The following is a 72089-nucleotide window of genomic DNA, read 5'->3' as shown; positions in this document are numbered from 1 at the left end:
AGGTCTCGTTTGCTGGCCGGTCTGCCACGGGCAGTGCTTTCGTGGATTCTGGCTCATCTGCTAATATCATGTCTGTGGAATTTGCTATGTCTCTAAAGATGCCTTTTATTGATTTACCTTATCCTATCCCTGTAGTAGGTATCGACTCAACTCCCCTTGCTAATGGTTATTTTACTCAGCATACTCCTGTTTTTGAACTCCTTGTTGGCTCCATGCATTTGGAGCAGTGCTCTGTACTGGTGATGCAGGGATTATCGTCTGATCTGGTATTAGGTCTTCCCTGGTTGCAGTTGCATAATCCCACGTTTGATTGGAATACTGGGGATCTCACCAAATGGGGTAGTGAATGTCTTATGTCATGTCTTTCTGTTAACTCTATTTCTCCCTGGGAGGAGGTAAACACGCTTCCTGAGTTTGTTCAGGACTTCGCCGATGTGTTTTCTAAGGAGGCCTCCGAGGTGTTGCCCCCCCATAGAGATTACGATTGTGCCATCGATTTGGTGCCTGGTGCCAAGCTTCCTAAGGGTAGGATATTTAATCTTTCATGTCCTGAATGTGAAGCTATGAGGGTGTATATCCAAGAATGCCTGGCAAAGGGTTTCATTCGCCCCTCGACTTCTCCTGTAGGTGCTGGCTTCTTCTTCGTGGGGAAGAAGGATGGTGGTCTTAGGCCGTGCATTGATTATCGTAACCTGAATAAGGTCACCGTAAGGAACCAGTACCCACTTCCTTTGATTCCGGATCTTTTCAATCAGGTTCAGGGAGCCCAATGGTTTTCTAAGTTCGATCTACGGGGGGCATATAACCTTATCCGCATCAAAGAGGGGGATGAGTGGAAAACTGCGTTCAACACACCCGAGGGTCATTTCGAATACCTGGTCATGCCCTTTGGGTTGTGTAATGCCCCTGCTGTCTTCCAGAATTTTATTAATGAAATCCTGAGAGATTACCTGGGTAATTTTCTTGTTGTGTACCTTGATGACATACTGGTGTTTTCCAAGGACTGGTCCTCCCACGTGGAGCATGTCAGGAAGGTGCTCCAGGTCCTTCGGGAGAATAATCTGTTTGCTAAGACTGAAAAATGTGTCTTTGGGGTACAGGAGATACCATTTTTAGGGCAAATCCTCACTCCTCATGAATTCCGCATGGACCCTGCCAAGGTCCAGGCTGTGGCGGAATGGGTCCAACCTGCCTCCCTTAAGGCGTTACAGTGTTTTTTAGGGTTCGCCAACTATTACAGGAGATTTATTGCCAACTTCTCGGTCGTCGCTAAGCCTCTTACGGACCTTACTCGCAAGGGTGCTGATGTCCTCCATTGGCCCCCTGAGGCCGTCCAGGCCTTTGAGACCCTCAAGAAGTGCTTTATCTCGGCCCCCGTGCTGATTCAGCCCAACCAAGAGGAGCCATTTATTGTGGAGGTTGACGCATCCGAGGTGGGAGTGGGGGCCGTCTTGTCCCAGGGTACCAGCTCCCTCACCCATCTCCGCCCCTGTGCTTACTTCTCTAGGAAGTTTTCGCCCACGGAGAGTAACTATGATATTGGCAACCGCGAACTTCTAGCCATTAAATGGGCTTTTGAAGAGTGGCGGCACTTCCTGGAGGGGGCCAGACACCAGGTAACGGTCCTTACGGATCACAAGAATCTGGTTTTCCTAGAATCGGCCCGGAGGCTTAATCCTAGACAAGCTCGGTGGGCACTATTCTTTACCAGATTTAATTTCTTGGTTACCTATAGGGCTGGGTCCAAGAATATTAAGGCTGATGCTCTGTCACGTAGTTTCATGGCCAATCCTCCTTCCGAGAAGGATCCTGTTTGTATTTTACCCCCTGGTATAATCGTTTCTGCCACGGATTCTGATTTAGCTTCTGATATCGCGGCTGATCAGGGTTCAGCTCCCGGGAACGTCCCTGGGGACAAACTGTTTGTTCCCCTGCAATACCGGCTAAGGGTACTCAGGGAAAACCATGACTCCGCTCTATCTGGTCATCCTGGCATCTTGGGCACCAAACACCTCATTACCAGAAACTATTGGTGGCCTGGGTTGCCTAAAGACGTTAGGGCTTACGTCGCCGCTTGTGAGGTTTGCGCTAGGTCCAAAACCCCTAGGTCCCGACCTGCGGGCCTACTACGTTCCTTGCCCATTCCCCAGAGACCTTGGACCCATATCTCCATGGATTTTATCACCGATTTGCCTCCATCTCAGGGCAAGTCGGTGGTGTGGGTGGTAGTAGACCGCTTCAGCAAGATGTGCGACTTTGTGCCCCTTAAGAAGCTACCTAACGCCAAGACGTTAGCTTCTTTGTTTGTGAAACACATCCTGCGTCTCCATGGGGCCCCAGTCAATATCGTTTCTGACAGAGGGGTACAATTTGTTTCCTTATTTTGGAGAGCTTTTTGTAAAAAGTTGGAGATTGATCTGTCCTTCTCCTCCGCCTTCCATCCCGAAACTAATGGCCAAACGGAAAGGACTAACCAATCCCTGGAACAATATTTAAGGTGTTTCATCTCTGACTGTCAATTCGATTGGGTCTCATTCCTTCCCCTTGCTGAATTTTCCCTGAATAACCGGGTCAGTAACTCGTCCGTCAGGGGTCTCCCCGTTTTTCTGTAATTTCGGGTTTAACCCAAGGTTCTCCTCCGTTTCCCCTGGTTGTTCCAATAATCCTGAGGTAGAGGATGTTCATCGGGAACTGTGCACTGTCTGGGCCCAGGTTCAGAAGAACCTAGAGGCGTCCCAGAGCGCACAAAAGATTCAGGCGGATAGTAGACGTTCTGCTAACCCGCGGTTTGTCGTCGGGGATTTGGTCTGGTTGTCGTCCAGGAACTTGCGCCTTAAGGTCCCGTCCAGGAAGTTTGCTCCCCGATTTATTGGACCTTATAAGATCATTGAAGTCCTCAACCCTGTATCCTTCCCTCTGGAGCTGCCCCCATCCTTTCGCATACATGACGTCTTCCATGCCTCCCTCCTTAAACGCTGCTCCCCGTCCTGGTCCCCCTCGAGGAAACCTCCTGTTCCCGTTCTCACCCCTGAGGGGGTGGAATTCGAGGTGGCCAAGATTATGGACAGTAGGATGGTCCAGGGCTCCCTCCAGTACCTGGTCCATTGGAGAGGATACGAGCCGGAGGAGAGGACTTGGGTACCTGCCCGTGATGTTCACGCTGGGGTATTGATCAGGAGGTTCCACCTTCTCTTCCCTACTAAACCGGGTCCTCTTAGTAAGGGTCCGGTGGCCCCTCATAAAAGGGGGAGTACTGTTAGGGATCTGCCAGGTACTACGTCTAGGTATACTCCATGGATTAATCAATCCACACCTGAGGCCAGACCTGTTCGACTGACACCATCTCCCACCAACCAGGGTGGCAGGCTCAGGAGTGGGAGAGCCTATCGCGGCCTGGTCAGTCGGAGTTAGCTCCGCCCCCTGTCCTTTATTACCTGCCGTGTTCTCTTCCTCAGTGCTTGTAATTCTTCTGTATTTCTGGCCTCACTGCTGCTTGCTCCAGCCTGCTCCTGCCGTGCTTCTGCCTTGCTGCAGTTCCGCTTAACTTGCTTTGCTTTGCCCCTGGCTTGCTTCCTTCTCCGTGCTCACTTGGGTATACTCCACTTCATCCTGGTCCTGACTACTCATTCACCGCTCCGTTTCCTCGCGGCGTTCCGTGGCTACTGCCCCTTCACTTGCGTGTTCCCTGTTTGTTCTCCCGTGCACTTAGACAGCGTAGGGACCGCCGCCCGGTTGTACCCCGTCGCCTAGGGCGGGTCATTGCAAGTAGGCAGGGACAGGGCGATGGGTAGATTAGGGCTCACTTTCCCTTCACCTCCTTCCTGCCATTACACAAGCCATATTATTGTCCCCACCATGCTTTATAATTGGTATCCGGTTTTTCTGGTAAAATGCTGTCTTGGGTTTTTGCCCAATCATGTGTTGTGGTACCAAATAACCATAAGCCTCATCTCTCCAGAACCTATTGCTCCAGAATTCCTGGTGTTTGCCTAGTTGCTCATGGGCAAACTTTAGTCTAGCCTTGATTTTCTTTCTTGACAGCAAAGGTTTCCTCCCGTCACACCTTCCATGAAGATCTAATTTGTGCACCCTATTTCTAATGGCAGACTTTATTGGACGGCCTGGGCAAGTTGGCAGTTGCTTGGAAAGTTCTCTACTTGTACATGATCTTCTGGACAGTAGAATGATTGATGCTCAAATGTTTTGTATCACTTTCCATAAGTATCTATACCCTTTTTTCTGAGCGTTGAGCACTCATGCACACGGTAGAGCCCTGTGCACGGAGGATGAACTGTAGTGCACAGAGGCTGAACAGCTCCTTAGTACGAAGATGTAGAGCCTCCATGTGCTGTCGTACAGGCTCCATCAAACTCCATATGTAATGCTTCTAGGAGAGAATACCTCCCTACATATGAAGCCCAACAGAATAATGTGTGCCACTATTTTTTCCTTTTGGATTAGTAGTGAATCCAACCGATGAACCTTTGTGGGGTCTTCATAGGCCTCTATGCCAGCCCTATAACGGCTTTGTTATATACAGCTGTGTGGATGAGCCCTAACATAGATCTTTGGATCTACGCATGCTGATACAACTCATTTTAACAACAAATAGCAAACCACAATCCATGTCTGAGGTATAAATTAGACAGGTTCCTCCAAGATCCTCCCTACTGGTGGTCTATTTGCACTGCATCTGGTGTACGCAATTCTAATTTTGGATATTAATGGTAGTAATAAATGTGTACTTACTCTTTCCACACTTTTTCATTTTTGTTTTGAGAGATGATTGCTTGAAGTTTCATGCCAAGGAGAGAATCTGATGATGACATTTCCTGTTCTGATATCTGTCAGGTGCAGTGTTGTCATCGGGACCTTGTCTGAATCCAAATCACCAAATACAATAATATCAGAATATGTTGACATCAGAATCTCCCCGTAGTTCCTCAAATTCAGAATTTCATACTACATAAAAAGAGGTTTGAAAAAGGTTTAGCCATAACATACCGACAACTTAATTCTGCTCCGTCCACAGACAAACTAGCTTATATGCATAGATGGGAATAGGGACTTAAATAAGAAGTTCTCTGTTGATCAATGGCATAAGGAGTCGACATGGTCAACTGGTACCTCCCGTTGTGTCAACCATTCAGAACAAATTTAAAAATGCACATGAGATGGTATCTTACCCCGAATAGATTATCTCATATATATTCTGATTATTCCCCTATGTGCTGGAGGGGTTGCGGTAAAAGGGCTACACTATCACATGTATGGTGATTTTGCCCGCAAATACAAGTTTGCTGGATTTCGGTTTTTCAGTTATTGTCAATAATTACCCCTGTTCTATTACTTCCTTCCCCAGAATTAGCCTTGCTCCACATTGATCTTGTAAAGATTCCCCTATACTATAGATGGATAACATCTCATGTCCTCACGGCAACTAGACAACCTATAGACCAGAATTTAAAAAATCTACACACATTCCCTCCATGACAGAAGTGTGTGTTAGGGTATGTTCACACGATGTGTTTTCAGACGTAATTCGGGCCGTTTACACCTCCAAACATCTGCCCATTGCTTGCAATGGTATTTATGGTGTTCTGTTCCCACGAGGCGTAATTTTACGTGTAGTTTTCAAAATACGGCACGTAAAAAGACGCCGTGTCAAAAGAAGTGCAGGTCATTTCTTGGTACGTTTTTGGAGCAGTTTTTCATTGTCTTCATTGAAAAATAGCTCCAAAAACGGCCGTAAAATACGCAGCGAAAAACGCGAGTTGCTACAAAAACGTCTGAAAGTCAGGAGCTGTTTTCGCTTGAAAACAGCTCCGTATTTTCAGCCGTTTTTGAGTTTGCGTGTGAACATACCATTAAAGTTAACAAGCATATGCAATTTGAATTACTTCTTTCTTCTAGTTGCAAACACAAATGTTACCTTGAAAAATATTGGGAGCCTTGGTCTTCTACTTCCTTAGCCAAAATAATATAATTCGTTACTTACTTACTGTTTCTCTTTAGTTATTATATGTGATCCTATGTATATCTCTATGGTGTAGTGTTAAATATATTTAGGTAGATACGGTGTGAATTTTCTTTCCCCTTATCTTTGTCTATTGTTATGTGTTATGTGGACTTATGTGTATAATCACTAATGTTTGTATTGAATTTTTGATATAATAATAAAAATGTAATGGTTAAAAAAAAATAAAAAAATGAATCCCCCCATAGTTCAGATTTAGGCTTTGGGCCTGTAACTTTAACCCAAGTTGATATACATTCTTGAAATAGACCCCTGTGTGGGTCTAAACATTGCATGTGTAAAGGATCTGCCAGGCACAACTTCTGTGTATACGCCCATAGTTAATCAGTCTGCACCTGAGTCTATGTCTCTGAGACTGACTCCATCTTCCACCACTCAGGATGGCAGGCTTAGGAGTGGGAGAGCCTATCGCAGCCTGGCCAGAAGGAGCTAGGTCTCGCCTTCTGTCTATTTATACCTGCCTTTCCTGTTACTCCTTTGCTTGTGATTCTTCTCGTGTGGTTTCCTGGCCCAGCTACAGCTACAAACTATTTGATCCTGTTCCATACTGACCCTGGCTTACTGACTACTCTCCTGCTCTGCGTTTGGTACCTCGTGCACTCCTGGTTTGACTCGGCTCGTTCACCACTCTTGTTGCTCACGGTTGCCGTGGGCAACTGCCCCATTCCCCTTGCTTTTGTACCCTTGTCTGTTTGTCTCGTGCACTTACTGAGTGTAGGGACCGCCGCCCAGTTGTACCCCATCACCTAGGGCGTGTCGTTGCAAGTAGGCAGGGACAGAGTGGCGGGTAGATTAGGACTCACTTGTCCGTTTCCCTACCCCCGTCATTACATAATCACAAGCCCATATACCTAGTCTACCCTGGTCCCTAACACTACTATGGACCCCTTGAGACCCTGGCCCAGCAAATGCAGGCTCTCTCCCTACAGGTCCAGGCCCTGGCTCAGAGGGTCAACCAGCCTGACGCTACCATGGTAGTGCCCCTCACCTCACCGCTTGAACCCCACCTCAAGCTGCTTGACCGGTTCTCAGGGGACCGGAGGACTTTTCTCTCCTTTCGGGAGAGTTGTAGGCTCTACTTTCGCTTAAAGCCTCACTCCTCAGGTTCTGAGAGCCAGCGGGTGGGTATAATTATGTCCTGGCTCCAGGAAGGGCCCCAAGAGTGGGCCTTCTCCTTGGCTCCTGACGCCCCTGAACTTTCCTCCGTTGATCGTTTCTTTTCTGCTCTCGGACTCATTTATGACGAGACTGACAGGACTGCCTTTGCCGAGAGTCAACTGGTGACCTTACGTCAGGGTAAGAGACCTGTTGAGTATTGTTCTGACTTTAGGAAGTGGTGCGTAGCTTCTCGGTGGAATGACCATGCCTTAAGGTGCCAGTTTAGGTTGGGTCTGTCGAACGCCCTGAAAGACCTGCTAGTTAGCTATCCCTCTTCTGACTCCCTAGACCAGGTTATTGCTTTAGCGGTATGACTTGACCGACGTCTCAGGGAACGACAACTTGAACGTTTTTGTGTTTTCCCCTCTGACTCCCCCATGATGCCTCCCGAGGTCCCGTTGCTTCGCTCTTCCACGGAAAACTCGGGGGTACCTATGCAACTCGGGGCCTCCGTGTCCCCCCGACAACGCAGAGAGTTCCGCAGGAAGAATGGTCTCTGCTTCTATTGTGGGGATGACAATCATCAAGTGAACACCTGTCCTAGATGTAAGAATAAGCAGCCGGAAAACTTCCGCGCCTAAGTGATCATCGGGGAGGTCAATTGGGCGCACAGGTATTTCCCGTAAATATGAAACGTAATAAAATCTTGCTTCCCTTTCAGGTCTCTTTTGGTCGTAGGTCTGCTACCGGCAGTGCCTTCGTGGATTCAGGGTCTTCTGCTAATATCATGTCTGTGGAATTTGCTATGTCTCTAGCTATGCCTTTGATTGATTTGCCTAAACCTTTCCCGGTAGTGGGTATCGACTCCACTCCTCTTGCTAATGGTTATTTTACACAGCATACCCCTGTTTTTGAACTCCTTGTTGGCTCCATGCATTTGGAGCAGTGCTCTGTACTGTTGATGCAGGGATTATCGTCCGATTTGGTTTTAGGCCTTCCCTGGTTGCAGTTGCGTAATCCCACGTTTGACTGGAATACTGGGGAGCTTACTAAATGGGGTAATGAATGCTTGACGTCATGTTTTTTTGTTAATTCTATTTCTCCCCCTGAGGAGGTGAACACGTTACCTGAGTTTGTTCAGGACTTCGCTGATGTTTTCTCTAAGGAGGCCTCCGAAGTGTTACCTCCTCATAGAGAATATGATTGCGCTATCGAATTGGTACCAGGAGCTAAGCTCCCTAAGGGTAGGATATAAAATCTTTCTTGTCCCGAACGTGAAGCCATGAGAGAGTATATCCAGGAATGCCTGGCCAAGGGTTACATTCGTCCCTCTACTTCTCCGGTAGGTGCTGGCTTCTTCTTCGTAGGGAAGAAGGATGGTGGTCTTAGGCAATGCATTGATTACCGGAACCTGAATAAGGTCACTGTAAGGAACCAGTATCCCCTTCCTTTGATTCCTGATCTCTTTAATCAGGTTCAGGGGGCCCAATGGTTCTCTAAGTTTGATCTACGGGGGGCGTATAACCTTATCCGCATCAAAGAAGGGGATGAGTGGAAGACTGCGTTTAACACGCCCGAAGTTCATTTCGAATACCTCGTCATGCCCTTTGGGTTGTGTAATGCTCCCGTGGTCTTCCAGAATTTCATAAATGAGATTTTAAGAGACTACCTAGGGGTATTTCTTGTAGTGTACCTTGATGACATACTGGTATTTTCCAAGGACTTGCCCTCCCACATTGAGCATGTCAGGAAGGTGCTCCAGGTGCTTCGGGAAAACAAATTGTTTGCGAAAACCGAAAAATGTGTGTTTGGGGTACAGGAGATACCATTTTTGGGTCAAATCCTCACTCCTCATGAATTCCACATGGACCCCGCCAAGGTCCAGGCTGTGGCGGAATGGGTCCAACCTGCCTCCCTGAAGGCGTTACAGTGTTTCTTGGGGTTCGCTAATTATTACAGGAGATTTATTGATAACTTCTCGGTCATCGCTAAGCCTCTTACGGACCTCACTCGCAAAGGTGCTGATCTCCTCCACTGGCCTCCTGAGGCTGTCCAGGCTTTTGAGGTCCTTAAGAAGTGCTTTATCTCAGCCCCGGTGCAGGTTCAGCCCAACCAAATGGAGCCATTTATCGTGGAAGTTGACGCATCCGAGGTGGGAGTGGGGGCTGTCTTGTCCCAGGGTACCAGGTCCCTCACCCGTCTCCGTCCCTGTGCCTACTTCTCCAGGAAGTTTTCGCCCACTGAGAGTAACTATGATATTGGCAACCGCGAACTCTTAGCCATTAAATGGGCATTTGAAGAGTGGCGCCACTTCCTGGAGGGGGCTAGGCACCAGGTAACGGTCCTTACCGACCACAAAAATCTGGTTTTCCTAGAATCTGCCCGGAGGCTAAACCCGAGACAAGCTCGATGGGCGCTATTTTTTACCAGATTCAACTTTTTGGTTACCTATAGGGCTGGGTCTAAAAATATTAAGGCCGATGCACTGTCGCGTAGCTTGATGGTCAGCCCTCCGTCGGAGGAAGATCCTGCTTGTATTTTGCCTCCTGGTATAATCATTTCTTCTATTGATTCTGATTTAGTCAATGAAATTGCGGCTGATCAAGGTTCAGCTCCCGGGAACCTTCCTGAGGACAAGCTGTTTGTTCCCCTGCAATTCCGGCTAAGGGTACTTAGGGAAAATCATGATATCTGGTCATCCAGGCGTCCTGGGTACCAAACACCTCATTGCCAGAAACTATTGGTGGCCTGGGTTGCCTAAAGACGTTAAGGCCTACGTCGCCGCTTGTGAGGTTTATGCTAGGTCCAAGACTCCCAGGTCCCGACCAGCGGGCTTACTACGTTCGTTGCCCATTCCCCAGAGACCTTGGACCCATATCTCCATGGATTTTATCACCGATTTGCCTCCATCTCAAGGCAAGTCGGTGGTGTGGGTTGTAGTAGACCGCTTCAGTAAGAAGTGCCACTTTGTACCCCTCAAGAAACTACCCAATGCTAAGACGTTAGCTACCTTGTTTGTCAAGCACATCCTGCGGCTCCATGGGGTCCCTGTCAATATTGTTTCGGACAGAGGGGTACAATTTGTTTCATTGTTTTTGAGAGCCTTCTGTAAAAAGTTGGAGATTGATCTGTCCTTCTCCTCTGCCTTCCATCCTGAAACTAATGGCCAAACTGAGAGGACTAATCAATCTCTAGAACAATATTTAAGGTGTTTTATCTCTGACTGTCAATATGATTGGGTCTCATTCATTCCCCTCGCCGAATTTTCCCTTAATAACCAGGTCAGTAACTCGTCAGGGGTCTCCCCCGTTTTCTGTAATTTTGGGTTTAATCCACGGTTCTCCTCCGTTTCACCTGGTAGTTCCAACAATCCCGGCGTAGAGGTCGTTCATCGGGAACTGTGCACAGTCTGGGCCCAGGTTCAGAAGAACCTAGAGGTGTCCCAGAGCGTACAAAACACTCAGGCTGATAGAAGATGTTCTGCTAACCCCTTGTTTATGGTCGGGGATCTGGTGTGGTTATCGTCTAGGAACTTGCGCCTTAAGGTCCCGTCCAAGAAGTTTGCTCCCCGGTTTATTGGGCCGTATAAGGTAATTGAAGTCCTCAATCCTGTCTCCTTCCGACTGGAGTTGCCCCCATCTTTTCGAATACACAACGTGTTTCATGCCTCCCTCCTTAAACGCTGCTCCCCGTCCTTGGCTCCCTCGAGGAAACATCCTGTTCCCGTTCTCACCCCTGAGGGGGTGGAATTCGAGGTGGCCAAGATTGTGGACAGCAAGATGGTCCAAGGCTCCCTCCAGTACCTGGTCCATTGGAGAGGATACGGGCCTGAGGAGAGGACGTGGGTACCCGCCCGGGATGTTCACGCTGGGGTACTGGTCAGGAAGTTCCACCTTCGTTTCCCCAATAAAGCAGGTCCACTTAGAAAGGGTCCGGTGGCCCCTCATAAAAGGGGGGGTACTGTAAAGGATCTGCCAGGCACAACTTCTGTGTATACGCCCATAGGTAATCAGTCTGCACCTGAGTCTATGTCTCTGAGACTGACTCCATCTTCCACCACTCAGGATGGCAGGCTTAGGAGTGGGAGAGCCTATCGCAGCCTGGCCAGACGGAGCTAGCTCCCGCCCTCTGTCTATTTATACCTGCCTTTCCTGTTCCTCCTTTGCTTGTGATTCTTCTCGTGTGGTTTCCTGGCCCAGCTACAGCTACTAACTATTTGATCCTGCTCCATACTGACCCTGGCTTACTGACTACTCTCCTGCTCTGCGTTTGGTACCTCGTGCACTCCTGGTTTGACTCGGCTCGTTCACCACTTTTGTTGCTCACGGTTGCCGTGGGCAACTGCCCCATTCCCCTTGCTTGTGTACCCTTGTCTGTTTGTCTCGTGCACTTACTGAGTGTAGGGACCGCCGCCCAGTTGTACCCCGTCGCCTAGGGCGGGTCGTTGCAAGTAGGCAGGGACAGAGTGGCGGGTAGATTAGGGCTCACTTGTCCGTTTCCCTACCCCCGTCATTACAGCATGTCTGTTATGCTGGTCAATAGAAGTCACGTAATCAATTTTACACCTTCTCTTTGATTGCTTTTACTTACATACTGATCACACGAGCAAAGAAGCTGTGCCCATGTAATCGCTGTGGGATTCTGGTGGTGATTGACAGCTCGGCTCCCACTCTAACGGCCAGGATCGGAGATAACTACCAACCTGACCATTTAACCCTTTAGATGCTGTAGTTAACAGTGACTGCGTCATCTAAGGTGTTTGACAGGGTGAAAAGCATGGGCTAACAGATTGTCTATCAGTTTATCACTGACAGAAAATAATGCTTTAATGCACTGAGTATTCCAAAGCATTATATTAGTGATCAAATTATCACATTTTATAGTCCTCCAGTGGGACAAAATAATCAATAAATGAAACTACAAGTGAAGTTTATAAAAAACGTGTTCAGAAAAATATTTAAAACCATAAAAAACTTTATACATAAAAATCACCACCAGTAACACCCCAATCGTATAATAAATCTGCAACCATATAATAAAGGTAACACGTTATTAAAAAGCAACACTATGAACAATGAAAAAATAAATAAATGTAAAAACAATGGTAAAATTGTTCTTCCCCCAAATAAGTTAATCAATAATTTACCACATAGTGACTGAATAATACCCCCATACTGTTACTGAATAATACCTCCACACCATAACCACATAGTAACTGAATAATACCTCCATACTGTTAAAGAATAATATCACCACACCATAACCACATAGTGACTGAATAATACACCCATACTGTTACTGAATAATACCGCCACACCATAACCACATAGGGACTGAATAATACCCCCAAACTGATACTGAATAAAAACCACTATACAAAGACCAATATTACCACCATAGACTGTAGTGGTAGATGTCAGTTATACACAGGAGCTCTGCAGACGATATAAGTGATTACAGCACATTTATATTCAGTGACTCACAGGTAATGTTTTCTCTGATTAGAATCGTTCGCTTTCCCTTTTTTTCTCCATCCGGCCCAGACCACTGTGACGACTTATTCCAGCCATGACTCATCTCTGCAGAATTTGACACACAGACATGTTAGTTTCTCGCTTTTCCAGCAACCAACATGGTAATAATGATCCCTTACTGCTCGACACAATAAAAGGGCCCCATCAGTAACCGTACCCCCACAGTAATAATGCCTTCTTTGTGCCCCCTTTATATAGTGCCACAGCATCCCCTGTTGATAGTGCCACACACAGCCCTCCCCCTTGTATATATTGCCATACAGCCCCCCCAGTAGCTAGTGCCACACATCCCCCCTTTTATATGGTGCTACACAGCCCCCTTGTATATAGTGCTACACAGCCCCCCTTGTATATAGTTCCACACAGCCCCCACTGGTATATAGTGGCACACAGCCCCACTTGTATATAGTGCCACACAGCCCCCGTCCCTTGTATATATTGCTAGACAGTCCCCCTTCTTTGTATATAGTGCCACACAGCCCTGCTCCCTTGTATATAGTTCCACACAGTCAACCCCCTTGTATATAGTATTTACCTTACACCGTTCCCGCAACAGATCGATAGCTTCACAGCCTCCGGGCGCAACCCTTGTGCAGGCCAGAGTAATACAGTGACTTCATCACACCGGCCAGCAGGGATTCTTCCCAGCTTCTTATAGGCTGCAGCCTATAGTATTCAATTCTATCTGCGTACTGAGGATGAATGTAGATGTCGCTCGCACCGGGGCGACCTCATGCTCCGTGGTGCCGCCTGGCTCATACATGTTATGTGCCCTAAGTTGATATGAAAAAGGCTCACTTAGAGCTGAAATGTATCTGGTGTCTGTACTGTGGGACAATAAAAAGATTTGCTTTTTTGGTCATAGCTTCTTCTTCCTGTAGGTTGTCATCTAATGTATAGATGGGTTATTGCTATAAGATGACCGAGGAAAATTCCAGCTGATATCTTATTATGCAAAAAGCCAGACATCACGATTCCAGGTAACAATTCACATGTGAAATACTGGTTTTAGCCAAAGTTTCCTTTTATGAATAATATGTCACAGTCAGGGCCGGCCTTAGATGGTGTCCCGTGCAAAGTTATCTTTCGGCGCCCCCCACTGTATAATGCCCTGTATAGTGCCCCCACACAGTATGATGCCCCTTTAGTGTCCCCCATACAGTATAATAATAATATAATATATTATAACCCCTTCAAGGACACAGTATTTTTTTCCTCTAATTGTGCCCAAACAGTATTATGCCCCCTAAGTAAGTGCCACACACAGTATATTGCCCACTTTGTAGTGTCCCTACACAGTATAATGTCCACTTAGTGGCCGCCACACAGTATAATCCCCTGCTCCCCTGGCTGCCACACACAGCTCCCCTTGTAGATAGCGCCCCCCTGTAGATTGTGCCATACAGCCTCCTTGTAGACATTGCCATAATCCCCCACCTCCTCCTTGTAGACAGTGCTATAATCCCCCATCTTCCCCCTTGTAGACAGTGCCATGCAGTCCCCCACCTCCCCGTTGTAGACAGTGCCCCCACTTCCACCTTGTAGACTTTGCCATACAGCCCCCACCTCCCCCTTGTAGACAGTGCCATACAGCCCCCACCTCCCCCTTGTAGACAGTGCCCCACCTCCCCCTTTTACACAGTGCCCTACAGCCCCCACCTCCCCCTTGTAGACAGTGCCATCAAGCCCCCGCCTCCCCATTGTAGACAGGGCCATACAGCCCTCCATCCTCCCCATTGTAGACAGTACCATACAGCCCCCACCTTCCTCTTGTACATAGCGCCCCCACCTCCCCCTTGTGGACAGTGTCATACAGCCCCCACCTCCCCTTTGTAGACAGTACCATATAGCCCCCCACCTCCCCGTGTAGACAGTTCCATACAGCCCCCCACCTCCCCTTGTAGACCGTGCCATAAAGCCCCCACCTTCCCCCCATAGACAGTGCCATTCAGCCCCCACCTCCTTGTAGACAGTGTCATACAGCCCCCACCTCCCCCTTGTAGACAGCATCACATGTATTTTCTGACTCCTATTAATTTCAATTGGAGATCAGAGGTAAATAACCATCAGCCCACCACTCACAGTGAAATGACCATCAGCCCCCCACTCACAGTAAAATGACCATCAGCCCGCCACTGTCATTAAAATGACCATCAGCCCGCCACTCACATATGCCCCCTGTAGATATTGCCACACAGCCCCCTGTACACAGTGCCACTCAGCCCCTTATAGGTAGTGCCACAACACCCGCTACACAACTCCTGACGCTGTGACCGGGGATTCCACCCCCCGAAAAAGCCCCTGACTTTCCCTGACTTTACCATTTATGGACAGTGACATCAGGGGCTTCTCCTGGAGCCAAATCCCCGGCTACCGCGCTGGCAACGATGTGGACAGGGATTCCGTTTCAGGAGTTGCCCCTTATGTCATTGTCCATATATGGACAGAGACACAGTACTGCCCACAACATCAGCATTATCAAATAACCCCACCTCCCCAACTCACATTTAGCTTTTTGTGTCTAGTGGAACATGGAAGAGTTGACATTTCAACCATGAGTACTGTGGTACTGCTAGGGTCCAAGTGTCTGCACAGTGGTACATTACGCATACAGCATCTGGATGTCATAAATACAGCCAGTGTTCAATACTTACTGTGGGATCTGCAACCTGACCATGGTGGCCCAGTGACCTGACGATACCTGGTGGTCTAGTGGACATGTAGTCCCAGCTGGTCTATTGATCATGTGATAATGTTATTTTTGCTGGCCAAAAAGCTTTATAATTGAACCAACATAGTTATTGTGCAAATTGTATGGTATTTGTGCTTACTGATAAACCAACATGGAACCTGGCGAGAGTAATTGTTGATTGAAGAATTTATTAGGTGTACGGTATTGAACTGTCTTGCATTAATAAACCAATACCTAAATACAGACCGTATGAGAATATCCAAATGGACGGTGCAATGAAGTACTCATTATTTACTAGGCATTTAATAGTCAGTAGATCCATGTTCTGATATGATGTCAGTTTCATGCTGGTGCTCTCGCTCAGCTTGTGTCTCATACTTATACAATGTAATATTAACGGTTCACATGAATCAATCATAAATAAAATTTACTCTATTTGTATATGTCATATACTGAGAAACCTGTTTCTGGGCTTCAGTTTAAGCATACAGTCATCGCAGAATAGTTCATGAAGAGGATGTAGCTAAATCACTTGGATGCATGTACACATTTCTTTATCTAGCAGAGCAACAGGTGAATTATTACATCTATATAGATATAGGAGGAGTGACTACTGCAACCTGGAGCTGGAAACTTTTCTGCCTGCTAAAGATGGGAGCTATCATCTTCTGAGAGCTGGGTGCCACCCCTTGAAACACTGCAATCTTCCTGCCTTGTATATAATTTGTGCAGGGTTCATGCACATATCATTTATTGAGATCACAAGAAGACAAACATTTGAAACAAGGAACAACCAGGTTATCTTCCCCGTTTGTACATTAACCATTCACGATGAAGGAGATGTGCACTGGGCCCTTCACAAGGGCATTTGCTGCAGAACTTATTGGTACTTTGATATTTGTCTTTTTTGGCCTGGGTTCTGCAATGAATTGGCAGTCAGCACTTCCAACAGTTCTGCAGATTGCCTTCACTTTTGGACTGGGCATAGGAACACTTGTCCAAACCATGGGGCATGTTAGTGGTGCCCATCTCAATCCAGCTGTGACTGTGGCTTTCCTGATATCATCACAAATCTCCCTTTTCCGTGCTGTTTGCTATGTTTGTGCCCAACTTTTGGGAGCCGTCGTTGGAGCAGCTTTATTGTATGAGTTTACGCCTGAAGAAGTTCACGGTAGCTTTGGAGTCAATATGGTAAGTTTTTATGTTAATAGGAACCATCAGGAAGACCAAGTTTAGATAACTATCGCATCATCAAACATAACTTGGCTTTCTAAAGGCGTAAAAAATATCATATAATGTTGCCATTATCATTATCTAATCTTTTTCGGGTAAACCTCAAGGTATTTTTTCTCTTTTATAAGGGCTATATTATTTTTTGTAAATAAGATGACATTACCAGAACTTGTCTAATATACTAAATTACTAATAACTCTGCCAAAACATATTCTTAGAGTGTCTGCATGAGGCGCTAATGCTTGTGTATACTGTATATGGCTCATCTTTAGAGAAACCAGATACATACATAGATTAATATGGATGTATTCTACATCTAGAACAACCTGTATAGATTAAATATATGTAAACGTAAAAAAAAAACATACAGCCACAGGCCCCAAGATTGGGTACCGGGGTAGTGCATTTTAAGGAGTGTACTTGTGACTGACTTACTATTATATACACTATCTTATTTTGGTCCCTGATCATCTGCATAGGCATTGGTACTATTATTTGTGTATATGTGGGCCTTCTATAAAGGCTGCTCATGGACAAGATACATAAATAGATCTATAGTATATCTAGAACAACCTGTATGGATGAGATATATGGAAACATACAAAACTCTGTTTAACCACAGTCCAAAGATTAGCAACTGAGGACCAACATAGTTTATATCAGGAAGATAACCTAACATGCCTACTTATTTGTGCCTTATTTAGAATAATTATAATCCCCAGTTAGGTTCCAGGTGTATATGTTGTAGGTATGGCATCATGGGGCCATATATTTTGTTAGCGTATATTTAGTCAAACATAACAGTTGGCTGGCCATATCTATAAGAAGTGCATTGGAGAAAATTTGCTTTGCAGCTATTTTGCCGACAAGGAATTTTCTATTAAGAGGCCATATTTCCATTTCATAAGACAGTGGAGGCGGAAATGCTTTAATTCAGATCCCTATTTCAGTCTTAATTGTCTTATAGGTGGGAAATATGGCCCATAGTAGGAACCTTTTTTTTTTTTCAACAATTTTGTTTTGAAAGTCTGGTTGACAATGTAAGGGCTAGTTCACACGGCGGATTTTATGTGGCGGGTCCCGCTTCAAAACCCACCGCGGAACTATTCCTGCTAACGGCAGGAAGATTCCTCCCTCCCATTGACAATGGGAGATTCAGGCGGAATCCACCTGAAGACCGAGCAGGACGCTTTTTTTCTTACTCCCATTGAAATTAATGGGAGGCGGAATATTGCGGCGGAATCCTGCAAAATTCCTATGCGTGAACATACCCTAATTGAGCAATTTAAACATAAATTTCCCAGTAGAAAATAGTGGTGAGTTTTAATCTTCAGTTGTAAACCTTTGTTTAGAGTGATAAAATACTGAACACTGTTACAAAAAGATGACAAATATATTTTTAGCCTAGTTAATAAACTGAGACTGTATCTTTCCTCTGATATGTGTCTGGAGGTTAGAAATAATGTGATTTGCTTTTGCTTCGTAACTTAATGTCTGTGAAAATATTGTTGAACTAAGAACAAATAATAAAAAAAAGGTTCACTATAAAAGATGGAAAATAAACATTGCAAAGAGCGCCATCTGATTATATCTCACAGAAAACTCAATTAAACGTTATATTGCTGCAGAGGCTGAAAAAAAAAACCTTTTGTTAAATGTTGAAATAAAATGTGGGAGAATGAAACCTAAATATAAATATTCTAATACATGCCAGTATACATAGGAATTCATTCATGTTCATTCTGGGCTCCATACATCCCTGCCTTCCAAGAGCCATAACGTTTAAATTTTTTCCGTCAATGGAGTGGTGTTCTGAAGGCTTCTTTTTTTGCGGGTGGAGTTGTAGTTTCTATTGGCACTATTTAAAATACTGTATAATGTACTGGAAAACAGAAAAAAAATATTTGTGGAATGGAATTGGAAAAAACTGCGAAAAAGCACAATTTGTTGGGATTTTGTTTTTATATCTTTCACCGTGCAGTAAAATTTACAATTTAACTTTATTCTGCTGGTCAATACGATTACGGCGATTCGAAATTTATGTAGTTTTTATTAGTAGTATATAGTTTTACCACTTTTATAAAGAAAAAACTACGACAATACCAATTTTGTTTATTTTTTTTACAGTACAGTACTTTGAATATTTTTTTATTTTTTGTACAATATTGAAAACTTTATTTAACTATTCTTATCACTTTTTATTAGTGCTCCTAGGGTATCTGAACCAGCAATTGTCAGATCGCTGGTACAATACACTGCAAAACTACGGTAAATACTACTGTATAGCAGTGCATTGACATTTTTACAGGCTCAAGGCAGAAAGAAGGTAGAACTGGGGGCCTTCATTAGGCCCCCAGGCTGCTATGACAACCATCGGCACCCCGTGATCTCATTGCAGGGGGGGTGATGGGCTGTCGGAAGGGGCCGCCCCCTCTTTCTAATGGCTTAGATGCCACAGTTGCTATTGACCGAGAGGGATACTCACATGTAATTACATCTACATATCGCAGTCAGACACTGAACAGTTTTTAATAAATACGGTGGTAATCTCAAAACTGCAGCATGCCCTCTTCGTCATACGTTTTGGTGATTTTTATATTTCTTTTTTTCCCCATAATGATCTAAAAATATGTAGAATAAAAAAAAAGTTTTTTAATACAAGCTGCTCTAAAAACATTTCCCTCCACTGCTTTGTTAAATGCCATGTACACATTCTAAATTTTTATATATATATATATATATATATATATATATATATATATATATATATATATATAATAACAATAATGTCACTCAGTGTTTTTTGTGCAAATTTCAAATGATCTTTTATTAAAAATTATTTTACTTTTTGAGATACAGCCACTTTTTATCCTGTATGCAGAGCAGCTGTATCCTTTGCTAAGACTTGAATCCGTGAGATCAGTGGGACTGATGGGTTCAGTGTCAGCGGGTCCTGCGTGTCAGATCCTCCTGTAATCTTTCACATCTAAGTTATGAACATAGATGTGATAGATAACAGGACCTCCTTTCACTAAACCCGTCACTCCCGTGGACCTGACGGGTACAGGATTCAGCTAACAATACAGGTGCTCTGTACACAGAATACAGAGCAGCTGTATTTCAAAAGGTAAAATTGATTTTTAATAAAAACTAATTTGAAATTTGCACCAAACACAGTGACTGACATTATATATATATATATATATATATATATATATATATATATATATATATATATATATATATATATATATATATATATATATATATATATAATTACTTTCAACGGTTTACATAGACTTTAAAGAAACAGTTTGTAGATTCACACGGGTGAGGCTTTTTTCCCCACAAAAAATGGATATGCATCTAACCAATTTAGCTAAGGGTATGTTTACACGTCTTAAATTACGTCTGAAATTACGGAACTGTTTCGATGCGAAAACAGCTCCTGAATTTCAGACGTTTTTGCAAGTACTCGCATTTTTCGCGGCGTCCAGTGGCGTAACTACCGCTATAGCAGCCGTAGCGGCTGCTACGGGGCCTGCGGCATGAGGGGGCCCGTGTCGCCCACCGGCACGGGCCCCCACCATGGCCGGAGGCTCCGCTAGCAGCTGCTATGGCTGCTACAGCGGGACGCCACTGAACACTACGGCAGAGCAGGGAGGTCTCTCCCCGCTCTGCCATTAAACAAAAGACCTGTATCCCCTATCCGCATGTGTGATCGCTGGCAGCGATAGGGAGAACGGGGGACTGAAAGTCCCCTGAAGTTCTCCATCACAAACCTCGGACTTCCGGGGTCTGTGTTGGCAGCTCCGTAGAAATGTATGGAGCGCCGGTCGCGCTTGTGCGCATGCGTGACCAGCGCTCCTTTCATTTTTAGTGAGCTGCGCAGACGCCGGAAGTCAGAGGTTAGTCTAGTAGACCCATAGGTGTTTAACCGCTGGGTCTTTGACTGCAGGTAATGTGGGTAAAAAACTAATAGGGCCCCAGCTAGGGATTCAGCTATTTGTTGTATGCCCAGCAAGGGTACGGGTTAATAAGTTTATTACCTCTGGCTGCTGCTCTTAGCCCCCTCCATCCGGGGGGAGGAGTTATGGCCCTTCTCCTTTTTCCCTCCTAAATAGTGTATTTAAGGAGCGGTCTTCAGGGTCTCGGCCTCTTTTGGCAGTTACATTGCAATCTCCCTCCCTCCCGCCCCTTGTGGAATTAATGTTCAGTGTTAAAAAAAAAAAAAAAAAAAAATTGTACCATCACAGGCATTCGTAGGTGCAGGGTAGCTGGTTTGCCTTGCGATTAGGAATACTTCAAAGTTGCATTGGCAAATGCCACTGCCTTCAGAGCAGAAGTTTTTTCTACAATTGCATTGTGTGGTATTTTGCACTTTTCTTGTGTTGATTAATTTATGTTCTGTTCATGGGTGAAATGTTCTTTTGTCACAGCTGGCGGTTTGGTGAGGTGAAGTACCTACATGCCCACCTATGTTGGTAGGCCGGCATACGGGTGTTTACCTTAAAATTTTAAATTATATTTGTTATGTTTATAATAAAAGCTGTGGCCGACCCCGAGTCAACCCACGTTAAAGGAACGTTCATGTTGTCCTGTGTCAAGTTACTATTAGGATATCCCTAGCTATGTTATCTAAGGGTTATTGTATACATGCAGTCATGGAGAACTTCAGGGGACTTTCGGTCCCCCGTTCTCCCTATCACTGCTAGCGATCACACATCTATCCCCTATCCTGTGGAATGGAGGATACATTTCTTTTGTCTTTTCACACTGTAGGTCGCATTTTTTTGGGGGGTTGGGGACGCTGTATGGCGTTCCCTACGGGGGAGGGCACTGTATGGCGTTCCCTACAGGGGGGGCTGTATGGCATTCCCTACAGGGGGAGCTTTATGACGTTCCCTACAGGGGGGGCTGTATGGCGTTCCCTACAGATTCCCCCTGTAGATAACCCCATACAGTCCCCCCTGTACATAACGCCATACAGTCCCCCCTGTACATAACGCCATACAGTCCCCCCTGTAGATAACACCATACAGTCCCCCCTGTAGATAACGCCATACAGTCCCCCCTGTAGATAACGCCATACAGCCCCCTCTGTAGAGAACGCCATACATCCCCCTGGGGATAGCACCATACATCCCCCCTGTAGATAACGCCATACATCCCCCCTGTAGATAACGCCATACAGCCCACCCTGTAGATAGCGCCATACAGCCCCCTCTGTAGATAACGCCATACAGTCCCCCTGTGGATAGCGCCATACAGCCCCCGTGTAAATAACGCCACACAGCCCCCTCTGTAGACAGCGCCATACAGCCCCCTCTGTAGATAACGCCATACAGCCCCCTCTGTAGATAACGCCATACAGCCCCCTCGGTAGATAGCGCCATACAGCCCCCTCGGTAGATAGCGCCATACAGCCCCCTCGGTAGATAGCGCCATACAGCCCCCTCGGTAGATAGCGCCATACAGCCCCCCTGTAGATAACGCCATACAGCCCCCCTGTAGATAACGCCATACTGCCCCCTCTGTAGATAACGCCATACAGCCCCCTCTGTAGATAACGCCATACAGCCCCCTCGGTAGCTGGAGCCATACAGCCCCTCCTGTAGATAACGCCATACAGTCCCCTTTGTAGATATCTGAGGGGAATTAGGGAGCATTTGTTGCCTTCTTAGAGTGAAGAAGTATCAGAGAGAGATTTTACCTCATATTATGTTTGTTGGAACAGGTACGTTTTTATATTGTGTTTGTCGGTATGGAGGCGGTGGAGAGGGCTGGATGGCATGATGGACGTTTTTTAGAGGAGACAATTGAGAAATCCTGGCTTCAAGAGAGTGAGGAGTTGTTTAGAATCATAAAGGGAGGTAGGTGAGCAGAGTGAAGTTTACATGGGATTTGTGAAGCATTATAGGGAGAAGTGGTTCAGTGGTAGGTTATCATTTTGAATTGTATTCTGTGTGTAACAAGCAGCCATTGGACATATTGAAAGAGTGACTTTGCATTTGAGGGAAAAAAAGAGAAGTATATGAATTTAATGAGACCTAAAGCCAAACACAAGTGAATTTATAGACGGTCATATGTGCAGATCAATCTACACCTTGTTTGGTGACCTGGGTGGATGAAGTAAAGGTTGATGAAGTAATCACTGCTGGCACATACCCATTGGAAGTGGCCTGTCATTTTACATGAACAACCAATTATGCCAATGACTGCACCCAACTCTGAAAGAAAACACATCAGATTGGCTTTCCACTGATATCTTCCTGTCATTGTCTGTCACACTATTTCATGTCACAAAAGATGCCAACATACATCAGCAAATGGTCCAAATTGGCCTTTATAGCTGTCTAAAATCAGTAGTGTATGGGCAGCTAAGGCTTGATTCACATCATGTTTTTACCCTTCGATCAGCGCGTATGTCGAGAAAACTTCTAACATACACCCTAAATGTGCTCCTCGGGCTCCATTAGCACGACGGAGACCAAAAGAGGTATGGAATAACATGGTAGACTACGCTAATCCACCCTGAGGGATCCTGAAAAAAACCCTTATACTGTGCCGTTTGCTGTTTTTTAACATGGGAGACTATGTGTGACGAATGCCATGGAGAGCCCGGCCAGAGCATCAGGTATCACTCAGCCCAGGGATTCCCGCCCTGGGGAAGCCCCTGATGTCACTGTCTACATATGGATGGATAGTGATGTCAAGGGCTTTAAAAGTACAGAGTCCACAGCCAGTGCATTGAAAGCACTATGGCCAGGAACTCCAGAACAGGAGCAGACCCTGACGTCACTGTCCATATATGGAGGTTGACGTCAGGGGCTCCTCCAGGAGCGGAAATCCAGGCCAGAGTGTTGCTGATGTTCTGGCCAGGGATTCCAGCATCTCAAAACTCCTAAATTCACTGTTTATATATAAATAGTGACATCAGGAGCTCTTCCAGGTGTGGAATCCCTGGCCAGAGCTCTTCTAATACTGTGGCCGAGAACTCCATAGTTGAAACCCCCTGACATCAGGGGCTTCCCCAGGTTTGGAATTCCAGGTCAGAGAGTTGCCGATGGTCTGGATGAGGATTCTGACATCTTAAAGTTCCTAACGTCACTGTCCATATATGGACAGTGACATCAGGGGCTCCTCTAGGAGTGAAATCCATGTCCAGAGCGTTGCCGATGCTCCTAATGTCACTGTTCATATATGGAAAGTGACTTCAAGGGCTTTCCCAAGACAGGAGTCTCCGTACAGTGTGCTTGCGATTATCTTGCTGAGAACTCCATAGTTGAAAGCCCCTGACATCACTGTCCATATATGGACAATAACGTCAGGGGCTTCCCCGGGCACAGTGCTACAAGTAGCGCTGTACTCGGGGAGTTCGGGCGACATATCCTAGTGTATGTCCGACGTATCCCACTGTATACCTGACACCTCCTGATGTTTGACCACCATCGGAAGGAAAATAACGCAATGTGAGTCAGGCCTAACTTTGCTTTGTTTTTTTAGTGGATTAAAAAGTATAGTCCTTTGACTCACAATTAGAAATACTCACTGTGTTTTTGTTGATATCACATTGGTCATCTCACTTCTTCATTGCCAATCATAATTGGGATATTTCACAAAATGAAACTGTAATGATGTTTTGCCCTGTTGTGCCTGTAGGTATGCTAGAAAGAATTTAAAGATTATAAATACTGGCCATGTTCAGCTTTAATTGAAACACTTCTTTAGTACTTCCCGATTTTAGAGTAATATTCCGGGTTTGTATCATGACCTCATTCATGACTGTTGCCATGTCACATGTAGGATATTAATTATAGATCCTAATGGGCTAATGTCTAGTTTTCAATTATATCTTTGGCTTAGCTTATTGCAACAACTCCCATTGATGATCACTTACATGATAATTGGTTGGAGTTGAAGGAACAATTACCCTTGGAATTATATTCTTATATTCAATTCAAAGCATTTGAAAGCTATTGTCATATCAATGAAAATAATAGACATAAATTAGCTTTTATTCTTTACATGCGGCACAACTATGGAAAAAGTTGCTATAGTCCCTAAAAAGGCATAATATACCTATGTCAAAAATTTCAAGCGAGATTATTTTCTTCCTTCTTTCCATGCTTGGCTTAGGTAGTAGTAGTGGTAGTAATAGTAGTAGTAGCAGCAGTAGTAGTAGTAACCATGCCCGTGTTTTTTTTGTTTTTTTTAAAATATCAGTTATGCTTAGCTCTGCACTTTGTTGGTCCTCTACACATAATTTGAAGGTTCTGGGCCACAATGCAAAATCAGTTTCAGGACCAGTTAGAATACTGGTGTCTTTTCATGCAGCAGAGGAGCTATTGGGCCCCCTCAGGCATCAGGGCTGGATACGACTGCCACCTCTGCACCTCCTATAGCCACTATAGTAATGCTTTTGTAGGTATCTAATATTTGCTATTCATGATGCAAAGAAAACTCAGTAAAAATAAATGATAATAAACAGAACGTATGAACATAGCTATAAAACTGGGATTTCTGTTGGCTTTAAAGGAGGCTTTTTTAGACAAGCCTGGCAGCAAACAAAAGTTGTGGGCAGATGGTTGGCAGAAAAAGTATGTGTTGCCTGGTGTAGTGATGTCACTCCATGGAAAAAATTATGCTCCAAGTATGGAAATAAACTGGACAGATTAATGATAAATGGCAAAGCCATTTGTCATGCCATGTAGGCCAATTTGCCTCGTTTATATACAATCACACCCACATTATACTTCCTTTGTTTCTCAATTACTTTGAGCCTCCCTTGGCTCTACTCCTATAAACATGCCCTTTACAATTCTAATCATTTTCTATCTTGGTTATTCATATTAATCAATAGTCAGGATTTGTATTATTATATAGTCCTATGTTCTCTTTATTAGATCTGGTCTCCCCATTTTATTGTTCCATCCTTTGTGTATTATAGGTTTCTGTGCATTAATATAAGTTGTAGCAGTTGTAGAATTCTTTCCTCTCCAATGTTACTCTTTTGAATATAAATTTTAGTAGTTATTTTGATTAATTGCTTGAGTTTCTCAGCACATTGTTTTTCCTTGAGGCTGACAAATTGTTTTCATTGCTGTATAAATCCCTATTCCCTTACGACCTACAGCAGCACAATAATGGGGTATTTCTGCCCCTGTGTACTAGTAGGACAGATGGAGTTTTTAGTTTAAGAAGATGGTTTGCTCAGCTTGTTTGCTTTGCATTATGTTTCTGTTTCATTTATTATGTTGGACTTCCTAAATTTAATCTGGAGGTGTACAAAGGGTGTTTCTTAACCCTATGCAATCTGTGAAGCTGCTGCTGGCAGCCTGCTATTGAATGTTTTAGCGTGTGGTTGCACTAATACACATTAACCCTTTTCTCCCTCTAGGAAGTTGAAGTTATCGTCCCTTGGGACATTTCACGTGTTGGGGCAGAGGCGTCCTGAGTTTTGGGTTTCTCAGATAAGAGTATTTCTGAGAAAATTAACATTTGTATTAATAGAAAGACTCTTTTTTTTGTTGTATGACTGCATCTTACTCTTTAAAATATTTTCTGTTTGGAACTAGGTTCCTTCAAAGAGGCTCTGTCACCACATTATAAGTGGCCTATATTGTACATAATGTGATCGGCGCTGTAATGTAGATTACAGCAGTGTATTATTTAGAAAAACTATCATTTTTGACGGAGTTATGACCTATATTAGCTTTATGCTAATGAGTTTCTTAATGAACAACTGGGCGTGTTTTACTATTTGGCCAAGTGGGCGTTGTACAGAGGAGTGTATGACGCTGACCAATCAGTGAAGAATCAGCGTCAAATGCTTCTCTCATTCATTTACACAGCACATAGCGATATAGCTATATCGCTATGTGCAGCCACATAAACACACTATAACGTTACTGCAGTGTCCTGACAATGAATAGACATTACCTCCAGCCAGGACGTGATGTGTATTCAGAATCCTGTCACTTCTGTAGCGTCTCTGTGATATTTACAGCAAGGCAAGCACAGAACTTGGTGTCTGAGAGCACTCAACTCTGCCAGGACCTGAAGAGTTTCAACCTGACAGTTTGAAGGTTAACCGACCCCTTTTATAATCTGAGGGTATGTTCACACAGCCTATTTTCATACGTAATTCGGGCGTTTTACGCCTCGAATTACGCCTGAAAAAATGGCTCCATTACGCCTACAAACATCTGCCCATTGCTTTCAATGGGTTTTACGATGTTCTGTTCCCACGAGGTGTAATTTTACATGTCGCTGTCAAAAGACAACGCGTAAAAAGGCGCCCACGTCAAAGAAGTGCATGTCACTTCTTGGGACGTTTTTGGAGCCGTTTTTCATTGACTCCATTCTGGAACATCTTCAATAACGTCCGTAAAAAAACACAGCAAAAAATGTGAGTAGTTACAAAAACGTCTGAAAATCAGGAGCTGTTTTCAGGCGAAAACAGCTCCGTAATTTCAGACGTATTTTGCTACTGCGTGTGAACATACCCTAAAGGGTACTCCAATGAATTTATGAATACCTGCTCACAGTCCAGGTCTGAATCTACCAAGAAGGCTTAAAGAAGGGTCAATTGGATCTTTTCAGCTTTGTTTTCTACTCAAGGAGTGGATAGTCCAAACTTTTGGATTAACAACATCCTACACTTCCTGCAAGAAGGATTCAGAAAAGGACTGAGTCTATCAACCCAAAAGGTCCAAATTTCATCCAGGTCCGCCTTTTTGGGTAAGATCCTTGTCAAAAAAGGCCTTGGTGAAAAGGTTCCTGAAATGGTCTGCTAGAATAAAACCTACCGTCCTCAGACCTGTGGCAAAATGGGACTTTGCTCTAGTCCTAAGAGGTTTATGCTCATCTACCTCTGAAGCTCTAGAAGAGGTACCACATAATTACCCATCCTAAAAGGTTTTTTACTCCTACTCATAATCAAGGGTGGAGAGCCTCCGTGCAAGAGGGGTATATGGGCCCCCATGATCCCCATTGGTTTATTATGACATACCACGTTGTGTCTCTCCAACAATACACCAGTAACTGTGAGCCACTGTCTCAGTTCCTTACATGCAATGTACTTGGCTCCTGTGCAGCTGTACGGTTTGCACATGTGGTACGTATGTCCGCACGACCATAACATATTTTAAAAGAATATAAGAGCTTCAAACACTGTCATCAGTGGATCCGAACATAAGATTCCTCCATGACATGGTCTTGTAAGGCTACTGTCAAACTCTTGAGCGGTCAATTTTAAGTTCCACCAGACAAGAGGGTCCTCCCTATGGGGTTACTTCTTGCTAAATTCCCATTATTGTGCTGCTGCAGGATGTAAGGGAAGTGAATATTTCTAACGTTAATCTGTTTTCCTTAGTCCTAACAGCAGCACAAGCTTCCCGCCCTTAATAAGGCTACTACTTTATAATAAACACAAGATATGAGGGGCTAGATGCTCTAGTTAATTAGTGTTTAATTTGATTAAATTAAACATTCCATCGTTCCTACTAGTACACAGGGGCAAAAATACCCCATTATTGGGCTGCTTTTAGGACTAAGGGGAAACAGATTATCGTTAGAATTATACACGTCTATGGTATTCAATGGTTAAACAAGGCAGTTCCACTGTTTACTATTATGTTTTTTGCCATGGTCTTTGTTTGGAAAAAAAAAAACAGGAAAATATTTCAGAACAATTAGGCCTAAAAGATTCAAAAACAGTCTTAAGGCCATCTTAAAATAAATAAATAAATAAATAAATAAATAAATAAATAAAATAGCACAATCCTGAGTGTACCTCCAGTGGTCCACTTAAAAAAAAGTCTTAGTATATGTGCATCAGTGTGTAAATGTCACAGAGCCCATGGATAGGGAATAGTCATAGATAGTAGTAATAGATAATAGTGATAGGTAGAGGGCTACTCTGTGGAGCAGAGTCTAATGGATGACTAGGACTTTACCTTTAGACCTCCATATGGAGATATGGCCTTGGCTGCTAGTATCCCAGGTTGCTACCCCCAGAGTAGTCTCCCTCTGCAACCGCCGACGTTGACAGGTGTGGTGCAGAAACAGCAGACAATATGCAGGGTCAGGTATAGCGTAGGGCAGACAGTAGATGCGCACTCCTGGTTAGCGGAGTGAAATGTTAAGACAGACGGCAGAGGGTTGTCACGAGTAACAAGCAAGAGGTCAGTCCAGGCGACAGGCAGGGATGGTGAAAGTACAGGTAGACGTCCATCACAGGCAATCTAAACAAACGATAATGCAGGGTTTCACTAGCAAGCTAGGAGGAACCTAATTGCTCAGGTAATGTGATGGCGTGGGTGGAACCTTTTATAGCCTGGGTAAGCTGGGTAGTAATTTGGCACACTGGCCCTTTAAGAGAGTAAGGGTCAGCACGCGCACTAGGAAAAGGCTGAAATGCAGGAGGAGAGCAGCGGAGAGAGAGAAAGAGAGAGAGAGAGATGAGATATTCAGGAAGAAAGCAGCACTTCAATCTAAATGTTGTAAGTGGGTTGCCAGCAATCAAGACCTTGATCAAGGGTCCACAATATTTAAAATACAAAGAAATTGCGGCTCTTCAAAGGAATCCAATCAAAATAGTGGTTTATTCATCAATGTAAAAGTGACGGTTTGGCCCTTTTACATGAATGAATAAAACATTTTTTTGGAGTGCCGCAATTTCTTCGTATTTTATAGATGTCTGATCGTTGGGAGCCCTACCGCTGGGACCCCTACAATCAATAAAATGGGGGTTCCATGTCCCCCATTTCTTCTCAGTGCACGACCACAGTGAAGAGGAGTTTGAATGAAGCATTGGTCACGCATGCACCCTGCTACTATATTCAATGTTTATGGGGCTGACAGAAACAGCAAGGCATTTACTTGGCTTTACAAAGATAATGTATTTGAGGATTGTGCGCTGCATGCTGATACTAAGCTCAGCGATATAATGGACTTGTCATCCGCATGCAGCGCACGGCCCATTTATGGGCATAAAGTGGGGGAATCCAAGTGAGTGGAAAGATAAAAATTACAGATTTGGAATCAGCATCTTTTTAGCAATGAACTGATTACTATAGTTTATGAAGGTTTCAGAAGTGAGAAATTCTCTTAACAAAATAGGCACTGTTTTCATCTAGTTATGACTTGCACACAATACCAGCACATTAGGGATATACATTTTTGTAATTATGTTTATCATTAATGGAGAACTCAATCAATATAATGTGCAGGCATCTCTGTCAGCGAGGTGTGTCTCATGGTTTTACCATTCCCGTCTGTGTTCCCTGCAGGTTCACCGTTGTGAACAATAAATCCTGTGCAAATACTCTATTAGGCCAGGATCACACACAGTTTTGATGCAGTTTTTGTGGCAGTTTTGGGCTCATGTTTTTGAGCCAAACACAGGAATGGATACAAGAACGGAGATGCGTCTATTCTTCTTACTTTTCATTCCTTATGAGTCCACTTCTGGCTTTGGCTAAAAAGTCGGAGCCATAAACTGCATCAAAACTACAGTATGTATGCGATCCTGGCCTAAAGCTGCATACTTTTTCAACCGAGGATTTAGTAGAAAATCTGCAATGAATCTGCATCAAATTTACAAGTGTTGACGCAGATTTTCTCCAGACAGTAGTGGATTACAGCCCCTTGGCGTATTTCATAGTGGGTTTTTGTAGATCAAAATGCTGCAGAAAGATGTTACTTTAAAATACACAAGAAAATGGTGACAGCACTCTGCAAACACCAATGCCACATATGCTTTGCTGCTGAATCTACTTACAATAGTGAGGTACTTAGCGCACACTTTGATCAAATTGTGTGAGCCCACCTGCCACGACAAGGCGACCTCTATAAGGTACGCTGCTGATACACCCAGTTCTGGGACTAAGCTTACATATACTTGGGGATTGTAGGAACCAGCATTCGACTAATTAAAATCACCCAGGGCAGAATGCGAGGAGTGCAAGTTCAAAAATGGAGGCAGTCACTACCCCCCACATATATGCAATATACAAGAAACAAGAGAGTTTGATCAGCACATTCCAGCAAAATAAAAAAATATATATAAGTGAGGTTGCCTTGTTGTGGCAGGTGGGCTCACACAATTTGATCAAAATGTGTGCTAAGAACCTCACTACTGTAAGTAGATTCAGCAGCAATGCATATTTATTTATATATAGTGTTTAGGTGGCATTGGTGTTCGCAGAGTGCTGTCGCCATTTTCTTGTGTATTGTATTGTTTTTCAGTCACCGACGTTCTTGCAGCTGTATACACGTTTTTGTTTTTTTCATTTTGCTGGAATGTGCTGTTCAAACTCTCTTGTTTCAGATGTTACTTTAAGGCTGGGTTCACACGTGGCGGAATTTCACTTGAATTCCGCTGCGGACACTCCGCAGCGTTAATCCGCAGCGGAGCCGTTTCTCCATTGACTTCAACTTCTATTTAGAAGTGTTCGTTTAGACGAGGCGTTAAATTCCGCTGCGGAGCATAGGCTGCGGAGCGGAATTTGGTGTCCGCAGCATGCTCTGTCTGTTGCGGACCAGTGGCGGACTGGTTGCGGACTCATGGCGGAATTTCTCCATTGACTTCAATGGAGATTCTAAATTCCGCAATGAAGTCCGCAGCTGTCATGCACATGTTATGTGTGCTGCGGATGCGTCTTGCTTTTTTGACATGACATTTCTTCATTCTGGCTGGACCTATGTATTTCTAGGTCTACAGCCAGACTGAGGAAGTAAATGGGGCTCCCGTAATTACGGGAGCGTTGCTAGGAGACGTCAGTAAATAGTCACTGTCCAGGGTGCTGAAAGAGTTAAGCGATCGGCAGTAACTGTTTCTGCACCCTGGACAGTGACTACCGATCCCAATATACAGCAACCTGTCAAAAAAATAGAAGTTCATACTTACCGAGAACTCCCTGCTTCTGTCTCCAGTCCGGCTTGCCAGGATGACGTTTCAGTCTAAGTGACGGCTGCAGCCAATCACAGGCTGCAGCGGTCACATGGACTGCCGCGTCATCCAGGGAGGTCGGGCTGGATGCCGAAAGAGGGACGCGTCACCAAGACAACGGCCGGTAAGTATGAAATTTGTTTACTTTCACTAGGGAAAGTGCTGGCCCTTCTCTCTATCCTGCACTGATAGAGAGAAGGGAAGCACTTTTACCGCAGTCCGCAGCAGCTAGTCCGCATCAATTTACTGCACATTTTGGGCAGATCCGCAGCCGTAATCCGCAACCCGGATTAGGTGCGGCATTGATGCGGACAGTTGCGGAGGAAATCCGCCACGTGTGGTCATGCCCTTAAGTCTTTAGTAAATTATTGAAAAAGCTACAGTACATACAAATTATTTCGGTTTGTGGCGTTTTTTAAGTCAGTGGTGTTATTTTTCAAAACACAGCATGCACTTGATGTGGTGCTTTTCTCATGGGCTGCTCTACATGACTTCAAAATGCCAGAAAAAATGCATGTACAAAATGTTTTACAATAAAACAACACTACAGAAACCACTTGTAAAAATGGCAAAAACATAAAAGCATGTAAAAACTCAATAATTTGTGTGTGTGTGTGTGTGTGTGTGTGTGTGTGTGTGTGTGTGTGTGTGTAAATGATGCCTATTGATAATGAGATGACTCTGCTGACCCTGTCCTAGTCTACATAAAACGCTGGAAATTAAGCTGCACTATATTGTGTGTTATCCAATGTGTAAACTGGAATATTTTCTATTTTATATGGAAAAAATACCAACATTTTGTTTAAAAAGTTTACAATGTTGACAATATTCATTATTAAAATCTGTTCACAACCTGGATTTTATGTTTACTGCTGAGAATGTTTAAGTTTTAAGATCCTTTCACACTGCGTTTTCTTGCTACATTTGGCATGTATGTAGGGAAAGCTATGGGTGACGGGTAACAGGCATCCATTTGACACATCATGGGCTTTTAAATAGCTTTTCATGAGGTGTCCGTTAAACAGATGCCATTAAAGCCTATGGGTGACAGATACGTTAAACAGATGCCTTATAGTGGCATCCATCAACCATAGGTTCTAATGACATCTGTTTAACGGATACATCATGAGAAAGTTCACAATCTATCCGTTCAATGGATCCCATATTAGTCTATGAGTGACAGATGCCGCTGTAAGGCCTACGTCACAGCCTCGGTTTTACATATAGGACCAAAAAAACGCGATGCAAACCTAGCCTTAGGGCTCATTCAGACGAACGTGAATAACGTCCGTGTGCTGCGCATGGAAATCACGCGCAGCACACGGACCCATTGATTTTAATGGGGCCATTCACACATGCAGGAGTTTTCACTCAGCGAGAGTCCCTTGCATGAAACTCACTGCATGTCCTATATTGGTGCTTTTTTACGCACCTACGTGCCCATTGAAGTCAATGGGTGTGTGAAAACTACGCACCGCACAACGATGCACATCCGTGCGCGGTGCGTGATTTGCGCATCAATTCAATTGAAAATAATAATAAAAAGAAAAAAAAAGATGTGCTTTGCGAGTGTGTGAATAATGCCTGCCCCTCGCAAAGCACACTGATGCATAACGCAACACACACGGATCAGATTCTGATACGCTCGTGTGAATGTAGCTTTACGGTGCTGGTATAGTATTCTATTTCTTGTAACAGTTGAGATCCTTGTCTGTCATTTAAAGCTGATATGGATAATCCAATAAAAGCATAAATAAAAGTTATATCCTATTGAAGCTCTTCTCTCGGTAAATAGTATAATAAGTAATTTGATCACAGCTCAGAGTATTTGGTAATCTTGTTACGTTTTTCATATGTCTGTTTTTCCAGCCTAGTAATAATGCCACAGAAGGACAGGCCGTGACTGTGGAAATCATCCTGACCCTCCAACTAGTGCTCTGTATTTATGCCTCTACTGATGACAGACGGGATGACAATGTAGGGTCTCCATCGCTTTCTATTGGTCTCTCCGTCGTACTCGGTCACCTAGTTGGGGTAAGTACTGTTATATATTTTTGTGTGTAATGTTAGCTCATATACTGCAAAGTACTTGTCTTGTAGTACAATCAGTAGGACCGGGAAGACACGTAAAAGTTTATCTCGAATATTTAATGCTTTTAATGTCCTTATAAATTTCAGGAAAATGTAGGGTGCGTGCAGCATCATAACCTGAAGTGTGCAGGAATTGTTGCCTGAGGGTATGTGCACACGTAGAGTCAAAAACGTCTCAAAATACGAAGCTGTTTTCAAGGGAAAACAGCCACTCATTTTCAGACGTTTTTTGAGCAACTCGCGTTTTTCGCTGTGTTTTCGCTGCGTTTTTGCGGCGTTTTTACAGCCGTTTTTGGAGCTGTTTTCATTGGAGTCTATGGGTATGTTCACACGGCAGCGTCCGATCGGACGTAATTCGAGGTTAAAATGCCCAAATTACGTCCGTAAATAGTGTGTGTGAACCCAGCCTATGAGAAAACGGCTCCAAAAACGTCCCAAGAAGTGTCCTGCACTTCTTTTGACGAGCCGTCTTTTGACAGCGAAGCGTATTGGAGCAGTTTTTTCAGACGTAATTCGAGGCGTAAAACGCCCCCATTACGTCTGAAAATAGGTCGTGTGAACCCAGCCTGACAGTTATTATTGTTATTGTGCTGCTTTCCACCAGTCTTGAATAGGCAATAAGAGTAGAAAGTGACTTATGTTAACCCTTTAAAGATGCGGCCTTTTGGGCATTCAGTCTCGAGTAATTTCTTTTTCATTTTTCATTGACGCTTTTCAAGAGCGATCATTTTTTTTAAATATTTTTGTCGACAAAGCTTTATGACGGCTTGTTTTTTTGTAAGCAAAGTTGCCGTTTTTATTGGCACCATATTAAAGTACACATCATTTCTTAGTTAACGTTCTTAATTTTTCAAGGGGGGTATAAAAATAAACAGCATTTTATTTTTAGTTTTACTTTTATGTTGTGCTTCGTGTGGTATAAATGATATGTTATCTTTTTTCTATGAGTTGTTACGATTGTGGCGGTGCCATATATATTTATATATATTTTACTATTAAAAAAAATATATATATACTGAGGGGGTATTTTATAACATTTTATTGATCTTATTTTAACTTTTTTTTCGTCTCACTAGGTGACTAGAAGCCGCAATGTTTTGATTTCTTGTATAATAAAAAGCAATATTGTCTCTCACTGTAAGGCCTTATTCAGACGAGCGTATTATACATCCGTGTGCTGTCCGTTAAAAAGCGGATATCCCACAGATCTATGCAATTCAATAGGGCTATTCAGACGTCTGTGGTTTTTCACACAGCGTGTGTCCGTTGTGTGAAACTCACTGCATGTCCTATTTTGGACTGTTTTTGAAAACCACGTTGCCCATTGAAGACGGACGACATCTGTGTGCTGTCCGTGTTTTTCATGCACCAGTTACTAAAGAAATGATGAGAGAAAAAAAAAAATCAGGAACACTGATGCCACACGGAAAGCACACTGATACCACACAGAACTGAAACGTATGAAATACGGTCTGTTTCAAAATGGACACGTTCATCTGAATCAGGCCTAAAACTCATAGGCAATCTATTAGGCGATCTAACAGGCTTGCACTCATGGCAGATTTGGGGCCCTTAGTTAGAGCTCAGGCTGCCATGGACGGCTGCTGCTATGTTATATCTGGCTGGTTATGAAAATGGGGGGGACCCCACGTCGTTTTAAAAATAAAAAAATTAAAAATGACGCGGGGTCCCCCCCATTTTCATAACCTGCCAAATCCAACACAGCAGCAGCCTAGCATTCCACGGGTTGCAAGGGCCACAGTTTTTGTCCCCTCCCAGCCACATAATACCAGCCTGCGGCCGCCTCAGTGCCCGTCCATCACAACAGATTGTCGGGTACTGGATCATAATGAGGGGTTAGTTGCAGCCTTTTTACTGGCTAAGGCCTCATTTACACGAGCGTATTATACGCGCGTGCGACGCGCGTGCTTTTCACGCGTGTCGTACGCACCTATAATAGTCTATGGGGCTGTTTAGACGATGCGTGAATTTTGCGCAGCGTGAGTGCGTTGCGTAAAACTCACGACATGTTCTATATTCTTGCGTTTTTCACGCAACACGCACCCATTGACTTCAATGGGTGCGTGAAAACAACGCATGCCACACTGACGGTCCTGCGTTGCATGCGCGAAAATCACGCAAGAGCTGTCAAAAGGATGAATGTAAACAGAAAAGCACCACGTGCTTTTCTGGTTACAAACATCCAAACGGAGTGTCAAATTAGAGATGAGCGCACCGAACTTCACCGGGTTCGGCCGAACTCGTTTTAACCGAACCCGGCAAAAAATGTTCGGGTACGCGACGTCAGGAGACAGTCACTGCCCACGGTGCTGAAAGACTTAAACTGTTTCAGCACCATGGACAGTGACTTTCGATCACAATATACATATACGTGTAAAAAAAAAAAGAAGTTCTGACTTACCGATAACTCCCGGCTTCTTCCTCCAGTCCGACCTCCCGGGATGACAATTCAGGCCAAGTGACAGCTGCAGCCAATCACAGGCCAAGCACAGGCTGCAGCCAATCACAGGCTGCAGCGGTCTCATGGCCTGCCGCGTCATCCTGGGAGGTGGGGCCGGATGACAAGAGAGGGACGCGTCACCAAGGCAACGGCCGGGAGACCGGACTGGAGGAAGCAGGCAGTTCATGGTAAGTGTGAACGTCTTTTTTTATTCACAGGTTGGTGTAGATTGTGATCGGCATTCACTGTCGAGGGTGCTGAAAGAGTTACTGCCGATCAGTTAGCTCTTTCAGTACCTTGGACAGTGACGGGCGTCGACTACCTCATCTCTATGATGGCGGCTGCGCGAAAATCACGCAGCCGCGCATCATACACGGATGACACACGGAGCTGTCAATTGCCTTTTGCGCACGCAAAACGCAGCGTTTTTTTGCGTGCGCAAAACGCACACGCTCGTGTAAATGAGGCCTAACACTAAGCCCTGCCTTAGTAATGAACATCGTTAAACAGACAACTGCCATTGTCCAGGCACTAATAAAGTATTAAAAAATCACAGAGACATAAAGTTAGCGATATGAAAAATATAAATACTTATACTCACCTACAGCGACCTCTGTCTTCTCCCCTGCACCACAATAAATACTAGAAGTCCCCACGAGCACCCTGCATACAACCCCCCACAGGCACCCCTAACTAACACCCTGCACACAATTCCCCCCACAAGCACCCTGCACACAAGCCCCCCACAGGAGCAGTTTGTGTGTGGTGCAGTTGCATGTTTGGAGGGGTTTGTGTGTGGGGGGGAAGCGCTCGAGCACCCACCCCACACACACAAAACCCTTCAAACATGCAACCGCGCCACACACAACCCCCTTCAGACAACCCCCCATACATACAACCCCCCACACGCACACACACACACACACACACATACATACACACACACACACACACTTTACCTGCATTTGGGCCGGTCTTCACCAAAATGGCGCTGGCTTTCCCCCTACAAACCAGCTTCTATGCTGGGTCGCTCTGAACTGTGCATGCGCAGTACAGAGCTAGGCGGCAGAGGATGTAATGAACGACTCCCGTTTGTTATATACTATGCCCTGTAGCTGCCATATTCCATTTGTGTATGTGTCGCTAAGAGACACATACACAGATGAAAGAAAACATGGCAGCCCCCAGTGGTGTAAGAAAGTGTTAATAAAAAAAACATTTTATGTGAAAAAATAAAGTAAATATAATATTTTATTAAATAAAAACACATAAATAAAATCACTCCTTTGCTTGCATTATTTTTTACTTATTTCATTAGTCCCCTCAGGGGATTTGAACCAGCGATCTGATTATCGCTGGTTCAATACACTGCAATACTAACGTATTGTAGTATATTGTCTTTTTTGCAAGCTTCTGTTAAGCCCCAGGTGCCCTCATTAGGCCCGCTCCATACTTCAATCCCCACACCAGGACGTACCGGCAAGTCCTGGTGGGTGAATTGGTTAAAAGAATTGTACAGGAATAGAAAAACATGGCTGCTTTCTTTCAAAACAGCACCACACCTGTCCACAGGTTGTGTGTGGTTTTACAGCTGAGGTCCATTCACGTCAATGGTGCTGAGCTGCAATACCAGACACAACCTGTGGACAGGTGTGACACTATTTCTGGAAGACAGTAGCCATGTTTCTCTAAGGGTATGTTCACACAGATTATTTTCGCCTCCAAACATCTGGCCATTGATTTAAATTGGAAAAACGATGTTCTGTTCCAACCAGGCGTTTTTTAACGCAGCCGTTTTGAAAAACGGCCGCGTTAAAAAACGGCCGTGAAAAAGAAGTGCATGTCACTTCTTTAGCCGTAAAAACGCCGTAAAAACGCTGCAAAAACCGCGAGTTTGAATAAAAAACGGTTGAAAATCAGGAGCTCCGTATTTTCAGACGTTTTTTTGCTAAGCGTGTGAACATACCCTCATTCTGTATAACACTGCTGCGGATTTTGGTGCATTTTTAAAAAAAATTAGTCAGATACAATTCGCTAGTGGAAACGCAAGATAAACTGACATTCTGTGGATTTTAAAATATTCACCGCAGGTCAATTTACGTGCAGAAAAAAAAAATGCAACATTTAGATAAGATTTTATGATATCTCATTTAATTTGCTAGACCTGTATTACTCTGCATGCCGCATGAAAATATGCACAACAAATCCGCACGTAATACGCATCGTGTGCATTTGGCTTTAGGGTGTATTTACATGCATGCGTTTTTATCGCGAATTGCCGTGATTTGGCAAGTCACAGTAAAAACGCATGCGTTTGTCGGTATGGTTTTCGGACGCACGCCAAAAACGCATCAAATAGCGTGGCAAAACTGCACAGTGTGAATACACTCTAAGGTTGGGTTCCCACAGTGCAGATTTGCTGCAGATTTTACATGCATTTTTTTTTTTGCCAAAACCAGGAATGGAACCTAAACAGAAGAAATATATAATGGAAGGCTCTACTGGATCCAATTCTGGTTTTGGTAAAAAAATAAAAAAGCATGCAAAATCTGCATTGTGGGAACCCAACCTTAGGCTACATGCGCACGTTGTGAAATTTGATGTGGAAAATCCGCAGGTAAATGCAAGTAATTCCGCAAGTAAAAGCCGCACCTAAGTGCAGTTTTTACATTTTGATACGGAAATAGGTACGTCATTATGCTGCAAATTTTGGTGCGTTGTTTAAAAAATACAATTCGCAAGCGGAAATGCAAGATAAGTCGGTATGCAAACTTTAAAATATGCACCGCAGGTCAATTTACGTGCAGAAGAAATCTGCAACGTGTAGATGAGATTTCTTAAAATCTCATTTACTTTGCTGATACTGTATTAGGCCTCATTTACACGAGCGTGTGCGTTTTGCGCGCGCAAAAAACGCTGCGTTTTGCGCGCGCAAAAGGCACTTGGCAGCTCCGTGTGTCATCCGTGTATGATGCGCGGCTGCGTGATTTTCGCGCAGCCGCCATCATAGAGATGAGGCTAGTCGACGCCCGTCACTGTCCAAGGTGCTGAAAGAGCTAACTGATCGGCAGTAACTCTTTCAGCACCCTCGACAGTGAATGCCGAACACAATATACACCAACCTGTGAATAAAAAAAGACTTTCATACTTACCAAGAACTTCCTGCTTCCCCCAGTCCGGGCTCCCGGCCGTTGCCTTGGTGACGCGTCCCTCTCTTGTCATCCGGCCCCACCTCCCAGGATGACGCCGCAGTCCATGAGACCGCTGCAGCCTGTGATTGGCTGCAGCCTGTGCTTGGCCTGTGATTGGCTGCAGCTGTCACTTGGACTGAACTGTCATCCCGGGAGGTCGGACCGGAGTTATTGGTAAGTCAGAACGTCTTTTTTTTTTTACAGGTTCATGGATTTTCGGAGCGGAAGTCACTGTCCATGGTGCTGAACCAGTTTAACGCTTTCAGCACCGTGGACAGTGACTGTCTCCTGACGTCGCGTACCCGAACATTTTTTACCGGTTTCGGTCAAAACGAGTTTGGCCGAACCTGGTGAAGTTCGGTGCGCTCATCTCGAATTTGACACTCCGTTTGGATGTTTGTAAACAGAAAAGCACGTGGTGCTTTTATGTTTACATTCAGGAGTTTGACAGCTCTTGCGCGAATCACGCAGTTCGCACGGAAGTGCTTCCGTGCGGCATGCGTGGTTTTCACGCACCCATTGACTTCAATGGGTGCGTGAGTGCGCGAAAAACGCACGATTATAGAACATGTCGTGAGTTTTTTTCTGCGCACACGCGCTGAGCGCAATTCACGCATCGTCTAAACTGCCCCATTGACTAATATAGGTGCGTACGACATGCGTGCAAAGCACGCGCGTCGCACGCGCGTATATTACGTTCGTGTAAATGAGGCCTTAGGCCTTATTCACACGACAGTGAAAAACGGCCATGTGATGGCCGTCCTTTTAACGGCTTTCACATGGCCGTTTTCAGAACAATGATATTCTATGGGTGCATTCACACGGCCGTTTTTTTAACGGCCCGTGAATAATGGCCGTCAAAAAATAGGACATGTCCTATTTTTGGCCGTTTTAACGGCCTGACGGCCCCCATAGAAGTCAATGGATCCGTTTTTAACGGCTGTCAATACATGTAACAACCGTTAAAAACGGATCTGTTACATGGGGACTGGCAAGGGAACTACTAGTTCCCTTGCTGGCTATCGTTGGCATACTCACGTTTGCGGCGCTTCTTCACGTGTGGTCACTCGTCTTCATGGGTTTGAAGGCGCCTCGATGACGTCATCGCCCCGTCGCGCTGCCTTGCCAGATCCCGTGCAGACGAGTGACCACAAGTGAAGAAGAGGAGAGACGGCGCTGCTCTCGTGAGTATGTGGCACAATCTACAGGGAGGCTGGTGTGGCATCTACAGGGAGGCTGGTGTGGCATCTACAGGCAGGCTGGTGTGGCATCTACAGGGAGGCTGGTGTGGCATCTACAGGGAGGCTGGTGTGGCATCTACAGGGAGGCTGGTGTGGCATCTACAGGGAGGCTGGTGTGGCATCTACAGGGAGGCTGGTGTGGCATCTACAGGGAGGCTGGTGTGGCATCTACAGGGAGGCTGGTGTGGCATCTACAGGGAGGCTGGTGTGGCATCTACAGGGAGGCTGGTGTGGCATCTACAGGCAGGCTGGTGTGGCATCTACAGGGAGGCTGGTGTGGCATCTACAGGGAGGCTGGTGTGGCATCTACAGGGAGGCAGGTGTGGCATCTACAGGGAGGCAGGTGTGGCATCATATACAGGGAGGCGTGTGGCATATACAAGAAGGCTGTGTGGCATCATGTACAGGCAGGCTGGTGTGGCATCATGTACAGGGAGGCTGGTGTGGCATCATCTACAGGGAGGCTGGTGTGGCATCATCTACAGGGAGGCTGGTGTGGCATCATCTACAGGGAGGCAGGTGTGGCATCATATACAGGGAGGCGTGTGGCATCATCTACAGGGAGGCGTGTGGCATATACAAGAAGGCTGTGTGGCATCATATACAGGGAGGTGTGTGGCATCATATACAGGGAGGTGTGTGGCATCATCTACAGGGAGGCTGTAAATATTGTCTAGGTGAACATGTGACCTTCCTTTGGTTGTTTTCAGGGGGCTGGGACAAAAAAAGCCTGACCAATGAAATTCATCAGTTTTTTTAACGGCCATGAAAAACTGATGCAAAATGGATGTCAAACGGCCATTAAAAACGGACAGATGGACTTGAAACGGATGAAAATTTAGAGACACACTGATGCAAAATGGCCATGAAAAACTGACAGTTGATCAGTTTTAAATGGACATTTTTTTTCACTGTCGTGTGAATAAGGCCTTAGGCTGCAGATTTCCCGCACAAAAATATGCGCTGCAAATCTGCATGTAATACGCATCATGTGCATTTGGCCTTAGTGGTTGCTGCTTGTCAGTTCAGCTCCAGTTAGCGCTTTTGACTGCAGTTTCGTTTGCAAAAAGAGAGCCGTTTAGTTTCTGTTCGGCTTTTCTCGGAAAGACTTTCTATTGGGTCCTTACACCAACTGCCGAACAGAAAGCAAGCGGCTCTCCCGAGCACTTCTGCCGCTTTGTTTTAGCTATCGGTGGGGGTCTCAGTGCTCACACCCTCAAGGATCAAAACTTCTGCCGTCACTAAGACATGTCAGAAGTTTGTTGAACCTTAAGTTACCCTTTACAGCATGTGTCTGCACGGGATTAAATGACCCCCTCCTGCCACATGTATACTGTAACTTCCAATAACTTGCAATAGTGATAAATCCATACAGGACAAGACAGGATAAAACTTAAAAAAGTATTAACCCCTTGGAGACACAGATCATTTTCATTTATTCATTTTAATATTTCCATTGTTGCATTCCAAGAGCCATAACTTTTTTTATTTTTCTGTTGAAATAGCCATATGAGGGTTTTTCTGCGGGATGAGATGTAACTTTTAGGCTGGGTTCACACGACCTATTTTCAGGCGTAAACGAGGTGTTTTACGCCTCGAATTACTCCTGAAAGCACAGCTCCAAGACGACCTGTAATTTTACGCGTCGCTATCAAAAGACGGCGCGTAAAATAACAGCCTCATCAAAGAAGTGCCGGACACTTCTTGGGACGTAATTTGAGCCAATTTTCATTGACTTCAATGAAGAACAGCTCCAAATTACGTCCGTAATTGACGCCTCGCAAAACACGATTACGAGCAATTACGTCTGAAATGCAGGAGCTGTTTTCTCCTGAAAACAGCTCCGTAATTTCAGCCGTAATTGACGTTATCGTGTGCACATACCCTAAGGCTGGGTTCACACAACCTATTTTAAGGCGTAATGGAGGCGTTTTACGCCTCGAATTACGCCTGAAAACACGGCTCAAATACGTCGGCAAACATCTGCTCATTAATTTCAATGGGTTTGCCGACGTACTGTGCCGACGACCTGTAATTTTACGCGTCGTTGTCAAAAGACGGCGCATAAAATAACAGCCTCGTCAAAGAAGTGCCTGTTACTTCTTGGGACGTAATTGGAGCCGTTTTCTATTGACTCCATAGAAAAACAGCTCCAATTACGTCCGTAATAGACCCTGCGAAAAATGCCTGCAACATGCCATTACGTTTGAAATTCAGGAGCTGTTTTCTCCTGAAAACAGCTCCGTAATTTCAGCCGTAATGGACGCTGCCGTGTGAACATACCCTAACAGCCTCGTCGAAAGAGGTGCAGGACACTTCTTGGGACGTTTTTGGAGCCGTTTTCTCATAGACTCCAATGAAAACAGCTCCAAAAACGTCCGTAAAAAACGCTGCGAAAACGCAGCGAGAACGCCGCAAAAAACTCAGCAAAAAACGCTAGTTGCTCAAAAAACATCTGAAAATCAGGGGCTGTTTTCCCTTGAAAACAGCTCTGTATTTTGAGACGTTTTTGACTCTGCGTGTGCACGTACCCTAAGGGCATATGCACACGATTACTGCATTTACGTCTGAAATGACGGAGCTGTTTTCAGGAGAAAACAGCTCCTGAATTTCAGACGTAATTGCTCGTACTCGCGTTTTGTGAGGCGTCCATTACGGACGTAATTTGGAGCTGTTCTTCATTGAATTCAATGAAAAACGGCTCCAATTACGTCCCAAGAAGTGTCCTGCACTTCTTTGACGAGGCTGTTATTTTACGCGCCGTCTTTTGACAGCGACGCGTAAAATTACAGGTCGTCGGCACAGTACATCGGCAAACCCATTGAAATGAATGGGCAGATGTTTGCCGACGTATTGGAACCGTGTTTTCAGGCATAACTCGAGGCGTAAAACGCCTCCATTACGCCTGAGGGTATGTGCACACGTAGTGACAAAAAAACGTCTGAAAATACGGAGCTGTTTTCAAGGGAAAACAGCCCCTGATTTTCAGAAGTTTTTTGAGCAACTCACGTTTTTCGCGGCGTTTTTTACGTCCATTTTTGGAACTGTTTTCATTGGAGTCTATGAGAAAACAGCTCCAAAAACGTCCAAAGAAGTGTCCTGCACTTCTTTTGACGAGGCTGAATTTTTACGCGTCGTCGTTTGACAGCTGTCAAACGACGACGCGTAAATGACAGGTCGTCTGCACAGTACGTCGGCAAACCCATTCAAATGAATGGGCAGATGTTTGCCGACGTATTGTAGCCCTATTTTCAGACGTAAAACGAGGCATAATACGCCTCGTTTACGTCTGAAAATAGGTCGTGTGAACCCAGCCTGAGGCTTCTTTTCAGACGTTTTTTGAGGCGTTTTTTGAGGCATTTTTCATAGTGTTCAATGGAAAATCAGCTCCAAAAAACACCTCAAGAGGTGACATGCTACTTCTTTTTACGGAGCATCTTTTTACGCTCTGTTTTTTGACAGCGAAGCGTAAAATAAAGGCTCATGGGAACAGAACATCGTAATTCCCATTGAAAGCAATGTGCAGATGTTTGTAGGCGTATTAGGGGCGTTTTTTCAGGCGTAATTCGAGGCGTAAAACGCCCGAATTGCGTCTGAAACCACTGCGTGTGAACATACCCAAAGGCCCTGTTCACACAGAGTTTTTGGACGAGTTTTTTGGCGTGGAAAACGCTCCGCAAAACTCGTCAAAAAACGCCCGAAAATGCCTCCCATTGATTTCAATGGGAGTTGGACGAGTTTTTTTACCACGAGTAAAAAAAACGCGTTGCGGTAAAAAGAAGCGACATGACCCATCTTAAGGCGGTTTCCGCCTCCAAAACCCCATTTCAATCAGTCAGAAAGGGTTAAAAAAAAACACCTTGACAAGTGTTTTGACGAGTTTTTGTCAAACCACTGTGCAAAAAACGTCTGGAGCAGTTTTTGCAGGAGGAATTTTCCTCCTGCAAAAAAATCAGTGTGAACACAGCCTTAGGGTAGGTGCACACGACCTCTTTTCAGACGTAATGGAGGCGTTTTACGCCTCGAATTACGCCTGAAAAGACGGCTCCAACACGTCGGCAAACATCTGCCCATTGCTTGCAATGTGTCTAAGGGTATGTTCACACGTACACGTCCGATACGCCTGAAATTACGGAGCTGTTTTCAGGAGAAAACAGCTCCGGAATTTCAGACGTAAAGGCAAGTGCAGGCGTTTTTCGCAGCGTCCATTACGGACTAATTGGAGCTGCTTTTCTATGGAGTCAATGGAAAACGGCTCCAATTACGTCCCAAGAAGCGACTGGCACTTTTTTGACGCGGGCGTCTTTTTTACGTAAAAAAAATGACCGTCGGCACAGAACATCGTAAAGCCCATTCAAATGAATGGGCAGATGTTTGCCGACGCATTGGAGCCGTATTTTCGGACGTAATTCGAGGTTAAAACGCCCGAATTACGTCCTTAAATAGGGTGTGTGAACCCAGCCTTACAATGTTCTGTGCAGACGACCTGTCATTTTACGCGTCGCTGTCAAAAGACGGCACGTAAAATTCCGGCCGCGGCAAAGAAGTGCAGGACACTTCTTGGGACGTTATTGGAGCCGTTTTTTATTGGCTACAATTACGTTTGTAAAAGACGCCGCGAAAAACGCGTGCTTACTCTCCTGAAAACAGCTCCGTAATTTCAGACGTACTTGGCGTTGTCGTGTGCACATACCCTTAGGGCATTTCCAGACGTGGCGGAATTGCTCTGGAATTCCGGTGCGGACAGTCCGCAGCGGAAATCCGCAGCGTACACGTTTCTCCATTGCCTTCCACAGCTTTGTGGTTGGGTTCGTTTACACGTTGCGGACAATTCCGCTGCACAGCATAGACTCTGGTGTGCGGAATTTGGTGTCTGCAGCATACACTGGTTGTTGCGGACGTGTAGCGGACTTGTTGCGGACTCATTGCGGAATTTCTCCATTGACTTCAATGGAGAGTAAAAATTCCGCAATGAAGTCCGCAGATGTTATGTGTGCTGCGGAGCGTATTGGTTTTACTAACATGACATTTCTTCATTCTGGCTGGACCTATGTATTTCTAGGTCTACAGCCAGACTGAGGAAGTCAATGGGGCTCCCGTAATTATGGGTGACTACGTGTGTACACCCGTAATTACGGGAGCGTTGCTAGGCGACGTCAGTAAATAGTCACTGTCCAGGGTGCTGAAAGAGTTAAGCGATCGGCAGTAACTGTTTCAGCACCCTGGACAGTGACTTCCGATCACAATATACATCAACCTGTAAAATAAATAGAAGTTCATACTTACCGAGAACTCCCTGCTTCTTCCTCCAGTCCGGCCTCCCAGGATGATGTTTCAGTCCATGTGACGGCTGCAGCCACTCACGGGCCAATCACAGGCTACAGCGGTCACATGGACTGCCGCGTCATCCAGGGAGGTCGGGCTGGATGGCGAAAGAGGGACGCGTTACCAAGACAACGGCCAGGTAAGTATGAATTTCTGTCCCTTCTCTCTATCCTGCACTGATAGAGAGAAGGGAAGCCCTCTTCCCCTCAATACGCAACGGCTAGTCTGCATCAATTTAATGCCCATTTTAGGCAAAGCCGCAACAGAATCTGAAACGCAGATTCTGTGCGGCATTGATGCGGACAGTGGCGGAAGAACTCCGGCACGTCTGGGCATGTCCTTAGGGTATGTTCACACAGAGTGTTTTCAGGCGTATTTTGGGGCGTTTACGCCTTGAAAAACGCCTGAAGAAACGGAAGCTGAACGCCTACAAACATCTGCCCATTGAAACCAATAGTAAAAACAGAATTTAGTACATACGGAGCATCTTTTTACTCCGCTGTTTTTTAAAAAAAAGAAGTAGCATGTCACTTCTTGAGGCGTTTTTTGGAGCTGATTTTATATTTTAGGGTATGTTCACACGACCTATTTACGGACGTAATTCGGGCGTTTTTGCCCCGAATTACGTCCGAAAATAGCGCCTCAATAGCGCTGACAAACATCTGCCCATTGAAAGCAATGGGCAGACGTTTGTCTGTTCACACGAGGCGTAATTTATGCGCCGCTGTCAAATGACGGCGCGTAAATAGACGCCCGCATCAAAGAAGTGACCTGTCACTTCTTTGGCCGTAATTGGAGCCGTTATTCATTGACTCCAATGAATAGCAGCGCCAATTACGTCCGTAATTGACGCGGCGTTCAAGCGCCTGCATATGCCGTTATGGCTGAAATTACGGGGATGTTTTCAGGCTGAAACGTAGCCGTAATTTCAGCCGTTACGGACGCCCTCGTGTGAACATACCCGAACACTATGAAAAACGCCTCAAAAAACGCCTGAAAAGAAGCTCCAAATTAAAAGAAGTTTAATTGTTTACTTCCAGTGGATAAAATTCTATCCATGGTCATGTGATAAACACACAGGTACTGGGATCATTGGAAGACTCAGCTCTGATACACATACTGTAAGGGCATGTTCACACGTGGCAGAGTTTTTCCGCTGCAAATGTTGGTGCAGATTTGGGGCAATTACGCAACGAATCTGCACCAACATTTGCATATTTGACAGGTAATTCAGACGTTGCAGAAAAGACAGCGGACTTGCCACAGATTTCATTTTTTTGCATTGCAAAGGCTCAAATCTGCAGTGAAATTCCGCTTCTTCTCCGCCACAGACAGTGCATGCTGCGGAGGGAAAATTCCGCACCACAGCCTATGGTCCGCAGCAGAGTTTTCCGCAACGTCTGAACTAACTTGCCTAAAAATGTATTGAAACAAATGTAAAAAACGGCCGCTGGAGAATTCCACTGCGGACTGTCCGCAGCGGAATTCCACAGCAATTCCGCCACGTATGAACATGCTCTAACTGTAATGAGCCGTGCACCTGTATGTCCGTCACATGACCACGGACAGAATTTTATCCACTGCAAGAAAACAATGAATGTGCCTACTGAAAGCAGAGATCTTGAAAACCCTAATGAATTAATACAGAGAGTACATTGAAAAATTGTACAACTTTGCATTCCACAATGAGTAGCCTTTATTTTCCAAAATTGTAAAGACCCTTTTATCTCCTATTTTTTGTGAATTCTTTATCCAACAGTTCACAGTCCATAATTTAAAACAGCCGGCGCTAAGCTGAGTCGTTTCACGTGTATTAGCATCTGTACGCGCAACACTTTAAGGGCCACAACCCCCATTGTCATTTGTTTAAAGGAGTATTCTCCCCATAGCAATTATTAATACTATTCTAACAGTAGGATGAAAACTTGGCGCAGATGAATATTTTCTTACTGTGGATAGATATATTTTTATGCCAAAATATGACACTGTAATATTAATAGTGATTAATAAATGTAATTTGGGCACTGAGCTGAATTGTTTTCAGAACTTTTGCTTCAATTGTTCAACTCCCTCTGCCGGCAATCTCTGAGAAACTCCGAGAATTGTGCAATACATTGTGGCGTGTCCTGCTCATCCAGAATCTTACAAGTCACTATTATGTAAGATAATACACGCAGAATGAGATCCCTGTGACAGAGTAATGACATCAGTATTGGTAAATCGTGCACGTTCTTGTAGATTAGGAGACCTCAGGCATGTTCATTAATAGTCTGTAATAATTCCCACATGTCATTGATGACTATATAAACTATTCTGTCCATAACAGTATGAGATCCGAGCAGATGGAATCCTGGCGGAGAGATCATCATTTGCATGTCAGAACTTCATTGAAACTGCCATTAAATTTTACAACCTATCATAACTTTACATTACTATGCCCAATATTTCTAGCTATGGATGTTCTAATTCTAATAAATGCTTCTATATTTCTCTTTGATAAATGGGAAACTTAAAAATGTCAGTGTATAGTTTAGTGCTAATAATATTGATACTGAGTTGCTGAACCTGTTTCTTTCCAAGCTTTTAAACAGTATTAAAAAAGAGATAATAACCATTAAAGGGGTTTTCACTTTTTATCACCTATCACCTATCCACAGGAGTGAGGTGCCCTGCCACCTCACTCTCTGCCCTGCCACCTCACTCTCTGCCCTGCCACCTCACTCTCTGCCCTGCCACCTCACTCTCTGCCCTGCCAGCTCCATTCAAGTCTATAGGACAGCTTCTGAGCATGCACAGTAGCCTGTGAGACCTTGTATAGTCCTGCAGGCAGCACATAGCTGCAAACCTCTTATCAAGATTTTTTGGCCTTGTTCACACAGAGTTTTTTTTACATGTTTTTTGATGTGGAAACCGCGCCAAAAAATGGCCGAAAATGCCTCCCATTCAATGGGAGGCGGACACGATTTTTTAATGCTCTCGGTAAAAAATGCTCGCGGTAAAAAGCAGCGACATGCCCTATCTTCGCGCGTTTACGCCTCTGACCTCCCATTGACATCAATGGGAGGCAGAGCAAGCGTATTTCGCTGCGTTTTTGCCCGTGGCACTCAATGGGTGTGAGCGAAAAACGCTGCAAAAAACGCTGTGAAAAACGCTGTGAAAAACGCAGCGAAAAACGTGGCAAAGGACGTGCAAAAAAAACTCAGTGTGAACAGGGCCTTACTGTGCGAGGAAGATTGGAAAATGATAGGGGTTGTGGCAACAATGCTAATCGTCACGAGTAGGCAGCGTCTCTTAACACCCGAATCATAGGAAGCGTGCATGGTGGAGTGAGTGACAGGGGGATTGTACTGACCACAAATGATCCTGATTCATGGTAAGAAAATGTTACTGAAATCCGCAGCGTACACGTTTCACCATTGCTTTCCACATCTTTTTACTTTCCACAGCTGCGGACCATAGGCTGCGCTGCGGAATTTAGTGTCCGCAGCATACACTGGTTGTTGCGGATGTGTAGCGGACTTGTTGCAGACTCATTGCGGAATTTCTCCATTGACTTCAATGGAGAGTCAAAATTCCGCAATGAAGTCTGCAGATGTTATGTAGATGTTATGTGTGCTGCGGAGCGTATTTGTTTTACGAACATGACATTTCTTTATTCTGGCTGGACCTATGTACTTCTAGGTCTGAGGCCCCATGCACACTAACGGCACGGGCAGGCCCATAGAAGTCAATGGGGCTCCCACTATTACGGGTGACTACGTGTGTGCACCCGTAATTACTGGAGCGTTGCTAGACGATGTCAGGAGATAGTCACTGTCCAGGGTGCTGAAAGAGTTAAACGATCGGCAGTAACTGTTTCAGCACCCTGGACAGTGGCTACTGATCACAATATACAACAACCTGTAAAAAAAATAGAAGTTCAGACTTACCGAGAACTCCATGCTTCTTCCTCCAGTCCGGCCTCCAGGGAAGACGTTTCAGTCCAAGTGACGGTTGCAGCCAATCACAGGCCAATCACAGGCTGCAGCGGTCACATGGACTGCCGCGTCATCCAGGGAGGTCGGGCTGGATGTTGAAAGAGGGACACGTCACCAAGACAACGGCCGGGTAAGTATGAATTTCTTTTACTTTCACTAGGGAAAGGGCTGTCCCTTCTCTCTATCCTGCACTGATAGAGAGAAGGGAAGTACTTTCACCTCAATACGCAACGGCCAGTCCGCATCAATTTAATGGCCATTTTAGGCAGAGCCGCAACAGAATCTGCAAAGCAGATTATGTGCGGCATTGATGCGGACAGTGGCGGAAGAAATACGCCACGTCTGGTCATGCCCTAAGACCTTGTTCACACAATGCAGACTTGATGCAGATTTTGCATGTATTTTTTCCAGACAAAGCCAGAATTGGATCCAGGAGTGGAGACACTTTAAGGATTGCCTTTATATATTTCTTCAGTTTAGGTTCTGTTCCTAGTTTTGGCTTATAAAATACATGCAAAACCTGCATCAAAACTGCACTGTGTCAACACGGCCAACAGGAATCCATCCAACAAGTGTTCTTCTGCAGTGGAGATTCTTTTTGTGATGTCACATGCTTGCTTTATTTACATGCATTTTTCAGAGGAGTTGGAATCACCAGCCAGGATTGAATCAGCAGTTTCAGACATACAATTGTTGCCGATTATGAATTAGCAGCGAATATTTTTACACCATTTAATTCATTTTTATTACGTCTATGGAATATCTTTAATTAAGGTTTTCTCCGAAACTGCTTTAGAGCCTGTCAACTGGGATGGGGGGATTCCTTACCTCTTGGCTCCCACCACCTCTATAAATCCTTTTTAGGACACATTCAGACGTATCAGCGTTTTTCCGCTGCAAATGTTGGTGCAGATTTGGGGCAATTCCGCAACGAATCTGCAGCATCATTTGCATTTTTGACAGGTAATTAAGATGTTGCAGATATCACAGCGGACTTGCCACAGTTTTTGCATTGCAAAGGCTGAAATCCGCAGTGAAATTCCGCTGCTTCTCCGCAATGTAATGAGCATGCTGCGGAGGGAAAAACCTGCACCGCAGCCTAATTTCTACAAAGTAATTTTCTGCAATGTCTGAACTAACTTTCCTAAAAATGTATAGAAAGAAATGGAAAAAAAACGGCCGCTGCAAAATTCTTCTGCGGACTGTCCACAGCGGAATTCAACAGCAATTCCGCCACGTCTGAACATGCCCTTACAGGTCGCCTACTTGTCTACGAATAATCCGTGACAAACTACAGTGCAATTAAGTGAATGAAGTTTTTAAAACCCCATTTAAACATTGCAGAAAAAATACACATGGATTTTAAAGTCTGCAACATTCTTTATTCTGCTGTAGAACAATAGAAGATTTTACAGCCGATTTCAACATTGCCATTCTGAAGGGTGAAACCTGCGTCAAAAATCATCCACAGTAAGCGTATGTTCACACTAAAAACATGTGAAAATACGGATCTATTTTCAAGGGAAAATAGCTCCTGATTTTCAGCCGTTTTTTGTTCAAAGTCACGTTTTTCGCTGCGTTTTTTACAGCCGTTTTTGGAGCTGTTTTTCTATAGAGTCATTGAAAAACGGCTCCAAAAACGGCCCAAGAAATGACATGCACTTCTTTTTTGCGGGCATCTTTTTACTCGCCGTTTTTCGAAAATGAGGCGTAAAAAAATGCCCCGTCGGAACAGAACGCCGTATTACTCATTGAAATCAATGGGCAGATGTTTGTAGACGTTCTGCTTCCATTTTTTCATGCGTTATTAGGGTGCAAACGCCCCAAAATACACCTCAAAACACTACGTGTGCACATACCCTCAGGGCGTATGGCAGAGACCTTTCAAATTTTGCTTTAAGGCCCAGTCTTTTCTAGTTACGCCCCTGTATTGCAGATATTTTTTTTTCTAGATATATTGGGTTTATTTATCCATACTGATGCAATTGTAATCCACTGATATACGAAAATTATATTTATTTTTATAGGGTAGTATTATGGAAATAAAAAACAGATTATACAGTACCTCACTTAAGATAAATGTATATATATATAAATAAATAAATATATATATATATATATATATATATATATATATATATCTATATTGATAAGTTAATGTTATTATGCAGAAGTAATATTATCTTAAGAGGGTAGTACAGGATTGGAGAAACATGACCAAAAATAGTGGCACACCTGTTCACAGGTTATGTATGGTATTGCAACTAAGTTTTATTCACTCCAATAAAGCTGAGCTGCAATACCAGACACAACCCAAGGACAAGTATGGCACTGCGTCTGGAAGAAAGAAGACATATTTTTCTAATCCTGTAGAACCCCTAATCAATTTGATAAAAATTTTATTTTATACAGAAAAGTTCTGTTAGGCATTAGGTCTCTACATACTTCTCGATGGTATTTTTGGCACTGCGGTAATTTAAAATGCATTTTTATTAGTCCTAATAGTATTATCATGCCACACGCTACATGTTGATATATGTGAATAATAGTAATGAGTATATGAGTCATAGTTATATAATCTGTGTGTTATGATTGAATTGCCATGGTCATCGTTCTTTACTGTAGAAAGATAACTACAGACAATAATATCAATATACTTCTCACTAGAAGATGCAACATTTTATATAAAGTTATTTTGTCCTTGGATTTAGATTTATTTCACCGGCTGCTCTATGAATCCCGCTCGCTCATTTGGACCAGCTCTGGTAGCGGGAAATTTCAGCACACACTGGGTAAGACAAATGAAGAGGCATTTAATACAAAAATAAAGTACCGTGTAACCTTAACAAGGTCTCAAAGTGGCAATTACTAAGTTACCATTTAGTATGTTAGTATGTTGTTTTTCAAAATGAAAGCTTACCTATCATAAAAAAAAGAATCACAGTTGTGCTGACTAGTGTGACCAGTCAAATTATTCCCGTGCTGCTCCCCCCCCTCTCACAGCATCTCACAGCACAGCATTTTACATCATCACAAAGTCTAAGATAGATAAACGACAGAATCACCCCTACCTAGCTCCCCTCTCTTCTTTTTATCAACTCTCTTCTCAAGGGGCGCAACTTGAAACTTCCTCGCAACCTTCCACTGCAAAAATCTGTAATAGACCCCCCACGTGCCATGTGCCTTTTATAATACTGTTGTCATCTTATGTGGTATAGGGTGTTTTGCGCCACCTCACAAACCCCGCTTCCTCTGCACCTTCTGTAGCCCCTGATCCTTTCCTTCAAGCTTTTAGGTCAGCGAGGTGGTTTTGAACATTTACAGTGAGCCTACGGGCATGGATAAGAGGACTACAGGCTGCTGGAAGGTGAAGAAGATGCCACTTTTTCATAATAACATAAATTACAAAGTTTCATGTATTTGACACTGATTTATGCAAAAAATGTTTTTATAAAACTGGTACGGTTTAAGGCTTTTAAATGTAGTTCACAGCAGCTTGTCTCAGTAATAACGGGTCTTCTGTGACCATAAAGGCAACAAGTTAATTATGGCAATAGTAGAATGGTAACTATGAATATACAGGGTTGGTCACGAAAAACAGACCACTATTTTGTTTGTGTGTTTTGTAGTTTAATACTTATCAGGCCTCATTCATCAAAACGGTCTTACAGTAAAACTGTCTTTGTTGCCCATAGCAACCAGAGCTCAGCTTTCATTTTCCTAAAGCAATTTAAGAAATGAATGAGGCCCATTGTATCTTTCCCTGCCAGTCCATAACAAGCCATAACAAGTGTCAATAGTGCAAGAGCAAAATCAGGGGGATAAACAGAAGCGTGTGGCGTGTTACAATTGGCTACTGGATATGATTGTATATGGACATTTGGACGCGTTGCAATACATCATGTTCGATAAAGCGTGGTTTCACCTAACCGGGTGAGTTAATCTGTGGAGCAATAGGTACTGGTACACAGAAAATTCACACGAGCTGCGCCAACAGAGCTGACAGTGTGTGACTTTTATCTATGGGATTTCATGAAGGGTAGGATAGGGTTTATTAAACTAACCCCTTGACAGTGCTCGAACATAAATAGCAAATTAAAAATTTGTGAATATGGAAATTGTGGTATTGCAGAAGGTGTTCCTGACATGATAAGACGGGCACTTTGCATAGACGCTGGCGGAAACCACTTCTAGCATCTACGTTAGTGGATAAATAATTCTCCATTATCCTGTACAAAGATAAATAGGGTCTTATTGACAGGGTAAAACGTCCTTTTTTCCCTGTTATCTCACACCGAATAACCACCTCTGTAAATTGAAAACTGAAAGCATGCATGCATGGAAAAAGTACACCAGACAGACAAGTGTTGGTAGACATCTTTCCCTCAGTCAAGTAGGAAGTGAACTGAAACTTTTTATTGAACAAAGAAAAGAAACACAAAACTCCTCCCTAGAGATGTGGGACGTGCTTAAGCCCCATTGGCTCCTCAGCTGTAAATTCTTCTGTACAATCCTCTTGCATTCCAGGGGCGGTGTATCCATAGGCGTGCCCCTGATATATTCTCCATTTTGTTAGATTCCAGTTCTTTGTGTAATATACTGATATATACATACATATATGTGAGGATAATATTTTTGCAAACAATATACATGGTAATGATCCCTGACATTATTTTTCGTGGCCCTCCCTGTAAAAGGTGCCAGGTCGTCAACACAGAATGTGAAGAGATGACGTCAGCATAACCTTGCATCATCTTTTATTGTTAATGCTCCATACACCAATAGGCAACATTTTGGATTATCAGAATGACTTTTTTTTAGCTCGTCAAGATAATTATTGTATTATTAGTTTATATTTTTTTATTATAATAACATGACGTCACCTGCTGGACTGAGGCTGAAAAAAGTACTTAGCCTTTTAGAGTATGTTCACACTGAGTTTTTTTAATGAGATTTTTGACGTGGAAACAGATGCCTCCCATTGATTTCAATGGGAGGCGGAGGCGGTTTTCTCCTGGGAGCCGTAAAACCGGTTTGCGGGAGAAAGAAGGGACATGCCCTATCTTCGCGCGGTTACGCCTCTGACCGACCATTGACATCAATGGGAGGCAGAGAAAACGTATTTCGCTGCGTTTTATGCCCGCGGCGCTCAGTGGCCGCGGGCAAAAAAACGCTGCGAAAATCGGCGTGCAGGCAGAGGAAAATCTGCCTCAAACTTCCAGACAGAATTTTGAGGCAAATTTTTCGCCTGCAAAAAACTCTGTGTGAACCCAGACTTAGGGCACGGCCAGACATGGCAGAATTTCTGTGGAATTCTCCAGCGGCCGTTTTTTACAGTTGTTTCAATACATTTTCAGGCAAGTTAGTTCAGACGTTGCGGAAAACTCCGTTGCGGACCATATGCTGCAGTGTGGAATTTTCTCTCCGCAACATGCACTGACTGTTGCGGAGAAGAAGCGGAATTTCACTGTGGATTTCAGCCTTTGCAATGCAAAAACTGAAATCTGTGGCAAGTCCGCTGTCTTTTCTGCAACGTCTGAATTACCTGTTAAATCTGCAAATGTTGGCACAGATTCGTTGCGTAATTGCCCCAAATCTGCACCAACATTTGCAGCGGAAAAACTCTGCCACGTCTGGCCATTCCCTTACTGTGGTTTCAAGGATAAAGCATTACAATTATTTTTTCTTAGAAGTAATTATTTGTGCTAGGTCTGTAGAAAAGTTAACTACGATATACCTAATACAAGCGGCTTAAATCTCTGGTCTGGTATTGTGAAAAGCATTGCCCATATACCTTCACATGTTGTTATAGTAGGGTAATGTGTTCATGTCATCACATATACAGGGTTATATCAGTTAAATTAAACATGTTTATTGAGTTAGACAAAGGTCCCTAAAACCGGTTTTGGACTGGTTTTAGCTCATGCTCCAGACATAGGCATTCCCTTTTTATGGGGGATTTCAGTCTCTGAAGTTTAGAATGAGTTTCTGCTTTGTAATAGGTTAATGTTTGAGTCCTGCTATGTTATTGAGGAAGCATACAATGGGTATAAATAAAGTTACAGATCATCGGCTATTCAGAGCAGGCACTTTGACAAACTATCAATTTGTCTCTGTGTTAAAACTCTCCAGCGCGCTGAACAATTTGGAATCTCTGACCGACCTGGACTTCGATAGCCGTTGCCTATCACCTAAAAGGAGGATACTCTAACAATGTCTTTGCTCTTGCAAAATGGCAAAAATTAACTTTAATGCCTCCATGCGTCGTATGCTAATTAGGCAAAGAGTCCTTCGTACCGGAAAGTGTCCTGTACTTTTCTTTCTAGCGCCTCCCCGTTCCCCCCCTGCATGAAGTGGCGGGTGACACAGCAGCTTGTAAGAGACATCGGAGAAGTGTAGAGGGGAGGGAACGGGGAGGCGTAAGAAAGAAAAGTGAAGGATACTTCCTGGTGCGGAGGACTCTTTGTGCCTAGTTAGCATACCGCTTGTGGAGATATTAAAGTTGATTTTTGACATTTTGCAAGAACCAAGACATGTAATAAAGGTATGCGTTACTGCTTTTTACAATATCAGACCGGAGGTGTTAGCGGGGGAAGGGAACTGGTGACAGACTCATTTAAGTACTAAGATGTTTACTCCTTCATGTATGCCAATGTAAGGATCATTTTATATCCATATTAGCATATTTATAATCCTCTCTTTCTCATTATGATTTAGGAACAGTTGGTGGCCACATTGTAACGTAATTTTTATCTCTGCAGATCTTCTGGATTGGACCTTTTGTGGGAGCCATCTTGGCCTCCTTGATCTATAATTATGTACTATGTCCCCAGGAGCAAAGCTTTTCTGAGAAGCTGTCTGTGCTCTTAGGAAGAATGCCAGCCATGCGAGAAGACAGAGAAGAAGAAGATTGGGAAGAAAGACAGGAACAGCCCAGGAGAAAATCAATGGAACTTCAAACACTGTAACATCTACTGCATCTGGTTGATGGAAAAATAACTGTGATGTCATTCTAACTTGTCATATCGTATAATAAACTATAAGTGAGATACAGGATAGGTTAGAAAATATTAAAGAATGAAGGAAATACATTATTTCACATAGAATACATTGCACATTGCATACACTTGTTGAAGATGGTGTGTTTCATCAGTAGGTGCCCTATCTCATTCACTTTAACCCCCTCCAAGCTTTATTTAATAATACATATTAGTGACCATGAGCTATAAAAGCTTTGTAAAAATGGATTCACAGTCGTATTAGGTTTGTGAATCCACTTTTAATATAATACTACAGTTGGAATTGCTTTTTTGTTCACTGTCCATTACTGTAATTGTAGATCAGTATTATTACTACAATAATGTAATGTCATTTTATAGCCTGTCTTGCTTTATATGATAAGATTGTATTTAAATGCCACCTGGCTAACACACTGGGATGAGTGTAACTATAACTATAGCAACTACTATAAGGGGCCAAGGGATTAGGGGGGAACTCAGGTGCAGGAACATTGTTCTTATTTGTGCGGACAAATACATGTTGGTGGCTTTCTGCTCTCTAGCTCTACTATGTGGGTTCTTTATGGCACAGACGATCTGCTATATGACGTTTCCAATCCTTGGAATATTTATCTGTTGGTTGCACTGCTACAGTCCAGTTTACTGTCTGGAAGAAAAGGGTCCATTCCTATATATGCCACTGGGGCCCTTTGAATTCTATTAATGTCCCCAGTCACTGGCCTTCTTCTGCTGTATCTTAAGGCTATAAAAATGATGGTGCAATATACTAACAATATGCAATCGTAGAAAAAGCTAAAACACTGGAAAACACTGTCAGGGTATGTGCACACACACTAATTACGTTCGTAATTGACGGACGTATTTCGGCCGCAAGTCCCGGACCGAACACAGTGCAGGGAGCCGGGCTCCTAGCATCATACTTATGTACGATGCTAGGAGTCTCTGCCTCGCTGCAGGACAACTGTCCCGTACTGTAATCATGTTTTCAGTACGTGACAGAAGTTCCACGGAAAGGCAGGGACTCCTAGCATCGTACATAACTATGATTCTAGGAGCCCGGCTCCCTGCACTGTGTTCGGTCCAGGACTTGCGGCCGAAATACGTCCGTCAATTACGGACGTAATTAGTGTGTGTGCACATACCCTCATACTATTAGAGTATGGACAATGGGAGATTGAAACTACAATTCCATAATAAACATTGAAAACTGAATTTTAGGCCTCCTTCACCCTCATCACTTTGTGTGTGATTTTGGCCTTAAAACGCCAGCGTTCTTAAAATGTGACATGAGTTTTGTTCTGGCGTTTTTTAAGTCCTATAGAGAAGCCAACCCAGAGCATGCTGCATTTGGATAAAATGCCACTACCCACAAAATTGCCTCTAAAACGATACAAACCGAAAGGCGGTTGTATGAAATAAATGTTATATTTCACTATAGACTTTAATATAACATCTGGCAGCATTAAAAAATTGCATAAAAGAAACAAAAAATACTGTTAAAGGGTAATTAAACATTCAACAAACTTCTGACGTCATAGTGACATGTCAGAAGTTTTGATAGATAGGGGTCTGAGCACTGAGACCCCCACTGATCAAAGCTTCTGACATGTCACTATGACATCTCAGAAGTTTGTTGAACGTTTAGTTACCCTTTAAGACACCACAAAAAACACAGAAAACCGCTGTGTGTGAATCTAGCTTTATGGGTTCCTGTTTTGAAGTTTCTTGTGTTCCTTTATTTGTGGCTCTCCTGCAAAACCCACCTTCTATTGAGTTTATGTTCCTATGTTATATTTTCTTGTAGAATTTGTAGAATATGGCTGTCCTGCCAACATAGCATCAACATTACCATAAATTATGGTACTGCCGTGCTTCCCTTTTAGTCCTTCCACTTGTATATATATCCAGCTTCCGGTTTCTGTAGCGTTTATTAGGTTTTCAGAGTTTCACCTAGACGTTGATATACTCATTAATGAAGGAAAAATCAGATGCTGAAACCTTTATTTGCACAAGTTCTGTGGTCACTCCACGTGCACCAATCCAATGTCTTAATTTTTACATCTCTTTATAACAGCAGTGTATCTTTCCTTTAAAGAGGGGCCGTCACTTTTCTGTTATTTAATATATATTTTTTTGCATACATTTAACTGGTCATTGTAAGAAACTGTATCTTGGAAAATTTCCAATTGTTTGGGGATAAAGCTTTGATTTTGGCATAGAAGAATGGGTCTCCACTCTAGTCCATGGGGTGAGTCTAGTATATCACCTCATCCTTATTCAGGTCAATGGAGCTGAGTTGCAATACCAGACATATTTCATGGATAAGTGAGAAGCTGCTTCTGGAAAGACAAAAAAAACCGATATCCTAATCCTGGACAACCCTTTGCGTACACACACATGTGGCAGATTTCGATGCAGAAGTTTCTGGGACTAAAAATCAGTTCCATTCATCTGAATGAAGCTTACAGAACACTTGCTGCAGAAACAACCCTATTCAGATATAACTGATTTTCCATTGCAGAAATTTCTGCAACAAAATGTCTCGCAAGTGACTGCACTCTTTTAAAAAAAAAATGCATCTCCAACGTAAGAATACTGACGAAACTGGTAGAATTTAGATCAGCATTCTGCATCAGTATTTGGAAGCCAAAACCAGGAATGAAACAGAAGTCGAGAAAAAATTAGAATGGAAAGATTTGTACCACTTCCGTATTTTGGATCCACTACTGGTTTTGGCTTACAAATACTGGCGCAAAATACTGAGCAAAATACTGCCGTGTGAAAGTGGCCTAATTCACGTATTTCTCTTCAGTGTGCTGTCCATTTTAAGAACGGACAGCACAGTCACTGACTCATGCAATTCAATGGGGCTATACACACATCCATTTTTTTTCATGGAGTGTGGTTCCATTGCGAGAAACTCACAGCATGCCCTATTCTGGTCCATTTTTGCAGACCAGACTCGCCTATCAAAGTCTATGGGTGCATGAAAAAAAAAACTGTAAATGCCTGTATTGGGAAAAAAATACAGATGAGAAAAAACAGATGACACGCGGAAACCACACGGACGCAAAACGGACATTCATATGGATGAGAAAAGTTCAGTTGTTTGCAGGCTTGTGTCAATAAGGGCTTAGTAGTTAAAATACAGAATCTGGTAGGTGACAGGTTCTCTTTAAGGCTGGGTTCACACGAGCATGTTACGCCTGTAAAGTACGGAACGTATTTCGGCCGCAAGTCCCGGACCGAACACACTGCAGGGAGCCGGGCTCCTAGCATCATAGTTATGTACGATGCTAGGAGTCCCTGCCTCTCCGTGGAACTACTGTCCCGTACTGCAAACATGATTACAGTACGGGACAGTTGTCCGGCAGCGAGGCAGGGACTCCTAGAGTCGTACATAACTATGATGCTAGGAGCCCGGCTCCCTGCAGTGTGTTCGGTCTGGGACTTGCGGCCGAAATACGTTCCGTCCTTTACAGGTGTAACATGCTCGTGTGAACCCAGCATAACTGCTTAATGTTCCTTTCTCTACTTCAGAATGTCTAGGTGAAAGTCCCCAAATCTGATTCCTTATTCCTAGAAAGCCTGTGTTGTAATATTGACAATCTATATTCATAGAACGCCATCATATTTCGCAATACTTTACAATTCAGAGGGAACATGTACAGACAATATCAGACATTGCATAGTGATAAAAGTAACTAGCAAATCAAACAAGAAGAGTAAGGACCCTGCTCGGAAAAGCTTACAATCTGTAGTATACTTCTTGACAATAGTAAGTGTTCTTATAATAATAAATGTCTCTGCTTTGTGTTATGTATTTTTATATGCACTTATTATTAGGTATGTATTTATGTTTGTGTGTATGTGGATAAAATATTGCCAGTAGCTACACACTGCCCATTCACTGACAATAAGCGTGTTGACAATAAGCTTGGTTGCAAAACTTTTAATCAAGAGCAAAGATAATTTGTACTATGCTGCATACCACTCTGGTTTACTTGTACTATAGGTAGTTGAACAATTCTATTTCTTAAAACAGACTTATGGGTGGAAATCACAGAACATTAGACATGCTCAGGATTCTAAATATGAAAGGCTTTGTACATATTTGATGTAATTTTGTTTTATTTAAAGGGTAACTAAACATTCAACAAACTTCTGACATGTCATAGTGACATGTCAGAAGTTTTAAACGGTGGGGGTAGCTGCAGAAGCGTTCGGGTGAGCACAATCCGATTGGTTACTGATCGGCTTTTCTCGGAAAGCCGATGTAACGGTGTACGGACTCAATAGAAAGTCTATGGGTCCGTACTGCGTTACATCGGCTTTCAGCTTCGTTTTAGGAATCGGTGGGGGTCTCAGTGCTCGGACCCCAACCGATCAAAACTATCACGATCACTATGACATGTCAGATGTTTGTTGAAAGTTTAGTTACACTTTAATGTATGTATTTTGGCATATTAACCCCTTCCCGACATTTGCCGTACATGTACGTCATGGAAAGCATTGACTTCCCGCATCTTGCCGTACATGTACGCCGAATGTTTGGGACCGGCTCAGAAGCTGAGCCGGTGCCATCATCACCGGATCTCAGCTGTATCTTACAGCTGACATCCGGCTGTAACGGCGGGGACCGAAATTAGCTTCGATCCCCGCCATTAACCCCTTAAGTGCAGCGCTCAAACGCGATCGCTGCACTTAAGGTGTTTGCAGCTCATCGGAACCCCAATAATGAAATTGCCGGGGTTCCGGTGGCTGCAATGGCAACCGGAGGCCTAATACTGGCCTCCCGGTCTGCCTAGCACCGAAGCCTGGTCAAGATCCGCCCGGCGGCGGAGCCTGATCGGCTTCCGTAGGTGCCGGCAAGATGGCGCCGGGTCAGGAGCTGATCCGGCGTCATCAGCGGTGGAAGTCAGCTGTACTGTACAGCTGACATCCACCTGTAACGGCAGTTACCGGAGCTAGCTCCGATCCCTGCCATTAACCCCTTCGATGCAGCAATCGAAAGCGATTGCTGCATCGTAGCGGTTACTAGCAGATCGCCAGCCCTGACAGGCAATCAGGACTGGCGACTGCTGTTATGGCAACAGGAGACACAATGGTCTCCTGCTCTGCCATTACGGAAGCCGATTTAGGCCCCGCCGGGAGGCGAAGCCTAATCGGCTTGCTGTCAGTGACTGACTGACAGATCTAATACATTGCACTACATAGGTAGTGCAATGTATTAGAAAAAAAAAAATCTGACCGTTGGACCTTCAAGTCCCCTAGTGGGACTTGAGAAAAAGTGTAAAAAAAGTATAAAAAAGTGTAAAAAAAAGTGCAAATAATAAAAGTTTGAAAACAATAAAAGTTTCAAGTAATCAAATAAAACACAATCCCCCTTTTACTCTTATCAAGTCCTTTATTATTGAAAAATAATAATAAACCATATGTATTTGGTATCGCCGCGACCGTAACGACCTGAGGTATCAAAATATTATATTATTTATTGCACGTGGTGAACAGCGTAAAAAAACCCGTAAAAAACGTTACCAGAGTTTCTGTTTTTTAGTCACTTTGCCCTACAAATGTTAGAATAAAAAGTGATCAAAAAGTCGCACGTATCCAAAAATGGTACCTATAAAAATGATAGCTCGTCCCGCAAAAAACAAGCCCTCATACACCTCCGTCGACAAAAAAATTAAAAGTTATGGTTCTCACAACTTGGCGACAGAAAAAATACATTCTTTTTACAAAAGTAATTTTATTGTGCAAAAAGTTGTAAAACATAAAAAAGTGCTATAAATTAGGTATCGCCGGAATCGTACTGACCCGCAGAATAAAGTTAACATGTAGTTTACAATGCGTGGTGAACGCTGTATAAAAAAAAACGAAAAAAGCTGTGCCAGAATTGCGTTTTTTTGTTTGCCTGGCATCACAAAAAATAGAATAAAAGGTGATCAAAAAGTTGCATGTACCCCAAAATGGTACCAATAATAACTACAGCTCGTCCCGCAACAAACCAGCCCTCATACCGCTACGTCTATGAAAAATAAAATTAGTTATGGCTCCAATAAGTCAGGAAATAAAAAAAATATGCAGTTGTGCCCGAGGGGAACATTTCTTCTGTTTGAAGAGGCGATTTATCAAGGACCTAAAATTAGGGAACCAGGAAAGGGAGGGCCCAAACATATCCGCTGGAAGCGACGGTGCCCGTATTATACCAGGACAACACTTCCTAGCAAAATTCCCCAAACTACAAAGGCGCGGAGTGTGGATCAAAAGGGGGATAATAAAGGACGCCATATATCAGTGCGACACCGGCCTGTGCAGAAAGGATTGCTTCACAGCGTAACACACATCTATGGATTATTTTATTGTTTTTTTTTACCCCATTATTATACCACCTGACTATGCCCCTTATATACTCCGCCCGGCTTACATATGCCCTACATTATAAACGGAAACACCAGTAAGACTCCAAACAAAACTACTACCAAGCAAAATCCACGCTCCAAAAGCCAAATGGCATTTCCTCCCATCTGAACCCTACAGCGTGCCCAAACAGCAGTTTCCTTCCACATATATGGCACCGTCATACCCGGGAGAACCCTTTTAGCAATTTTTGGGGCGTGTGTCTCCAGTGGCATAAGCTGGGCACGACATATTTGCCACTGAATGGCATATCTAGGGAAAAATATAAATTTTTAATTTGCACCATCCACAGCGCATTGATTTATGGAAAAGACCTGTGGGGTGAAAATGCTCACTACACCCCTTAATAAATGCCTTGAGGGGTGCAGTTTCCATAATGGGATCACTTCCCAGGGGTTTATTTTTATTATTTCACATCTGAGCCTCTGCAGTTGTGAACCAATACTTTGTAAATCGCCAAATTAGGCCTCAATTTTACATGGTACGCTTTCACTCCTGAGCCTGGTCGACTGTCCAGGCAAGAGATTAGGGCCACGTGTAGGGTGTTTCTAAAACCAGGAAACCCAGCATAATAATTAGAGAGCTGTCTTGTTATGGTGGCACAAGCCGGGCACCACATATTGTCCACATATCTGTGGAGAAAATCCCAGTTCACACTAATTTCTACAAAACACCTGCAGGGTTAACATGCTCACTACACCCCTAGGTAAATGCATTGAGGGGTGTAGTTTCCAAAATTGGGTCACTTCTGGGGGGTTTCCACTGTTTTGGGCCCACAGGCGCCCAGAAACCAATCCAGCAACATCTGCACTCCAAATGGCGGTCCTTCCCTTCTGAGCCCTTCCGTGTGCCCAAACAGCAGTTTATGACCACATATGGGGTATTGCCGTACTCGGTAGAAATTGCTTTACAAATGTTGGGTTCTTTTTTTTCCTTTATTTGTTGCGAAAATGAAAAAATTTGCGCTAAAGCTACGTCTTATTGAAGAAAAAGGATTGTTTTTATTTTCACTGCCCAATTCTAATAAATTCTATGAAACATCTGTGGGGTCAAAATGCTCACTACGCCCCTAGATGAATTACTCAAGAGGTGTAGTTTCCTAAACGGTGTCACTTTTTGGGCGTTTTCATTGTTTTTTCCCCTCAGGGGCTTTGCAAATGTGACATGGCCGATTCACTGAAGTGATAAATGAGTAAAATATAACTTTATTTTATAACTCTCTAAAAACAGGGGTACAATCACCACTGTGAAAAAGCCCCACCGTGTGTATTAAAAACGTATTAAACAATAAATAATGAGTCCTGATTCAGTTTTTGACCCCAAACCACACTAGAGTCCGTGACAACCGCACCGGAAACTCCTAATGCTAAGGTATACAACAATGCTATTTTTCCCTATGCTAAAATTCCTCATAACAACCGACCCTACGCGTTTCTATACTTATCATCAGGGGTCTGTAGCTTGGTCACTCTGGCCGAGATGCCAGCGATATTAGTTCAACAGCAGATATTCTGCTGTACCCCACGGAAGCATGCTCATAGATGTCAGCGGCATGCTTCATTTCGGGACTCTGAGTTACTATAAACAACTAACTCCTCCCCCTGTACTCGGCAGCGCCAACCGAAACAGCCAATCACACTCACCCACCGAATTCGTGACGCCTGTCCATGTGACTCCAGGCTGTCAGCTGACAAACCCGGAACCAACATCGACCGCATCAAAAACGAACGCGCAGGCGCAGTGGAGACCGCAGACGCATCACCCATGCTGCCAAGAACTAGCCATCATCAGAAAGGAGTATAACGATATTAAAGGATTTGGATAGATATTGCGGATCAGCTCAAACCCGCAACTGGACTGCCATTGATAAAAAACCTTCCCTGTAAGTACATATTGTATAGATAAATGTAGTGTCAAACACACAACGAAGTATAATTGAAACATCTGCTGAGAAAGACTTTGAATGTTAGCCCAGATAGCAATATGCATTTTACCTGAAACAACACCTGACATAACAGCCATAAGTATTTGGCTGCCTTGAAAGGATAAACAGACGATAAAAATGCATATTTAAATAAAACACGCATAATTTGTCTGCTTGTTTAAACCCTCTGGTTGTACACCCGCCAATCTATAAATCCACTGGGCTTCTTTACGCAGAATGAGGTTGTTCCAGTCACCTCCCCGTTTAGGAGACCTTATGAGTTCAATTGCCTGAAATTTTAAGCACTCTGCACGACCCTGATGTTTAGCGTGTACATGTTTGGATATAGAAGTATCCCTAGAATGCCCAAACAGCAGTTTATGACCACATATGGGGTATTGCCGTACTCGGTAGAAATTGCTTTACAAATGTTGAGTTCTTTTTTTTCCTTTATTTGTTGCGAAAATGAAAAAATTTGCGCTAAAGCTACGTCTTATTGAAGAAAAAGGATTGTTTTTATTTTCACTGCCCAATTCTAATAAATTCTATGAAACATCTGTGGGGTCAAAATCCTCACTACGCCCCTAGATGAATTCCTCAAGAGGTGAAGTTTCCTAAATGGTGTCACTTTTTGGGTGTTTTCATTGTTTTTTCCCCTCAGGGGCTTTGCAAATGTGACATGGCCGCCGCAAACCATTCCTGCTCAATGTGATCTCCAAAAGCCAAATAGCGCTCTTTCCCTTCTAAGCCAAGCCGTGTCTCCAAACAGCCGTTTATTAGCACATGTAGGGCATTGTTTTACTCGGGAGAAATTGCTTTACAAATTTTGTGGTGCTTTTTCTCCTTCAGTCCTTGTGGAAATGAGTAAAAATAAGCTAAACCTACATTTTCTTTGAAAAAATTTTGATTTTTATTTTCAGGGCCTACTTCCAATAATTTCTGCAAAAAACCTGTGGGGTCAAATCGCTCACTATACCCCTAGATAATTTCCTCAATGGGTGTAGTCTCCAAAATGGGGTCACTTGTGGGGGGTTTCCACTGTTTTGTCCCCTCAGGGGCTTTGTAAATGTGACATGGCCTCCGCAAACCATTCCTGCTAAACTTGAGCTCCAAAAGCCAAATAGCGCTCTTTCCCTTCTCAGCCCTGCCGTGTCTCCAAACAACCGTTTATTACCACATGTGGGGTATTGTTTTACTCGGGAGAAATTGCTTTACAAATTTTATGGTGCTTTTTCTCCTTTAGTCCTTGTGGAAATGAGAAAAAAAATCGCTAAACCTACATTTTCTTTGAAGAAATGTTGATTTTAATTTTCACGGCCTACTTCCAATAATTTCTGTAAAAAACCTGTGCGGTCAAAATGCTCACTGTACCCCTAGATAATTTCCTTGAGGTGTGTAGTTTCCCAGATGGGGTCACTTTTGGGGGATTTTGACTGTTTTGGCACCGCAAGAGCCCTTCAAACCTGACATGGTGCCTAAAATTTATTCTAACAAAAATAAGGCCCCAAAATCCACTAGGTGTTCCTTTGCTTCTGAGGCCGGTGCTTCAGTCCAGTAGCACGCTATGGCCACATGTGGGATATTTCCTAAAACTGCAGAAACTGGGCAACAAATATTGAGTTGCATTTCTCTGGTAAACCTTCTGTGTTATAAAAAAAATTGTACAAAAAATTTATTTCTGCAAAAAAATATGAAATTTGTAAATTTCACCTCTACTTTGCTTTAATTCCTGTGACATGTGTAAAGGGTTAAGACATTTTCTAAATGCTGTTTTGAATACTTTGAGGGGTGAAGTTTTTAAAATGGGGTGACTTTTTGGGGGTTTCTAATATATAAGGCCCTCAAAGCCACTTCACAACTGAACTGGCCCCTGTAAAAATGGCCTTTTGAAATTTTCTTGAAAATGTGAGAAATTGCTGCTAAAGTTCTAAGCCTTGTAACGTCATAGAAAAATAAAAGGATGTTCAAAAAACGATGCCAATCTAAAGTAGACATATGGGGGATGTTAATTAGCAACAATTTTGTGTGGTATAACTGCCTGTCTTACAAGCAGATACATTTAAATTGAGAAAAATGCTAATTTTTGAAATTTTTCGCTAAATTTTGGTGTTTTTCACAATTAAATACTGAACATATCGAGAAAATTTTGCCAGTAACTTAAAGTCCAATGTGTCACGAGAAAACAATCTCAGAATCGCTTGGATAGGTGAAAGCATTCCGGAGTTATTACCACATAAAGTGACACATGTCAGATTTGAAAAATGAGGCTCGGTCAGGAAGGTCAAAAGTGGCTAAAGAGGGAAGGGGTTAAACATATTTGGGTAAGTTTTGATCAATATTAGTGCTAGATAAGCTGTCAGAGGCATACTAACAGTTTTGGCTTACAGCGACGATAAGCAGCTTCTACGTAAAGTGGATACATAGAAGCTATAGCTCTAAAACTAGGCCTAATTTTTTATAAAAATATATTAGAAATATGTTTAATATGTAAACAAAAAATACAATAATTGAATAAAAATCACATTAAAGGTAGACATAGCCTTTAACCCCTTCCCGTATTATTAAGTACATGCAGGTCATGGGAAGGGTCCACTTCCCGCGTTGTGTCGTGCATGCACTTAATGGTGATTGTACGTGCACAGAAGCTGTGCCCGTGAGACCACCGCAGGATCCCGGCTGTAACTGACAGCCAGGCTCCTGCTGCAATGGCTGGAATCGGAGGAGCCTCTGATTGCAGCTGTTTAACCCCTTAAATGCTGCAGTCAATAACGACGGCAGCATTTAAGTGGTTTGAGAGGGAGGGGGCTTTCTTAATTACCAATAGGAGGCCCATGAACGCGATTACCCGCCGCCAATGGGTTGCCATGGCCGCCGGAGGCCTAACAAAGTCCTACCATGACAATATGTCTTATTAGGTTGTGCCATAGGCATGGCATGTCAGGTTTACATTGACAATCAGTAATGCTTTGCTAAACTAAGTATACCAAAGAATTATATCAGCGATCAGAAGATCGCGTTGTGAAGTCCCCTAGGGGAAATAAAAAATTGAATACGGTAAAATAAAGTTTATTAAAAATAAAAAAAAGTTTACAGTTAAAATAGAATAAAAAACATTTTTTTCCATAAAAAGCAGTTTCATTTTGTACAAGTCTAAAAAAAATACACATATATAGTATCGCCACGATCATAACAACCCGAACAATAAAGTTAACACTTTAAACTTTAAACTTAATGGTGAACTCCGTAAAAAAAATAATAAAAAAAAACAATGCAAATACCGCTGCAAAATAGCTTTTTGCCATTTACCCCCAAAAAATATAATAAAAGTTAATCAATAAGTTCCATGTACTCCAAAATAGTACTAATAAAACTACACCTCATCCCACAAAAAAAGCCCTTATATGGCTACATTGACAAAAAAAATACAAACGTTACGGCTCCTTGGAACGTGGCGATGCAAAAAGAAATTGATTTTGTTTCAAATAGTTTTTATTGTGAAAATATAGTAAAACATAAAAAAACTTTACATATTTTTAAACATAAAAAACAATGCTGGAATAGTTGTTTTTTTCAATTCCCTCCCATAAAAAAGTTAATAAAAGTTAATCAATATATTATATGTAGACCAAAAGGGTGCCATTCAAAAATAAAGTTGTCTCACAAAAAACAAACCGTCATACGACTATGTCGTTGGAAAAATAATAGTTATGACTCCTGGAATGCTACAATGAAAAAATGAAAAAGAATGCCTAGTCATTAAGGCCAAAATAGGTCTGGTCATTAAGAGGTTAAAGTTCCTATTAGACCTTATTGATGATATGTCCTGTGTGTGTGCAATGGTAGTAAAAACGATTATGATACAATTACATGTTCTATATAGATGGAAGGTGGACCCTCAAAAAATGTATCTACTATGGCGGACCCAAGTAACTCCAGACCAATGCTGGTCATGATCCTCAAAAACCACAAGCAAATAAATGTCATCGGTTTATAGTTTAAATTGGAGAAGCTGTTTAGAAATGCTATATATCTACAGTTAGGTCCAGAATTACTTTGACAGTGACACAATGTTCATGATTTGGGCTCTACATGCCGCCACATTGGATTTGAAATGAAACAACTGAGGTGCAATTGAAGTGTAGACTTTCAGGTTTAATTCAAGGTGTTGAACAAAAATATCCCCTGAAACGTTTAGGAATTGCAACCATTTTTCTGCACTGCCTCCTCATTTCAGGGGCTCAAAAGTAATTGGACAAATTAACATTACATAGTTACATAGTTCGTACGGTTGAAAAAAGACACATGTCCAACAAGTTGAACCAAGGGATGGGAAAAGTGAAGGTAGAAATTTCTACATGTTGACATAGGAGCTGCTTGTCGCCTCTGCGGATTGAACCTTTTTTTTTCCGGACAGAGGGAGTGCCCCCTTGTTTTTTGAGGGGGTTTTACATGAAACAGGATTTCACCATATTTTTTGTATGTGCCATTCATATATTTATATAATTTAATCATGTCCCCCCTTAGTCGTCTCTTTTCAAGGCGAAATAGGTTTAATTTTTTTAATCTTTCTTCATAACTTAGATTCTCCATGCCCCTTATTAGCTTCCAACTCCACGGCATCCTTTCTATGAACTAGAGCCCAGAACTGAACTGCATATTCTAGATAAGGCCCCACTAATGCTTTGTAAAGTGGTAATATTATGTTCCTGTCCCGCGAGTCCATGCCTCTTTTAATATACAACAATATCTTGCTGGCCTTTGAAGCAGCTGATTGACATTGCATGCTGTTATTTAGTTTATCGTCTACAAGTACACCCAGATCCTTCTCAACAAGTGTTTTTTTTATACTTTGTAGAGAATCCTTTGCAGGCAATGACTGCCTGAAGTCTGGAACCCATGGACATCACCAAACGCTGGGTTCCTTCCTTTTTGATGCTTTGCCAGGCCTTCACTGCAGCTGTCTTTAGTTGTTGCTTGTTTGTGCCTTAAGTTTTGTCTTAAGCAAGTGAAATGCAGCTCGATCGGGTTGAGATCTGGTGATTGACTAGGCCATTGCAGAATATTCCACTTCTTTGCCTTAAAAAACTCATGAGTTGCTTTCGCAGTATGTTTTGGATCATTGTCCATCTTTACTGTGAAGCGACGTCCAATCAAACTTGCTGTATTTGGTTGAATCTGAGCAGAAAGTATAACCCTGAACACTTCAGAATTCATCCGGCTGCTTCTGTCTTCAGTCACATCATCAATAAACACTAGTGACCCAGTGCCTTTGGCAGCCATGCATGCCCATGCCATCACACTGCCTACACCATGTATTACAGAGGATGTGGTGTCCTTTGGATCATGAGCCGTTCCAAGCCTTCTCCATACTTTCTTCCTCCCATAATTCTGGTACAGTTTCATCTTAATTTCATCTGTTCAAAGAACGATGTTCCCGAGCTGGGCGGCTTCTTTAGATGTTGTTTGGCAAAGTCTAATCTGGCCTTTCTATTTTTGAGGCTAATTAATGGTCTACAACTTGTGGTGAACCCTCTGTATTTGCTCTTATGAAGTCTTCTCTTTATGGTAGACTAAGATACTGATACACCTACTTCCATGAGAGTGTTTTTCACTTGGGTAGATGTTCTGAACTGCTTTTTCTTCACCATGGAAAGGATTCTGTGATCATCCACCATTGTTGTCTTACGTCGACGTCCATGTCTTTTGGAGTTTGCGAGATCACGAGTGCGCTCTTTTTTTTCAAGAATGTACAAAACTGTTGATTTGGCCACTCCTAACATTTGTGCTATCTCTCTGATGGATAATGATGGTCTGTTTCACTTGCATTGAGAGCTCCTTTGAACTCATGTTGTGGGTTCACAGCAACAGTTTCCATATGCAAATGACACACCTGGAATCAACTCCAGAGCTTTTACCTGCTTAATTGATGATGGATTAACGAGGGAATAGCCAATGCAGCCTGTTAAATAGCTCTTGAGATAATTGTCCAAGTACCATTGGTCCCTTAAAAAAGAGGCAGCTACATATTAAAGAGCTGTAATTCCTAAACCCTTCCTCAAATTAGGATGTAAATAACCTCAAATTAAAGCTGAGAGTCTGCACTTTAAGCCCATATTGATTATATAACTGTATATTCAATATATTTTGGTAAACAGCTAAAATGACAAAACTTGTGTCCCTGTCCAAATAATCCTGGACCTAACTGTATGTATATATATATATATATATATATATATATATATATATATATATATATATATGTAACTACTGACTGCCACAAATGTATATATCGATAAAAAAATTGTGAAACCATAAAATACACATTTGATTTAATATTCATGTATATTTTATAAATTGTGATGTGATAATTAATTTAAATTTCTACTTTTTGTGTTAGTATATTGGTGTTATAAGAGAAAATAAATAATAAAATGCTGGTGTAATTTCCCATGGTATATAAACATAGTATGTAAAACACTTGGGAAGAAAAGACTTGATTCAAAATTATACAGAGTTACTGGTAGTAGAGGAATTTTTCCACTTTATGGCAAATCGGTTTATGCCATTCCAGGGTGGTCTCTGCATCTGCAACTAGGGTTTGTAGGTATAATAGGCTTAACTTGATGCGCGTAGGTCTATTCTCAATCCACTATGTTACTATTTATATACTCTCTTATATTTAACTTGATTTAATTTTTTTCAAGCTTCTGAAGAGGGTAGAAAACCAGACACCAAAAAGACTCTGTGTAATAACCTTTAAACAGTCATATCTAAAGTGATGCATTTATCCAATTTGTCTAATAACAAGGGTTAATAGTTGCAGTAAGTGGAGTGCTGTGGACTCTTCATAGTTTTAACACAGCACAGCTCTCATTAGTGCTCTGCTTCTG

The 72089-nt window shown here is 43.3% G+C and overlaps 1 protein-coding gene across 1 annotated transcript; it reads left to right on the top strand.

The window, feature by feature from the left end:
* Nucleotides 1-16192: 16192 nt before the first annotated feature.
* On the top strand, nt 16193-57119 carry LOC142740660 (aquaporin-2-like). The gene is made up of 4 exons (XM_075850071.1): nt 16193-16552; nt 33420-33584; nt 52548-52628; nt 56598-57119. Exons 1-4 carry the CDS (start codon nt 16193-16195, stop codon nt 56802-56804), a joined length of 813 nt encoding a protein of 270 aa, XP_075706186.1. The 3' UTR covers nt 56805-57119.
* Nucleotides 57120-72089: the final 14970 nt, after the last annotated feature.

The sequence above is a fragment of the Rhinoderma darwinii genome, chromosome 2 (assembly GCF_050947455.1).
Source record: "Rhinoderma darwinii isolate aRhiDar2 chromosome 2, aRhiDar2.hap1, whole genome shotgun sequence".
Classification (NCBI taxonomy): Eukaryota; Metazoa; Chordata; class Amphibia; order Anura; family Rhinodermatidae; genus Rhinoderma; species Rhinoderma darwinii.
Note: the sequence above shows the minus strand (reverse complement) of the source record. Positions and strands in the feature narration are given on the sequence as shown.

Excerpts from the sequence above, each read along its gene's own strand:
- LOC142740660 (XM_075850071.1), top strand. The coding sequence starts at position 16,193 with ATGAAGGAGATGTGCACTGGGCCCTTCACAAGGGCATTTGCTGCAGAA. Across the intron at positions 16,553-33,419 it reads GTAGCTTTGGAGTCAATATG|CCTAGTAATAATGCCACAGA; the intron begins GTAAGTTTTTAT and ends CTGTTTTTCCAG. Across the intron at positions 33,585-52,547 it reads TACTCGGTCACCTAGTTGGG|ATTTATTTCACCGGCTGCTC; the intron begins GTAAGTACTGTT and ends CCTTGGATTTAG.